This window comes from Hibiscus syriacus, unplaced genomic scaffold (genome assembly GCF_006381635.1).
Source record: "Hibiscus syriacus cultivar Baekdansim isolate YM2019G1 unplaced genomic scaffold, ASM638163v2 tig00020944_pilon, whole genome shotgun sequence".
Lineage (NCBI taxonomy): Eukaryota > Viridiplantae > Streptophyta > Magnoliopsida > Malvales > Malvaceae > Hibiscus > Hibiscus syriacus.
The window spans coordinates 1-72,089 of NW_024062503.1; the positions used below are offsets into that span (position 1 = coordinate 1).

The window sequence follows — 72,089 nt, forward strand, 5'->3', positions numbered from 1 at the left end:
TTACCGACCCAGGATTTTTCAGCTTTAATTGTGACAATAAGCCGGCAGTTGGGCAAACGATGCTTCTGGCGACCCCCTCAACAATTCCAAGGCATAACATTTGGCTCTCCAAGCTTGAGAATATGATATACTAATCTTGAACCGAGCATTCATGTCAGTCAGAATTTCATGTCCCCGATATACCCTACCATTCAAAACATTAACTCCGCCAGAAAACCACCCAACACCTTTTTGTTTGCCTGTCTATGGTGAGGAAAACTTGGGTTCTTGAACATGTATGTTTATCAATAAAATCCTAACTTGAAACATTGCGCAAATTTTATCCTCTTTGCAATCATACGCCACGTACAGTTTTTGTCAATCGTACACCTTGTTTCGAAACGATCTTTGCTTGATTTGTTAACTTTTAGTTGATAGCCATCTTCCACATTTCGTATACAAAGCTATCTTCAGGTCCTTTGTATCAAAACAATCATCTTTCTTGATACGAATAACTTTTGTGTAACAATCAACTGCTTTCTTTGCCAACTCTTCTTCCGGTAACTGAAGTAATTCTGGCATATTCCAGTTACTCCCGTGGCATTTTTTTCTTCGGGGACTTTTTCTTCTTCTTTTCTTCTTCAGGATTATATGAATTACAGAATGGATGTTCAACATGTCATTCACAGTCGTAACTCCTCATTATCATCAACAACATCTTCCTCGGCAACGGGGTTTCATCATCAAAATTCGGGTATTGACCAATATCAAAATCATTACACGCAGGGTTGTTTCTTCTCTGAAACATCATCAAAATCCGTGTATTGACCAATATCAAAGTCCGGGTATTGACCAAGATCAAATTTCGAATACTGACTAGTACTCACAATTTTTTCTCTTGGCTCATCATCGTCTAATTGGTCAATACGAAAACCGGAATTTGGTGCTGAAAGTTATTTGGATTTGGATTAGAGAAAGGTTGTGGGTTTTGAGACCCACTTATTGATTACTACCGCTACTGACCCAACAATACTTCTAGGTTCAACAACATACAATGTAACATCATCACTTGAAACATTAATGTAAGCAATGAATCGTTCAACATCTTCATTGTCGGTTAACAAATAAACTTTACCATTTCTCTGATAAATAGCCTAAATCCACTTAGGGGCTCTAAATTCAATTTCTTTGAAAACGTAACATTAGGGTTTCATAAGTTAACTTCTTTAATGACAGTTTTAGTTGAAGATTCATGGGTAAAGGCATATATTGTAAAACACCATGAACATTCTCCCATGACCCTCCAAAACACAATCTATCCAAACATGATCAACATTAGATGATTTCATGGTTGTAACTAAACAAACGAGATGCGAAACTAGACCTGTTACCGGATGGGAAGGATGTCGTTGGATATTGGAACGGATGTCGCCGGAGAGTGATAGATGGAGATGGAATGAGTTGCGATTTAGGGATTTAGGTTATGAGTTGTTGCTGCTGGTATATATACACAAAATTTGGCTTGCGAAACTAAAACCTGTTACGAACTTTGAAACTCGTATTGTGATTCTGTATTATCTCGTTGCGAAAGTCAGAATCGCGTTGCGAAAGGGAATCATTGACCATCGCAATGCGAAACAAATCGCAACGATAGAATCGCAATGCGAATGAAAAAGGCAACGAGGAACATGCATAAACTTTTAACAATTATTATTGAATTCTAGGTACTTAACCAAACATTTTCAACCAAAGAGTATATATGTTAACCAATCATTTGACTATCGCAACGCGAAAATGGCTATCGCAACGCGAAAAACGAGAAAATCGCAATGCGAATGAAATCGCATTGCGATTTTCTCGTTGCGATTTTCATTTCGCATTGCGATTTTCATTTCGCATTGCGATTTTCTCGTTGCGATAGCCATTTCGCGTTGCGATAGTCTGTTTTGCCTTCAACATAAAGCAGATGAAAATCAACAAATCAACTATTACATTTCAACACAAATTATTTACACATAATTAAACAAATCAACATTTACAAATCATCTTTTACAAATCAATTAAACAATCAAAAAATAATAATAATTCTTATTTCTTCATCAATTATTGAATCAATGAATCAACAACTTTGTGACCCCGTACATCCATTTCACGCAGCTCACTTAAGGATTAACCTGCGAAACCAAACATTTGCTCAAACAAGACTTCCTACACATCTAAAACCTACAAACAGCAAATTATTGAATTCTAGGTACTTAACCAAACATTTTCAAACCAAAGGAGTATATATGTTAACAAAACTTGCATTTGACTTACCAATTAACAATGGACACTTTCATAACGCGGATGCAGGTAGGCAGCGTCTCGAATATATTGCTCTAGCCATATAATGCCGAAACCACAAGCCTACTGCAGCTCTATCTCTATCGGTGGGAGGTAAAAACTCTGTGCTTCCCGTCGTCAAACGCGCCAAGCAAAGGCATACGAGAGGACCACAATCCCCTCTGGCTCCCGACGATTGCTGTGGCGCGGTCTCGTCTCTGACAACTGTGACATTGAACTTCTTTGGCTTCTTGTGTCCAGAATGACTCCAATACTTATCCCATCCAAGAATTTAGCCAAATGAGAGCTCCATCCCTTGAAAATATCTCTCAAATCAGACAGTGATATGTAATTGATCATGCTGTCATACACTATTATCTTCAGGGATGGGAGCTGAAGTTGGACGAGAAGCCATGACGACGTTCTAAAACAGGGATAAACACATGCGATCATAATTAATAATTATTTATTTGCGCACTTATTTATGAACACCTTTAAAAATTTAAAAATAAACACTAACCTTATCGACCTCCACCATGCAGGATAAAGTTTAGCTTGTCCATTGCCCAACAAAAATGATTCATCTCGTTGATTCTTCAAGTGAACTGCGTGAAAAGCCGTCGGCATTATTGTATATAACGAATTTTTTTTATTTTTCCTAAGCTTCCTTATTATTAGTAGACGTGACACCCACGCATCGATATGCTGTTTTACAAAAAAATACATATATTAGTGAATTACATTAATTTTTAAACAAATTAATCAAAATCATATATAAGACAAATATAAGACTTACCTCCCCATCCAAATAGCCACTGTCTTCAAACCCCTAATAGCACACCCCACCAAGACGATCAAGCAACAAAACATTTCATCGTTGAGTTTGCTGATGTCAGTGTAACACCCTTGGCTCCGCTCATGTAGATAAAAATCAACTGCGGTCTTAGCCCAAAGGGTATTATCCACAATTGTTTCCGGTAGTTGTCTCCTCTCCACTTCAGATACCGGAAGGGTACTAGTCGGTAACTCATACGAGAGCTAACTCTCATCCATCATGTCCGGAATCGGTGGGGGTTTCTCAATACTTCGATATATTACCCAATGTGAATCGGGCTTTGGAATGGGGAGGGACCTCTTCAACGATGACAGTGGCCTCTTGAACGGTGGGGGGGAATCTTGAGGGAGAATAGGGGCCTCTTGAACGATTGGAGGGGACTCTTGAGGGATGACCGGTGAGTCGGGCTTCTTCTTGCGGAGTCTTCGCACCATTGGGGTGAACGGAGACGTAATAGCACGTCCACGCCGTCTGATGCGTGAACTCCATCGTGCAAGGAAAACCCGACGTAAAGCATCCACCTTATCGGGCCGCTAAAAAAAATTAATACATAAATCAGTAAATAAACAACATGATATTAAACAAAGACAAATATGTTTCAAACTAGCATTGTATTCACCCAAATCATTATTCTATCATAGTTCACAAAATGCTCAGATAACATTCCAGAAGTAAGCACTTATATAAACATTTAAAAGGACAACATATATAAACATTCCAGAAGAAGAATAGTTTACTTTCGCAACACGAAACTTAAAATCGCAACGCGAAATGACTATCGCAACGCGAAATGGCTATCGCAATGCGAAATGAAAATCAACGACAAAATCGCAACTTGAATGAAATCGCAACGACAAATCGCAACGCGAAACACAAATCGCATTGCGATTTTCATTTCGCGTTGCGATTTTGTCGTTGCGATTTCATTTCGCATTGCGATTTTGTCGTTGCGATTTTTATTTCGCATTGCGATAGCCATTTCCGCGTTGCGATAGTCATTTTCGTGTTGCGAAAGTAAACTATTCTTCTTCTGCAAATTGAAACATGAATGGATTGCATTACTTCAACCAAAAGACAAAAACAAAACCAAAAACAAATACTAACAAAAACAGTTTAGCAGTATTGGCAGCAACCGAATGAATTACGAGTATGAAAAATCTTAAACTTACCTCGTTGCGTAGAGTATGAACCTCATTCTGCAACGATGCTACCATCTCACGTAGAGCGGCTACCTCACCGCGTAATGTAGACACCTCAACACGCCATGCACCATCGTCTTTGCGTAAAGTACCGACCTCCTCACGCAAGGCATTGACCTCATCACGTAACTCCCCTAACTCATCCGGTTGAGGTGGAGGTGGAGAACAAGGAGATAAACATCGTGGCATCTTTGCCGGTCGCCTATCTTGCAGTGATGGTGGAGAAGAGGCTCGATGATGTGACAGAATAGGTGATGGCTGTCGTTGTGGAGGTGTATAGCCGGGTCGATCAGATGATGGCTCTGGGTGAGGTGATAGCTCTGGGCGAGGTGATGGCTCCCGAAGTGGAGGCTGCTCATCAACCGTTCCATCAAAAAAACGCTTACTAGCTTGCCACTAATCAGTGGCAAGCTCAGCTTCCGTGGGTGTCAGCCTCTGTAGAGGAGTGTTGGCCTCCTAACAATATAAAAGCTCAAACAAAGTTAAACGTGTACTAGTAATAACTTGTTTATAAACATATGGTAGTATTTATGTTAACTTACATTATTTATTGTCGTATACCGTAGTAAATCTTCCCATTACAAGGTCCGTTTCCTCTTCCAGGAAATAGCCTTGGGAATATCATTTGAAGTTTTTATTGCATATGTCTTCATGGCGGGAAAGGCCTCAAATATCCAAATCTACAAACAACATAATAACAAACATTAGTAATTGTTAAATAATTACTTATAATTTTGGAAACATCATATAAAAATTCTTACCTTAAAGGCCCAAATAAAGCCTGTCAAAGTGTATTTGGAACCATCGCCATGCAAACTTTTTCGATCATCCAAGGCAGACGATAACTTATTCCATGTAGCTTTCCATAAATACGAGCCCCACGGAAACAGGTTCCACGCATTTAGGTCTTCTACGAATTTGATTAGATCATTTGGAATAGGTTGTCTGGCCTCTCTGCCTAAAAAGCCGGCATGCAAAAGAATTAGAAGGCATACTCGGACAACGTCGACGTCATCCATCCGAGTAAAACCATCTTTATTATTCAAAAATCTTGTAAGGTCTTCTACGTGTAGACTCGGCCTCTCCAGCTCAGGAAAAACCCGGGATAGCCATGATGGGCGGGTAATGTGTCTAGTGTACCGACCTACATCATCGTGTCCGAAGCGTAGACCGGTGATTAAGCAAAACTCCTCCCGCCCAAAACACGTATACGCCGATGGAAAATCAAACCATATCTCTTCATCACGACGTTGTATAGTCTATGGTAGATCGCTAGTCATGGTTTGAAGAAACAGGTGTGTCAACATCGCATCTCCACCGGGATGTTGTACTCTCAGCCATGGCCCGAAGCATGTATCCTCAAACATTTTTCTTTGTGTAGGTGAAAGCTTCGACGCAATTGTTTTGGCCAGGCTGACTTTATTTCTCAAGGTCAATTGAGCCGAATAAAAGTTCTACAAAAACAATAAACATACTAAATTAGATATACCAAAAACTACACTGTGAAGATATACCAAAAACAATAATAAACATAAATAGTAGTAGTTTATTCTTCAAACTTAAATATGCAACACTGTGAATTTCGTATTTGTCTTTGTTTTTTGGTTGAAGTAATGCAATTCATTCAAGATTCAATTTGCAGAAGAAGAATAGTTTCTGAAATGAAAATCGCAACACGAAAATGACTATCGCAACGAGAGAATCGCAACGCGAAACTAAAATCGCGTTGTTTGCATTTCGCGTTGCGATTCTTGGTTGATTTAATAAGCAATCTAAGTGAAATGGTTAATCTATTATTGAAATTATCAGTAAACTTATCATCAATTTCAATATGAAAAACCTAATAATAATGCAAAAATTTCAAAAAGAAAATAATTAAAAAAACTAACCCTCGTTGGTTGATTTGGTTGATTTTCCATTTGATTGTGAGGGTGGCTCTGAGAGATGGAGATAGACGGATTTCGCCGGAGATGGGGACGGATTTCGTCGGAGATGGGTGAGAGAGTGAGAGATGGAGATGGGACTGAGTTGTGATTTTAGGTTTTAGGTTATGAGTTGCGATTACGGGATATACTGTGGACAGTTAGTGTTCCATATATTAATATTCATGTTTGGAATTTAAAAATAAAATACTTGGCCAGGATACTAATGGCGCTTTGAAAATCGCATTGCGATTATGTATTATCGCGTTGCGAAAGTCAGTATCGCGTTGCGAAAGTAAGTATCTCGTTGCGATTTTTTATTATCGCATTGCGATAGTCAGTATCGCATTGCGATTTTCCCAATTCGCGTTGCGATTTACTTATTCGCATTGCGATTTTCCCAATTCGCGTTGCGATTTACTTATTCGCATTGCGAATTGGGAAAATCGCAACGATACTGTAGACCATCGCAACGCGATTTTCAACTATCGCATTGCGAAAATGCAACGCGAATTTGCGATAATGGAGATCGCGTTGCGAATTAGCGATCGCATTGCGATTTTGTTGGTCATTTTGGCAAATCCGGAAAAATTGGTTAAAATCGTATATTATATGGGATTTTGGTCAGTGAGGTTATTTTCTCTTTTTTTAATTATATACTTTTATGATAATTTATAAACAAATTTTAATTTCATAAATTTTAAATTTTATTTTAATAATACTTTTTAATATTTATTTTAATTCAAATTTATAAAAAAATAGTAACGTAGAATTAAAAATACATTTAATATTCAAAAATAATTAGAGATATATGAAACATGAACTTTGTACAGAATGGACCAATCCAAATTTATATAAATAAAAGTAAAAAATTCCAAGTAAAAAATAATGATAATATATATATATATATATATATATATATAAATTTAGTAATTGAATTTTTATTTTTAGCATTTTTATATTTATTTTTTTAATATCTTATATTTTAGATTTAAAATATTTTAAAAATTCAAATAAAACCCTTAAACTTAAAAAAAACAATTAAACCCTCAAGCTTAACCAAAAATCAATTTACCCAATTTATTATATCACCAACCACCGTAGACTATCAAGTCAACTTCGTAGACCGTTATGTAAAATTCATAATGATCAATGACAAAAATTATTAGTCAAAAGGTCACATTGAATGCAAAAATAATTTAAGGACCATATTAAGTTTTTTTTTAAAGTACAAGGGCCTAAAATAATTTAAGGACCACATTAAGATTTTTTAAAAGCACAAGGGTCTCTTGTACCTTTTTGCCTAGATTTTCTTTTGTATTAGTAACCTCACATCTTGCAATCTTATGACAACATACACCTAAATAAGACCTCAAATCCAACGGTTGAGCCTCTGGTCATGCCAATCTTGTGACTCGCCATACACCTAAAAACATCATATATCCTCAACAAATCAAACCGATTAATTAAAATCCGATAATTCAGTCGGTTCTTCAAATTAGACCGGTTTGGATCCAAACCATGGATTATATTTTCTGGCTCAAGCAAACGTATATTTGTCTGAACTCAAAACAAACCAGTAAGACGATTTTAAAGACACTGTTCCCAAACACTTGGTAATGAACAAACAAAGGTCATTTTGAAGGTGCACAAGACAAGAAATGTTGCCAAAAAACTTTGAACATGTGGGAAATGGAAGATACTACAATAATATTATAGTAACAGTAACAAAGCAGCTTCTCATATATGAATGGAAGCCTATGTCCCAAACAAGTTTTAAATAAAGAATATATAACAGCTATCACCCTAGGAGAATTGATGCGACCTGGCAAACCAAGCTGTGCATAAACATTTACATTTGGTCTTAAGACCTAATAATATGAGGACCGTGGCATGGCAAAAATGAGCACCCTAATCGACTGAAAAAGGAACCGAATGAAGCAAATGGGGAAAAAAATAGATCACGAATCATACATTAGCTTTCCCCAGTTCTATGCCTCTTATAAGCCCGACCAGACTCCTCTGAGCAGCTCCGAACTCCAGTTTGTATGATCACTTGATTGCTTATGTGTCGGATTTCTTTCTCCTAGATGACAGGTGAAAAAGAAAAACAGGTTAGAATATGAAGCAAATAGTTTTACTGACTCGTGTCCAAACCGTCACTAAACTGGGAGGGGAATAATTGAAGACGGCGAAACACAAAAACAACTTAGCTAGTACTTAATCTGGCCAAAAAGGATTATAAATAAACCTTAGAACTGGATGGCATAGAAGTCACTCCACTAACTACTCGTTTACCAACATCAATTTTCACAGAGATGCTCGACTGAGACATATCCACTCCTGAAGACTGTAGAGCCTGTGTCAGAGAATTCAATATCCTGTTGGAAACAAAAACTGATCTCTTTAATAGCATGTATAAAACCTACCATGAAAGGGCATGTCATAATTGATATCAGTAAACAGATAACACCATTAACCAAAATCTGAGAAAGAAATCATGAAAAAGTCAACTCCTAGTACATTATGTCAGGGAAAATCGTAAGTTATACAGAGCAGTTTTTCACCCTTGAGAGTAAGCACTTGACAAGCCAACTGATTCATCTCTGATAGTCAAGTCCTCTTGTTCAATTGCTAAATTGTTCGGAATAACACTCTCAGTCAGACAGTCTCTACTCTGCCATGACTGAAACTGGGGTTGATGTACCCGACTCATGAAAAGCGATGCTACCTCTTCCATGAGTAGCAATTGCTTCCGACCGTGTCTGCATGTTAACCATAGAAGTAGATGATGCAGGGGGATGATCAAGTATTTTAAAAACTGCAGCATCACCCAAGTTGGACTCAATTGAATTCTGCATATTCGCAACCATTGACGGAATGCCACCATCATTCTCACAAGTAGATCCATTCTTCATAGTGTGAGAATGGTCAATAAAATTCTCTGCAACCCCATGATGATTTTTCTGTTAAAAAATAAATAAAACAAATCAGTTAGCTTCATCTTGAATTATGAAAAGTTATGTGAACAAAATTATTATTTACAGAAGGCTCCAGTTATAACTCATTAACCTAAAAGTTCAAAGCAAAGAGAAAAAATGCCCACCCTATTGCTCAAAACATAAGATGCGTTCATCTATTGTCAATTGAAAACTACTATTTGGATGTGCATGCCAATAATTATCTCCAAAACGAATTCAGCATATGCACTGGAACTTCAACACCCATCCTTTAGCATTTAGATCTTCAATAGGTAAGCCTCTCAAACATTAATCTAAAACAAAAATATAACTATATGATTGTGCAAAGTAACCACATTGACATGGGTGTACAAAGGCGCAAATATGAAGCATAAATTAGATTACCCATGGAATCATTTTTGTTGGCTCCTGGCTCCACCCATGGTACGATCCCTCATACATTAGCAACTTTTCCTGTAAAAACTGAATGTACTCTATGACCTACACATAAGTAGGTCTTATTCAAAATCCATCAAGGAACCATAAATGATTAAATATATGCATGTACATACATATCTAATGTATGTGTATAGCATATTAAAGGAAAAAACGTCGTTGAGTGGTGACCTCTAACAGAAAAGATGCCTTGTCTCTCTTTGATCATTTTGAGGTATAATATCTCTCAAAGTCTGGAACCTATCACACAAAAATAACCAAAGAATGCTTCAAATATATTCAAAGAATTGAAACTGATTACTGCCACACTGTATCATCAAAATACAACATAATTGAATTCAAGGAAGCTTTCAGAACCCATATTCAGATGCACCAAGCAGCGGCACCCCCCCCCCAAAAAAAAAAAAACCAAACAAACAATAGAAAAAGGCTTATTGTGCAAACTTGAGTTAACAAAAGAATCACTAGATGGCTTCACGTATGTTACAGCAATCTAACATAAAACAAAATGGAATATATAAGCAAACCATATGAGACAATAACACTCAACACACTGTTTGATATTTCGTGAAATACCATTACAACCAAAGCCCTCTAATTTAAGTACTTCTAAAAAATTATCTCATTCATAGCCAATACATCTGAACATTTTCAGTTCTGGAAAGTCAACTAATACTTAAATACAAAATTAAACCCCAATGGAAAAAAGAAGGAAATTTGAATTTTATACCTTTCATTAATCTTACTTCTTCTACGCTGCTCTGTCTCAGAATGCTTAGACCGATTAGTGCTCGTCTTTTGCTCACTTCCTTTCTCTTCTACTTTCACTGTTTCCTCTATAAAGAAGAACATTTTTAATTAAAACATAATAATAATTACTGAAATTCTTATAAAAGGAAAACACCTCTATCTTCGAAACCATCGTCGTCTTCATCTTCTTGATGAAGCTGCGCCGTTGCCACGGATTTCACCATTTCGCTGCTTGGTTTTATAAACATAAAAAAATGTAAAAATTCTAACAAAGCGGAGGTGCAGAGGGACGGAAAAAGAGTAGTTCGAACGAGTCTGGCGAGTCAGTTTTTGCAGAAAACAGGGATAAATTTTGCCCTAAAAAGGGGGCGGAAAAAAAGATTATTGTAAAAAATTGGAATTTATGTTTTTTATTTATTTAAGAATTTATGGCTTTATTGATTGATACGTTTTTATTTGAAAAAATATTGGTGGCGTTGGGTGGTGGTAGGTGCTCATTTACGCGTGCATGGTGACTTTTAGGAACAATTTTTTTTTATGAGAAGTTAATGTGATTATAGAATAATATTTGTTTTAAATATTTTTAATTATTTGATAATAAAATTTTAATTATTTTATTACGATTGTTGATGTTTGAATTTGTGATTTATAAAAATAATGACGATTTCTTTAATTATTAAGATAATTTAATTCGTACGTTTATAAGAGATCTTCTTTCATACTTTTGGTAAGTTTTTCTAAAGTTTAGAAGTAAAGTTGAGTGTTTAAAGTGTAATTATTCCTTGGTTTAAATCTCTAAATATTTTTTAAATAAAATAAAAAGTTTAATTATTATACGCAATTATTTTAAATTTTAACACGTTTTAATTAAAACAATTCTTTTAATCAACGAAATATTGATATATCACACAAAATTAAATATTTATTATAATTAAAAAAAATAAAGACTTAAAGTAGAAAAAATATAATTTAAAGATTTATTTTAAATAAAAACATTTAGATATCTAAAGCCATTATATATAATAATTTAAAGATTTATTTTGATAAAAAAGTAATTCTAAAGTTCAAAAAAGAGACGCAATTTAGGACTTACTTTAAATTTAAATTTTTTCTTTATTTTTTAATTTTATTTTTTGGAGATATTTTATAATAAAAAATAAAATTTTAAAAAGTGTTTTTGAAATAAAAAAAATTAATTTGGTTTTTTAAAAGTGTAAAAATTGGCTTTTTAACTTTTACTATTATATATAAAATTATTTATTTTTTATCATCATATTAGAATGGATATTTTAATTTTTATAAGAAAATTTACAGTAATATTAAAAGATTTTTCCTTAAATTTTCTTAAATCTAACAATGCTAGAAAATATTTTTTTCCCAAATAATACAGTGAAAAAAAGGAATAGTTCAAGTAGGGTAATGAATATTTTTTTTTTCAATTAAGTTGTTTGTTGAAGTATAAGTGAAAAGACGTAAAGAATATTTCATATTTTAAAAAAAATATATCCGACGATCCAATGACTTATAAACTATAACTCACTAAATTGTATATAGTGTAAAGAAAATGTTATGTCTTTTATACATCTTTTTCAAAAATGTAAATTTTTAAATACATTAAATTTTGTTTACCTATTCTATTAATACAATAACAAAGACCTTAAATGAAAAATAAATTTCAGAACACTCCACTTTAATCATTTTTTTACCATATTATTTAAAATAATTACTACTAGAAAATTAATAATAAATATAAATTTCTATTTATGAATTTATAAGTAATATACTGGCCCGGACGAGATGATATAAGAGATGTATGTTTTTGTTCGGGGAAAATCCAATTTCCATTTTAGTTAATGACAAATAAATGATTAGAGGTTTTGGCAATCACGGCAGGGACCAACTGATTAACTGCTCTACGCTTCCAAGATGTGGCCACGTCACAATTGTATGACATGGCAAAATCTGAATTATCCACGTAGTCATACCACCCAATAACAAATTTGGAAACTTAATATTTTTATCAGTATTTAACTGTCGAAACTCCCTCACGTTTCTTCTGAAAACAAGTTAAAACACAAACAAATCTCGGAGAAGAGCGGGATCAGAGAATAACACTAATCGAATCATAGCCGTTGCTTTACCTTCACCGACGTTCGTTCTCATCAGCGGCGGTAGCTCTAGCTCCATCGCTGCTCCGCCGTCCATTTCTTCGTCGCCGGTGAGTCATTCATCTTCACGTTCCCTTTTATTGTCTTAGATAATGAAATCATTTCCTCTTTTGTGATTTATTTATTTATTCTTTAATTCTGAAGAATGAAATCCAACTGTTCCTTCACCTTTTTTCGCTTTCCATTGTTGTGTTGATAGTGAGACGTTCATTAGCGTTTTGAAGAAGCCAAAACAGTGAAGGAATGTATTTCTTTTTGTTAATATAATGTTTTGGTAAATCATATAAACTATTAAGAAATAAGAATAAATTCGTTGAATTAGTTGATGAAATGCTAATATTCCCGCTCTTTCTCTCTCTATATGTATACAATGTATTGAAAACTATTGAAGATAATATTTTCCGTTGTTTTTTTATCTTTTGAAAGCAAAACTGGAAAAAAAAACGCTTTCGGATGGAAAAGAAAACAATATTTTGATGAATAACTGTTTTAGTAAACCAAAATGAAAGATTTTACTCCTATGTAAAATATGGTTATTAATGATAATTTATGTGCACTATGGTTTTCAGTGATAATTTATATAAACTTTATTTTATTCTTCTAATTCTGTTACTTTTCATTCTAATTCTCTGTCCTTTAAGAAATTGAATCATTCTTGTGATTATTGTAATGGGTCCTTTATCTTTCCATTGGTTTCTGGTATCAGCTTACTTCAACGATGTAGCAGTTTCACTGTATTTTATATTTGCTTTTGCTTTACTGAATCTGTTACAATGTAAAACGAAGAGTTACTGATTGAATTCATCCGGGCGATTATGAACACATACAACACAATCATTTCCATTCATGTTTTACCAGCATTTGATTTTGGCGTCTGCTTGAGAGAAAAGCTCTCTGATGTCGCCATTTTCACTGCTGATACTGAACTCTACCGGTACTTCGCTTCATTTCACATATCTTGATCCGAACTGCCCCATTATAACTCGATGGCTGTTGCAGCATTCACGGGACTCTTTAATAGTGAATTTCATGGAAATAAGAGGATGGAAACAAAACCTTCTCGAAGAAAACGTGTATTTGTGCAGACTGAAACTGGCTCTGTTCTTGGTATAGAGTTAGATAGGTGCGACAATGCTCGTACTGTGAAAAGGAAACTACAGATTGCTCTTAATGTTCCAATAGAGGAGAGGTCGCTCTTTTTTGGGACGTGGTGCTTAAGAATGATCTAAGTACTGTCAGAAATGATTCTCCACTTCTTCTCATGAGAAACTTCATCCACAGATGCTCATCTACTCCATGTCTCTCACCTACTGGGAAGGATATTCAGCAGAGAGATCAGATTGGTCCAATTGAGATATTAGTATGTTCAGATCACATTTCCAGAATAAAAAAACTGGTAAGAAAAATTGTAGAAGCAATGAAAATTGGGATTGATCCCATCCCTGTTTGTAGTGGTCTAGGAGGTATTAGAGAATTAATTATAATAGATTTTATCTATATTTTAAATTATTGTAATCAATTATAATATTCTTGTAATTAGTTGTAATCCCCTAACTCTAGGCTAGTCTCCTATTTCTATGCCTTGTAATTAGTTGTAATCCCCTAACTCTAGGCTAGTTTCCTATTTCTATGTGTCCAATTTTGTGTATATATATTCACTCTTAATCAATGGAAAACTCAAGCCATTGTTTCTCATTACTCTTCTCTCTATTTCAACATGGTATCACGAGCCTAATCTTCCTGAGCATATTTTCTTCTCCTTTTTTTTGGTTCAAAAACACCACGATCCTTCATATACATATATCTAAAACTACGCCACTAGTCCCTTCAATGGCTTCCCATACGACTTCCTCTTCCACCAACGATCCTATTACTATCCAAAATTCTCAAGATCCTCAACATCCTCTCCTTACAATAAATCTCTCCAATATCACCAAATTGTCATCCACCAATTATCTCACATGGAGCCTTCAAATCCAATCTCTTCTTGAAGGTTATGATCTTCATCACTTTATTGATGGCACTCAAACTCCACCACAACCCACCATCACCGTCAATGGTGTTACATCTCCAAATCTGGCGTACACAACCTGGAAGCGTCAGGATCGTCTCCTTTTTAGCGCTCTCCTTGGTGCCATCTCCGTTTCATTGCAACCGCTTATTGCCCGCACCACCACTTCCCTTGATGCATGGCAAACCTTAGCTAATACCTACGCCAAACCATCTCGTGGTCATATTAAACAATTGAAGGAACAATTAAAGCGGTGTAACAAGGGCTCAAAATCAATTAGTGAATACATGCAAGCGATAAAGACTCGTGCCGATGAACTTGCTCTTCTAGGGAAGCCAATTGATGATGAGGATCTTATTGATCGGGTTCTAGAAGGACTAAGTGATGAGTATAAATCTGTCATTGATGCCATTAATGCCCGTGACACGTCAATTTCTTTTGCTGAACTTCATGAGAAACTTCTCAACAAAGAAACATCTCTTCAGACCGCTCAACCACCTTCCCTATCACTACCAGCCACGGCAAATCCCACGGCTTTTCGGAATCGTCCAAATTAGCGTCCACCAGCCACCAATTCACAACAATCAGGCCCTACCACTATACTTTCTCCTCATGATCAACGCCAACCCAAACCTTATTTGGGTCGTTGTCAAGCATGCGGCACTCAAGGACACACTGCCAAACGATGCCCAATGTTTCGGCTTGTCAATAATCAACAATCACCAGCATCTCGTCCTCAAGGCTCTCAGGGATATCGCCCTTCCACACCCTGGCAACCACGAGCCAATCATACTATTCTGGGCAACAACACTACACCTACTTGGCTGCTGGATAGTGGAGCATCTCACCACGTTACGTCTGACTTGAGCAATCTCTCTCTTCATAGCTCGTACCAAGGATCTGATGATGTCATGATTGGCGATGGATCGGCCCTTCACATAACCCATACTGGTTCTACCACCATACCAACTTCCTCTCGCACCTTTACTTTACAAAATGTCCTTTGTGTCCCTTCCATGAAAAAGAACTTAATTTCGATTTATCAATTTTGCACTCATAACCATGTTTCTGTTGAATTCTCACCCTCTGCTTTTCAGGTGAAGGATCTAAACACGGGGACAATCCTTTTGATGGGTGAACCTAAGGATGGCGTATATGAGTGGCCGACTACATCCCCTTCAGTTTCCTCTTCACCATTGCTTGCATTTTCCAGTGTCAAGACCACTTCGTCCGAGTGGCACTCTAGACTAGGTCATCCGTCATTTACTATTATGAAAAATATTGTTTCCAAATTTCCTTTACCATTGTCTAGTCCGTTATCCTCCTTCACACATTGCAATGCATGTTCATGCAATAAAAGTCATAAAATTCCATTTTCTTCTTCTACCTTAACTTCATCTCACCCGCTTGAACTTATCTTTTCTGATGTCTGGACCTCTCCTGTTTATTCTGTTGATGGTTTTCAATACTATGTTATTTTGTTGATCATTATACACGATATATTTGGTATTATCCCCTTAAACGAAAATCTCATGTGCATGACGTCTTTGTACGTTTCAAGGCATTAGTCGAAAACCAATTTAAACACCGAATTATTACCCTCTATTCAGATAATGGTGGTGAATATCAAGCCCTTGATCGTTTTCTCTCCACCAATGGTATATCACATCTTACTACACCACCCCATACACCAGAACATAATGGTTTTTCTGAACGACGTCATCGACATATTGTTGAAACTGGTCTATCTCTCCTTACTCATGCATCAATGCCTTTAACTTATTGGACTTACGCCTTTGCCACTGCTGTATATCTCATCAACCGTATGCCCACACCCACACTACATTTTTCATCTCCTTTTGAGAAACTCTTTGAGTCTCAACCCAACTACACTAAACTTCGGGTGTTTGGTTGCTTATGTTATCCGTGGCTTCGTCCTTATTCTCAGCACAAACTTGACTCTCGTTCCACTCCTTGTGTTTTTCTTGGCTACTCTTTAACACAAAGTGCATATATCTGTCTCGCTCTACCCACTTCTAAAATATACATTTCTCGTCATGTCAAATTTCTTGAAAACTCATTTCCCTTTAGCACTCACCAAATCCATCTAGCGCGTCCCACCCCAGAGATCATTTCCAAATGGCTATCCCCGGTCCAAATTTTACCAATTTCAAGTGGCTCACTCAATACGCCTCCACAAAGGGATTCCTCATGTCAACATCCGTCACAAAATACCCAAACAGACCACTGCCCTTCCTCATCAGTCGACCGTCGATCCCTATCCATAGACCTCTCTTTACCCGAACACAGCTCGGTTAATCGCCAAGAAACCATCGTCGACCATTTACCACTAGAACCACACAATTCTGAGACCTCTTCTGCTTCAATCATAACGCAACCCACCCATCAAAATACCCATCCCATGACCACTAGATCGAAAAACAACATCCATAAACCCCTAACCAAAATAAACCTCACTGCTATCATTTCTCAACCATCAGACATTGAGCCTCATACTGTTTCTCAAGCCCTAAAAGATCCCAAATGGAGACAAGCTATGAATGATGAGTTTGATGCTCTTGTTCGGAATGGAACTTGGGAGCTTGTTCCATCTACTTCTCTGCAGAATCTTGTTGGATGTAAGTGGGTCTTTCGTATTAAACGGCTTCCTAATGGTTCTATTGACAGGTACAAAGCTAGATTAGTTGCCAAAGGCTTTCATCAAATACCTGGAGTGGATTATCATGACACTTTAGTCCGGTTGTCAAGCCGACAACAATACGACTTGTTCTAAGCCTGGCAGTCAGTAGAGGTTGGCAATTGCGACAATTGGATGTTAATAATGCCTTTCTTCAGGGCCATCTTTCCGAAGATGTCTACATGGCCCAGCCTCCAGGATTTGTTGATAAAGACAATCCAACACATGTATGCAAACTAAAGAAGGCAATATATGGACTCAAGCAGGCCCCACGGGCTTGGTACCTTGAACTTCACCAATTCCTCATTGAGTTGGGTTCACAAACTCTCAAGCAGACACTTCCCTATTCATTCTTCACTCAGGTGACACTACTATATATCTACTTGTTTATGTGGATGACATTATTATCACAGGCACCAACACCAATATTATTCAGCGCTACATTGACCTCATGGCACAAAGATTTTCAATCAAGGATCTTGGCACATTGTTTTATTTTCTCGGCATTGAGGTTCTAACTACTCCATCCGGTCTGCTGCTTACTCAAAGGCGCTACATCACTGATTTCTTGCCCGGACAAAAATGATTGGTGCAAAACCTGTTGCTACACCACTTGTTACAGATGGAAATCTTACACTTCATTCAGGTACAGCTCTAACTGACTGCACAGAATATAGAACAATTGTTGGCAGTCTACAGTATCTTTGCCTCACTCGCCCAGACATAGCATATGCCGTCAACAAGCTTTCTCAATTCATGCATCGCCCGACGTCTGAACATTGGAATGCTGCAAAACGACTGCTTCGATATCTATGTGGCACATTAACTCATGGATTATTCCTTCACAAGGCAAATCCACTTTCCCTTCATGCATTCTCAGATGCTGATTGGGCTGGAAACAAAGATGATTATACCTCAACGAGTGCCTATATTGTCTATCTTGGTCGTCATCCTATTTCTTGGTCATCCAAGAAACAACGTACAGTTGCTCGATCCTCCACGGAGGCTGAGTATCGATCAGTTGCCGCTACTACTTCTGAACTCAATTGGATTTGTTCCCTTCTCACAGAACTTGGCATCACTCTTTCTACACCGCCTGTTATCTACTGAGACAATGTTGGTGCCACCTATCTCTGTTCTAATCCAATCTTTCATTCGTGCATGAAACATGTGGCACTTGACTATCACTTTATTCGGGGTCAAGTTCAATCAGGTGCTCTTCGTGTTACTCATGTTTCCTCAGCAGATCAACTTGCCGACGCTCTTACCAAACCGCTTCCACGAAGTCGATTCCAAGATTTAAGGGTCAAGATTGGTGTCTCCTCCGGAGCTCCATCTTGAGGGGGCATATTAGAGAATTAATTATAATAGATTTTATCTATATTTTAAATTATTGTAATCAATTATAATATTCTTGTAATTAGTTGTAATCCCCTAACTATAGGCTAGTCTCCTATTTTTATGCCTTGTAATTAGTTGTAATCCCCTAACTCTAGGCTAGTTTCCTATTTCTATGTGTCCAATTTTGTGTATATATATTCACTCTTAATCAATGGAAAACTCAAGCCATTGTTTCTCATTACGCTTCTCTCTATTTCAACAGGAGGTGCTTACTATTTTCGAAAGAGAAAATAACTTCATTGACCAAAAATGCCTTATAATATACGATTTTGATCAAATTTTTTTTGGATTTGTCAAAATGACCAACTAAATCGCAATGCGATCGATAATTCGCAACGCGATCTCCGGTATCGCAAATCAGTTTCCAGATTCGCAACGCGAACTTCGACTATCGCAATGCGAACTTGGACTATCGCAATGTGAATATATAAATCGCAATGCGATAGTCGACTATCGCATTGCGATTTACATATTCGCATTGCGATAGTCCAAATTCGTTGCGATAGTCGAAGTTCGCGTTGCGATAGTCGAAGTTTGCGTTGCGATTTATTCCAAATTCGCAACGACTGCATTTGTTTCTTAAGAATTTTCTCTAAAAAGATAGTATTCGCGCAGACGTGTCGAAGACACGTATTACCACGACCCGAGACGGACGGCGGCGGCGGCGGCGCGCGAGAGTCCTCTTTGTTCTCTATCACTCAACAAAGAAATGGGAAAGCCAAACCTTAAATATCATTCATTTTATCTCTTCGAAATAGCCAGGGTGCAAATTGAGCAATCGTTAAACCAACTGATGAAGAACCTTATGCGCCGAACAACCCAAAAGGTTTTATTGGCAAGGCCCTTGGGCAGCCAGGACTGAAACGCTTAGTACGTGTTGGGGAGAGCAGCTTTAGGGAGGTAGCGGCTTATCTTCTTGATTATGATCACTTTGCCAATGCTCCCTCTTATGCTCTTGTGAAGGTCACACACTCGGTTTTTAATGTCAATGATGGAGTGAATGGAAACAAACAGCAAGAGCGAAAGGAATTTAGCAAGATTGCTTCTTTGCAGCAGTTTATCCGTCATGATTTTGATGCCAGTGATTATGGGACTTCAAGCTTTCCAGTTTCTGCTGTACATAAAGATAGGGATATTAGATATCCGCATTTTGAACACTGATAGGCATGCTGGAAATCTTCTGGTTAGAAAATTTGATGGAGGTGGGGGGCTTGATCTAGTGGAGATTGTTCCAATTGATCATGGCCTATGCCTTCCCGAAAACCTGGAGGATCCCTACTTTGAGTGAATCCATTGGCCTCAGGCATCAATTCCTTTCTCAGAGGATGAGCTTGAATATATATCCAATCTGGATCAATTTCGAGATTATGAACTGCTTAGAATGGAGCTCCCAATGATTCGAACAAATTCAAAACTTTTTTTAATGAATTTATTTTTATATGGATCAAATCCCTAAAGGTCATGAGTTCGAACATCAACACTTACAGAATTACTAAAACATATATTATCATTTGTAATCATCCTAAATTAATAAAAAAAAATTATGTGACTCGTTTCATAAGTTCACAATGGAGAACTGGGAGACAATAAAGACATGATAAAGGAAAACATGATCAGATTGAAAATTAAAATATATTTAAGGGTAAATTATATTGTTCCTCATCGAACTATATTGTCTCTCCTATTTTTCTCACCCAACTTTCATTTTTTCTATTTTGTTCACTGAACTTAAGAATTTAATCATTTTGCTCGCTCCCCCGTTTTCTTTCTAACGGCTAGATGATGTGGCAATTTTTATTTTTTAATATAAAATAATTAAAAATATTAAATAAAAACAGAAGTTGGTCGGATGCCACAGCTGACCATCGTCAACCGTCATAGATGGAGGACGTTCAGTTTCAAATTTCATGGGTCGCTTTGCCACAACATCGTGAGGAAGCAAAAACGTTTCAGTCGAGATTTACGAGTTTTAAGATATTTTTCGGTGAAACAACCACCAAATTCGGACTAAGGGGTTGAGATGAATCGACTCATGAAATTTGAGATTGTTGATGATGGTTGGAATGAAAATGACATGGTTCCAAATGAGAGAAAATGAATAAGAAAAGGAAAAAGGGTAAATTACACAATTTCTCATTGAACTTTACTCTCTCTCTTATTTTACTGATCGAACTTTTAATATAGGATTTGAAACGACATCGTTTGGTGTATATTTGAATTTTTTAAATGACATCGTTTTGATGCTTGTGCCACGCCGAAACGCCGTTAAATATTTAACAAAAGAGTGAGAAAAAATATTTAATTTGTAAAGTTCAATGAGTAAAATAGAAAAATTGAAAGTTGGGTGAGGAAAATAGGATAGAGAGTATAATTTAGTGAGAAACAATGTAATTTACTCTATTAAATCCAGAATAAATCAGTAACGCTAGCATACCTTCAAGGGATTTGTAATGTAGTTGGTGCGAGGGTTTATTATTTAAAACGCGCCATGTCGATATGGATTTAGGTAGGAAGTAGTTGTTCGTAAAAGAGGTGGCGTCGACAAAGTTATCTCAGCGGATTCTGAATAAATTTCAAAACTAATTAATATCATATGATAGCTATTATTATTATTATTATTATTATTTTAAAAAAACAGAGTTAAATAAAAGAAAATAAAAATACTGACTAACATTGAGGATAGAACTGGCAAACTTGAGTAGAACTCGATTACCCGAATTGATTTATTAAACTCAATACATGATATTAACCCTAACATGATAATCAAATTTGATTTGACTCGACTCGAACCATATCTGATCCAAAATTTAATGAAATCGAAATCAACCAGATCCGAAAGTAACCCGAACCAAATTTAACCTGACCCGAAAGCAACCCGAACAGATTAAAATTGATAAAAGTTATCAAACGATAAAAGTTATTTTCAATAATAAATTAATTTAAATAAAATTGATAATTTATTAAAAATATTAGATTTATAATAAAATAATACAAAGTTTAAGAATGATATAAAAGTAAAAATCTAATTGTAAGATTGAAAATAGTCGTAAATAAAATTTATTTAGCTTACTTGTTATAAAAATATTAAATTTATAATAAAAATAATAAAAAAACAACTAAAACAAAGGAAATAATATTAAACTTATGTTACGATTTAACAAATAAAGTTATGCATTATTTTTAAAATTTTAATAAAAATATTAAATTTATAATTGGAAATAAAAAATTCAATTAAAAATTATTTCTTTATCAAATAGTTCTAATTTTTCATACGATATCAATATAAAATTTTGATAACAAATTCTAACACATTATAGGATCATATTTGTTTCAAATTAAAGATTTATCATCTTTAAATGATGGTTTAATTCAAAATATTGAACGATTAAGAATTGAAATTAAACCTAAATGATAAAATTAACAAATAAGAAAACATATTTTTACAAGTATATATCAATTATTATATATATATATTTGATTTTGGTTGGACTCATAACCAATTAAACTCGAATTGACATGATCTAAAGGTTGACCTAAATCGAAAATCAATCGACTCGATATTGACCAAACCCAAAAATCAATTGATCCAGTATGACCCGACCCGATCCAAAAATCAACTAATCTAATATTGATCCGAACCGAAAAACAACTGATCTAATAATCACCTGACCTGATCCGATTCACCGTACACCCAAACTAGATCTGAACCATATATAATCCGATTCGAACAAAATTAAACCAAATTTAATATAGACCCGAAATTACTCAACCTGAAATGACTCAACTCAAACTCGATCTGAATGACCAGTTTGCCGTCTCTAATTGAGGATGATCGATCTTAAACAAGCCTCAATTTGTTTGAGAAAATGAAGTAGTTGAGCTTATGCGTCAACCCTGTAATCATGGTTGCCCAAAACTGCATGAATCAGTAATTAACCACTCGGACATTGGTTTTGACTTTAGACATTTGGCATTGGAATTTGGAAGTGAAGCTAAAACTGCAATTTCTTTGCCCTTTATGGGGAAGAAAGAAGAGAGAGAGAGGGAGAGAGAGGGTGGGGAAAATAAAAAATATCTCGACAGCAGGATTTGAACCTGCGCAGGCAATGCCCAACAGATTTGGAGTCTGTCTCCTTAATCACTCGGACATATCGACTGCTGTTTAATCCATTCAACAAATATCTATATTCACTTAACGATGCAAATATAATAAACATAACAGATAACTTTGAATAGAAATACTCTCATGTTTAACAATCGAACAAAGGTTTAAAAATAGAAAAAAGCCTTACATATGAATTGTTAATCAAAATTTACTAAAACACAAGCTCACAACATAGTACGTATGCATAGAGTAGAATAGAGGAATGATTAAATGATGCAGGTCAAGTGGTTCATGCTTTGCAGCAGAGGAAACGGCCAAGTCCTTTAGATGGGTCCTGGGTTTCCTCCCCTGAACCCATATCCAATACAATGTCTTTTAATAATTATAATTTTTAATATTTTTATTAATTAATTGTAATCAAATTCATTCTAAGACATTTAATTACAATTCTAGGCAATTTAAAATTATATGTATCACTTATTTTATTTTTTAAAAGACATAGATAAATTAAAATATTATTTTATTTTATCGATTTTTATTTATCTAATTAGCTTTTTAAATTAAATCAATTTTTTCCCTAGTTTAAAGATTTTATTAGTAAAAAGAAAAAGAAAATTGATCTTTGAGATTTACCATTCGTACACACACACACATATGTATATATTACATACTTCACTTTTAGTCTTTTATGTATATTTTATTTAAAATTTGTTAAAAAATATTATCAGGATTAACCTTTTTCTGTGTATGTACACGAAATTCAAATAAATTCATCATATGATATTAAAATTCGGTATCAAAACAAGATCAGTACACCATAACCTCTATTATTGTAATTTTAATTTTTAAAAAAATTTAAATATTATTTTCTTGAGGGTGAAAATCATTAATAATATTTTCATGTATTAATTATACACCAATAACACATTAAATATGATCTCATAAATGAGAAAGAATACATGGTATTCTATTCGATCGTACAACACTCGGAAAGTTTCAAAAAAATAAGACAAATCCAAAACAAAATTCCAAAGCAAAACTACGGTGATCTGATCTCCCCTCCCCACCCCACCCCACCCCACCCCACGCAACTATTTTGTATTGTCGTTACGAGGACACGTGTCACTCTGCAACCAATCGGTCACCATATTTCGGTCCGTCCCCTTCCCTCTTTAATCATTTCCCATACGCCACTTTCTCGCCGGAGGTTACTCCTCTAACCCTAAAAAAACTACTCCAGATTTTCTCTCCCCCCAAACACTCCCACCAACTTCCAAATCTGTCTCTCTCTAACTTCTAACACGATTTCAAACAAAAGCAAAGGGAACCCATCAGTATTTTCTACTCCTTTTGGTTGGCTGAAGAAAGTTTTCGTTTTTGTGAGAAACAAATCCATCGTTTTCTCTATCACCAACAAGGAACAGATAGAACCCACTACTATTTTTCTTATTTTTGTTTCCTCCCAAAAATGTTCATGCTTTGCAACTCAAAATAAAGAGCTGTTTTTTTGTTCTTTTCAATAATGGGAGTTGTGACATCAACGATGGCGGCGAAGTTTGCATTTTTCCCACCGAATCCGCCGTCGTATACGGTGGTGGAGAGTGGAGGGAAGCTGGTAATGAGTGGGGTGCTGGCAAGGGAGAACGTCGATGTGTTAAAGGTGGGAACCAAGAGAGGGAATGAGGTGGTGGCGGTATATATTAAGAACCCTGGAGCTGCGTTGACTGTTCTTTACTCACACGGGAATGCAGCTGATCTGGGTCAAATGTATGATCTTTTCTGTGAACTCAGTTTTACACCTCAGAGTTAACTTACTGGGGTAAGTTAAAACTGCTAAATGCGAGATTTAAAATTTATGGGTAATCTCTCCTTTCCCTTTTTAATCAAAATTTCTCCTTTTTTGCAGTTATGATTATTCTGGGTATGGGCAGTCAAGTGGGAAGGTATGGGTACATATTGATTTTTGTTTTTTAATTACACATAATGATCTGTTTGGTTGGTGGGGAGAGTGGGTGAAGGAAGAAGTTTTTGCAGGTTGGATCTTTCATTCTGTAGGGATAATAATTGAGAAAGTCTTTAATTTTCTTTTGGTGATTTCTTTTATGATATTCTAGATGTCAGAAAATGGGAACTTTGTAAGGCCTAAGAATTTATGTTATTTTAGCTGTTTTTAAGGTTTTGTTCATGGAAAGGTGAATCTCATACCATCTTATGCTTACTGGTATAGCTAAATCTTTGCTTATTTACACATAATAATGTTTACATCACACAATTTTCACAACAAAAAATGAGTTCAAATTCGTACTCTCAAGCAGGGTTTCAAACCGCGGTCACGTTTTCGGTCATTTTGGGTTTACCGTGATTGTGGCTTTCGCGGGCGCTATTGCGGGTGTAGCGGGTAACTCGGACGGCGGCGAAACCGCTATTTCGCGGGTGCTATCACGTTTTCGGACTTTGATTTAAAACCCTGCTCTCAAGTTAATGATCTCAAAAACAAAGCATAATTCCTTGGATTATTCAGAAAAGACGCAATGCTTTATATAAAGCACTGCACTTGTTTGGTTTGGCTTAGTTCCAGACATCGTAAATTATTACGACCCTAATAATAAAACATTTTTGTTTATCCTTTTCTCATTTTCCAATTCCTGACAGCCAACTGAGCAGAACACCTATGCCGACATAGAAGCTGTATATAGATGCCTTGGGGAGAAATATGGAGTGAAGGAGGAAGATGTTATCTTATATGGTCAATCAGTTGGGAGCGGGCCTACTCTAGATCTCGCAACTCGGTTGCCTAAACTTAGGGCTGTGGTTCTTCACAGCCCAATATTGTCTGGTCTGAGAGTAATTTATCCAGCGAAGCGAACTTACTGGTTTTGACATATATAAGGTTTTGACAACTTTAGATGCACGATTATATAGCTTAATGTCTTAATCTGTCGTCACCTACCTGGTTTTAAGTATACTTTCTTGATGTTTCTTTCCCTGTTCATGATGCAGAATATTGACAAGATACCATTGGTCAACTGTCCTGTTCTGGTAATCCATGTGAGTATTACCTTGATTTGTTTGTAATATTTACTTTTCCTGGTTGTTGGATATTTGTCAAAGTTTGTGCACTATGGTAGGGTTCAGTCAGGTACAGGTGATTCATTGTTCAAATTGAAATAAAGAGAAAAACAGAGTGGTTGGCTGCATCGCATACATTTCCTTTTTAAGATATCTGTCCTATTTCTTTATTTTCCCTTGTAGCTTTTGCGTATTCCTAGTTCCTATATTTTATGCGTTTGATAATGCAGTTCCATTCTAACGAACAATTGCATAGGAGCTTATATTCTTCTTGTGAGTTGTGTTTTCCCTTATCGGTTACAACCATGCAAACACTACACTTAAAATTTGAAGCCTTATCAAAAATTAAGAACAGACCATATGGACACTGTAGTTATGGTGTTTTTGGATGTGGCAATAGGAACAGGTCCTTGAAATGCTATAGTTGATATTTGCTTGTTTGAATAATTGATTTATAAATTTAGAAATCACCCCAAAATATACATTCTACAACATTTTTTTAAAAAATTAAACAGATCTGATGAAAATTTAACGAACCTGATTGATATTTGAGGAAACACATATAATTAATAGATAAAATGGAAAATGGAATGGGTATCTTGAGTTGGAGAGTGAAATAGGGAGATCCACTGATCCGAGGAAGAAAAAGAAAAAGAAATGACAATGATAAATAGTGTTGTTGAATTTCTCTGGAATTTGAAGAAGATTCTAGTGTTTATGGAAAATGAGATCTGTTGCAAATGATAAGATTCGAGAATGGATTAAGAATCCGGGTTATTTTGGAAAGCGGTTGCATCAAAGCCTTAGAATGGATTAAGAATCCGGGTTCTTGTTTTGCTTTATTTAATTCGATAGTGAAGGAAATAGTGTCTATTGTAGTAGATAGGAATGTTATCGTTAGGCATGTAAAGAGAGTTGTGAATTGTGAGGCGGATGAACTAGCTGAGTTAGGAATTGGATAAGGTTGTGTTTTGTTTACTAGTTTTCTAGGAGGTGGTTTTTCTGGTTAAGGGTGATTATATTTGTGTAGGACTTATTGTACTGTCTGTTTGGTAATAAAATTCTGAAGTACTCTTTTCCTCCTTCAAATGTCCGTCGAGATACTTTTGTATTTTGACAGTTATGAAGGGGGGGTTTTAACGAGGCCTCCCTTTCTTATAAAAAAAATAAGATTCGAGAATCTTTTATCTAAGAGCTTCTCTCCCATTCGTTTTTTGCCTTTTTCACAGGTTTAATTTCATTTTGGCATCTTACATTGGTGAATAATCTGTAAACTACACTGTTGGAGCCTATACTAGACTGGCAGTTCGAAAAATGCTTTTTGAATTGCCCCCTTATTTGTTCTCATTTTGACATATTTCTGAACCGTCTATTATAAGTTCCAAAACTGTGTTCTTATAATAGACTGGCAGTTTGTAAAATACATTCTGCAATTCCTCCTGTTTCCTACTGTTTAGGATGCTTTACATATAAATATATTCAAGAATTCCTTTAAATTTACCATTTTTGTGGGCCTTTATATACCATTTGCTTGACTCTATGATACTCCAATTGCTTGATCCAATATTGAAAATGATGTTCATCCTCCATTTTGCTGAACTTTTTGACACTTAATCTATCTTGAATTACCAGACACATGGATTGTGATGTTTGTGATTTGTAAATAATATGATCAGAGAATTAGGCAGGTTCTTTTATGTACACAATTTTTCATGAGTGTTCAAATATCTTGTTAGTGACTAGAAACTCCAAAAGTTTGGGAGTTGCAGTTTTCATTGACACTCTTGAAATGATTGATGTATGTTGCCGCACATGCTATTGGAACTTGTAATTCGGAATGTTTCGTTACTTCAAATGTTCTTGTTAAGCTAGCATTATTCACCTGTTTTTGGTGTATTCCAGGGAACGGCTGATGATGTTGTCGATTGTTCCCATGGTAAGCAGCTTTGGGAACTTTGTAAAGAGAAATATGAACCTTTATGGGTTAAAGGAGGGAATCATTGTGACTTGGAACTATATCCACAATACATCAAGCATCTCAAAAAATTCATTTCAGCCATCGAGAAATCTCATCTTAGAAATGGGTCTGCCTCACTTCCTGGTCAACCAGAGAAACCTCGTAACAGCACAGATTTCAGGGAGACATCCAGACCAAGCACAGATCAGAGGGAAAAGACTAGGGCCAGTACTGACCAAAGAGAAATGCCAAAGTTAAGCACTGACCGTCAAGAAAAAGCAAGAACCAGCACCGAGAGAAGAGAAAAATCAAGAAAGAGTGTAGATCGACCTGACAAATTATGTAATGGAAGCTCAGACCAACCTGAGAAAGCGAGGAACAGTATTGATCGGTTAGTTTGAATTCATGCTCACAATTTCTTTGCCTTTCTTTTGAGTTATAATGCCATGAGTCTTATGAGAAAGTGGTTTTATTGGCTGTTGTGATTGAATGCTGCAGCTTTGGGGAGATTATGAGATCCGTTGGATTGTGCAAAATTGGTTGTTTCAGGCCTACTACAGCAACGGGTAAAGACCAGTCTGCTAATTGAGGTGGTATTTTAGATTCCATTTTATTAATTTGATTGGTCCATAGGGTTGTCCAGAGTGATACGAAAAAGTCTAATGTTTTATTTGCCATAACTTAATCAGAGCAAATGGTGTATCTTAATTGGTTGCACTTTTGAGTTAGTAAATCCCTCACTTCTCCATGCTCTCACCTTGTTCCATGTGTGTATGCTGAAATGGTAATGTCGTTATGCCATTATAGTTCATGGTTTATCATAGGATGTGTATTACCTTAATATGACTGCACTATGATAGATGAGTTGGATTGCGGTTTTGCTGTCCTTGCATGATTATGGCATGTTCGATGCTATAATCGTAGTCTTCTCATTTGATCCATGCAGCATATGGGATTTATAATAGTCTTTTAGGGCATTTCTTTGCTTAAGTTTGCCTGCAAATCCTATATTTTTTTGTCTGCCGTTAAGCAGTATCACATGTTTGCCCGTTTGTGCTTGCATGGCTATGCTGTTGTGCACATCCGAGCCTATGGTTGTTGGATCGGTTTTAGGAAAATGAAGATGTTGAAATTCAGGACTGGCAGCAATGCATTCATATTGTGCTTTTTTCTCATGGAATCTCTGGTAAAGATTGAGCTGTGTGCCATGAAGCAGGAAAACTGATGTTATCTTGCTTTGTCTAAAAGTTATTCGAATCTGGATCTTCTAGGGAAAATAACATTCTCTTTTATCTCAGACATTGTTTGGCAGCGTTATTTGGTGATTTAGTGACTGTTACTGTTCGCTGTTTGAATCCCTGGCATTTGTTGTTCCTTCTTTGGATATATGATAACAAAAAACTTGAATATGGTTTTATGTTAAGCTTGAGGAATGACAACATACTCGGTTAAATTTTAGGGTAAATTATATAAATGATTATTAAGTTAGGCTGAAATGATCTGTTGATTACGGAAGCTATGAACAGCTGTAATGATCATTGGACATTGTAAAGTACTGATGAGTTTTAATAATTTAAAATTTGTTTTATAATAGTTTGATAAATTTTGTAACTATTTTATAATTATTTAAGAAAATTTCGTAATCATCTTTTTAAGATGAAAATCCTATTGCAACATAATTTAAATAATGGCTCAAGGGTGAGAGATGTCCTTGTAGTATCAATATCGTTTTTATCATATTTTCGTATTAATTTTACTCTTGAAGTTGTTTAATTACATCAATTTGTATCTTTGACCATTTTGACTAATATAATCGTTAGTTTATTCTTGTGTGGACGTCATTTATTTCCATGTCAGAGGATTGAAATTGTATTTTTGTTCTTTTTTTAGAGGACTGAACTTGTGATTTTTCCTTTTCTTTCTTCTACCATCCTTAAACTACGTAGTTTTGGAACTAAATATGTATCATCATTTTAATATTTTTTTCACTTTATTTCTTTCCCCTTCTACCCGTTCTCTTCACTCAGGCATGGTTGCTCCATTGGCTTCACCGATCGATCACCGGTGACTACCGTATCGCTTGTCATTGTCAGTGGCCGGTCAAGATCAAACTTCATCAATTAGCTCACTTCGACTTTCTTATCATGCATCTGAAGTCCATTTTTTCCCAAATCGCTTGTTTGCTGTAGATCTTAAAAAAAACTTCTCGGCTCCTTTGAAGTAAAACACTTCCATTCGTCGTCACTAACCGTCTTATGGTGTCGACGCTGGAAAGAAGGAACCCACGATATGATCTCATTTATACTAGCTTGTTTCGTTGATAGATGGTTGGGATTCGAACAGGTTTACCATTGCCGTCAAAATGGGAGATTGTAATGCAGTTGAAGGTATATTTCATGGTAGAAGATTACACCAATTACTGGATTCACATATTTCTGCATGGAAAGTGGGGGTATGAAAAAATTCACAGGATGGACAAAACCTGTTTTGAAACAGCAGAGCAATTTAATTTATATTCTGTTAACTGCGCTACAATCTCTCATTTTAACGGCAATGGTAAACCCGTTTGAATCCCAACCATCTATCAACAAAAAATATTCGGTTTTACATAAATCTTGATAGGGAAAATGGGGAGTAAAGCAGGGATTGTAGGAAACCAAGATTTCTCGGCCTCCATGGATTTAGAACAAGCAGAGCAATTCAATTTATTTGCTTTAAAGGGAAAAAGGAAATCAAGGACCTTTCGATGGTCTCCTCGGTCTTTCATTCAAATGGCAGAGAAGTTTCTATATTTATACCTTTTCTTGTTGGAGGGGCGACCGTCCGTTGAACTACCAAAGAAAAAAGGGTAAACCAATGTGATCATGACGTTGTAGGTGCTTGCGATGGGACGGATGCGACTTCCCTTAGTTGGTTTGGGTGGCATAGCCCGTTGCAGAAGTCCCCCCCTTTTTTTTATTTCTTTTTTTAGGTTTGGTTGCCGAGAATTTGATGGCATCCTTTTTATGTTCAATTTATTTTCTATTCATCTAAACAACAATTCAATTTATTTTACGATCGGTGTATCTCCTGATGTCTTCCTTGTTGTCTGTCTGTTTGCTTGCTCTTCTCTCCTCCATCGTCAATGTCGATGGCAACCACGACCCCCTGAATTTGTTTTGGTAAAACTTCCATCTTTAAGACCCATACCGTGTAATTGTTTACTTAACAAAATATTTTTTTTGTTATTGCCACCTCATCAGGTTAACACGTCAGCAAAATTATTTGACGTGGAAATAGTCGGCGTCCACGTAAGCATAAACTAACGGTTCTGTTTGTCAAAACGGTCAAAGGTACAAATTGATGCAATTAAACAACTTTGAGAATAAAAATTGATGCGAAAATACTTTAGGGGCGAAATTGATAAATTTTGTTTATTACAGGAACATCTGTGTCCTTAAGCCTAAATTAATTTTAATCAGTTTAGGTTAAATTTTATATAATTTTTGTTTTAAGCCCAAAGAAAACGCGCATAACATATTTGGATACCCTTGACAATGTTACATTATATCATTTTTTATTAAGCTAAGGTGATTATAAGGTGATATTTCTAAATATTTTCAACTATTTTAATAATAAACGTTCAATCATCCTACTGCAATTGCTGGTGCTCAAACTCTTGAACTCTAGGAACAACAACGATTCCTTTAACCACTGAATTAAATTGATTTGTGTTACATTTTATTATTTTTTAAAATTTATTTTAAATGGGTAAGGTATATATATATATATAGTTTTCTTTATCAACGAACTTTGTCGTCTCGTATGTATGCCTTCGATGTTTCATTGGAGGTATTGTACGTTTTGTCAATTTTAATCCGAATTCAGAATTACTTTAATTCAAAACTTTAAACTTTAACTTTTATATTTTCAAATAATTTTTAATATTTCAAATAATTTATTTTTTATTATATTGTTATTCTCAATTTTTTATTATTTTTAATATTTAAAAATAAAAACAAACACTAATCAAACAATGTAAATGATTAAGAGATTAACGTTGTCCTTTGAGTTTGAAATTTCAGATTCGAGCATCGGCCTATATATAAATTTTAACGTTTATTGTTAAATAGTTGATAATTTTTCAATGAATGAATATATACTATCTTGTATTCACTTTAGATTTATAAAGAGAGAAACCAAATAACAAAACTGATAAAGTTAAAGGGTACAAAAGTCATTCTACCTTTCTTTCTTATATTATTTTCATTTTGAATTTTGGACTTTTCCCTGTATTTCTGATTTTCCCGAGGCTTGATCGTTAGTACCCGCCGGCAAGCTTTCCCTGTCTCCTCCGAAATCGAAGTGTAATTTCCCCCTTTTTGTTGTTCTGATTTGATTACGAAATTCTGTTATTTTTTTGTAACCTAGATTTTACATTTCTAAGTTCTTTTGATCCAATTCATGTGAAATTTGGGATTTAATTGTGGCTTGTTCTAGATATGATTTTTGGGTTAAAGCTGAGGAAAGTCAACTAAACTGTGTCAATTACATTAATAAATCGTTCCGTGAAATATTCTAATACTGTTAATTTTTATTTATTGAATTAGAATGTGCAGTAGCAAAATTCGGTACATATTTTGTATCCAAAGCCCCCAATTCCTCTATGATGAACAGTATTGAGGTCTATACCAGTTGTAAATGAGACGAGACAGATCGCGAGCTATTCGAGATCGACTCGATCAAGGCTCGATAAATACTCGGATCGAATGGACTCGACTCGAGCTCGAGCTCGACTCGAGTTCTTAACGAGCTGAAACGAGCTACTCGATATTCAACTCGAAAAGCTCGTGAGCAGCTCGAAAATATAATATATTGAGATTTTATTTTAAAAAAATAAATTAATAATAATATTAATATTTATGTATTGATTTTTTTTAAAATACAATAAGATTTCATGTATTTAAGGTTCATGTTCGAGTTTGAGTCTTTAATCGAGTTAAGTTTAAGAATTTTTTTTTTCATTTCGAGCCTTTTCGAGCTGCTCACGAGCTTCAGTTCAAGATTTCGAGTTCGAGTCGAGCTTGAAAATTTTAAACTTGCGAGTTTTCGAGTCGAGTCGAGCTCCATTTCAGAGTTTTCGAGTCGAGTTGAGCTCAGCAATACTCGAGCTCGACTCGGCTCGTTTACACCCCTAATACCAATGACGTGTGTGTTCTAGTTCAATCTGATTGCATCATATTAGTGATGTTTTGTTTTCGCTGTTCTTGTAGTAATTTCTATTCTTTGTATAAATCCTTTCTTTTCTTCATGTGCAGTCCAGTTTTGACATCCTTGACTGCAAGATCCAATATTTCATCTGAACGTATTCAGTATGAAGTTCTTGGAATACACTCCGCTCAACCGGTAATTCTTTCTTATTAAAAACGGAAGTGTAACAGATTTTCCTCCCCCCTCTTAGTTCCTAGATTCATGATCTTTGTCACTTTCTGCCTTTTGATTTGAAGTCTGACTTAATTTGTATCTTATTTTCTAGAATAAATGGTTTCTTGAATGATTTAAACCTCGGTGAGAGTACCATCAAAGGAAGCCTTGAAGCATACTCTTGTAAGTTCACCTACATAAGTTGTCCCTTTTTTTGGAGTATTTGATTCAATCTCCGTTTCCCCCTATGCTTCTAGGCAAACACACTGGAACGGATAAAAGAGACTCAGTTTTGAGAACGAGGTTTTGAGAACATACAAAATATCATGTGATTGGTTCCTATTTCTTTAGAATTTTATTATTGTTGAGATTGAGGATTTCTGATGTTTGTTTCACGTCAGATCCTTGACTATCTTGGGAAATCCTCGGATACAGACTCCCGCTCACCTGTTGAATTCCTATTGAGCAGATCAAGGTTGTAAATAGGGGTGCTTATCGAGCTATTCGATCGCGAGTTGGACAGTGCTGGACTCGTGCTCGTTAAAAAAAATTGTTGCTCGACTCGTTAAGCTCGTTAAATTTTTCCTCGACTCGTGCTCATTAAAAAAACTTGTTGCTCAACTCGATGCCCGTTAAGCTCACCGAAAATTTTACCTTATTTTCGTAATTATAGGTAAAATCTGCTAATACTTTACAGAGCTTAATATAAACATAAATTAATAAATTTAACCAAAAATATTATCAAAAGAGTATATGAAACAATTTCGAAGTCTAAACTCCAAAGTAACAATCCACAAATACATTAAAATAATAAATATGGTTTATTTTTTAGTGTAGTAAAATAATATTTAATAATTTAGTATTTTTTATTATTTATTAGAAAATTAATAGATTTTTAATTTATCATCTTTTCTATTATCTATTAGTAAGTTAGTATTTTTTTAATGAAATAATTTTTTAAGATAACTATTGAAAAATTATATAAAAAAATTAATGAGCTGCTCTCGAACTTATCGAGTTGAGTTGGACTTTGCTCGAATCAACTCGTTAAGGTCTCGAGTCGAGCTCGAATTCGAGTTGAGTCATCCCGAGTTGAGTTTTTATCGAGCTTTGACCTAGTGAGTTCGAGCTGCTCATGAGCTGTTCAACTCATTAAACACCCCTAGTTGTAAATATTTTATGCAGTTATACATGGTTTCCTTTTCGCTTTCATTTGTATTATTTGACCAGATTTCTGTCATGTGCATTTCAGCCGGAAGACATTGATATATTTGGTGCTCACCCTCAATCACATGTATCCTGATTATGACTTCAGGTATCTCTGTATATGTTTCATCGGTACATTTTCGTTCAAAGAGTGTTTAAAGGAGGATTATGGGTAATGCCACTGTCAGCTTATTGGGCGACTTGACAACCTACTATATAATCTTCTTTTATTTGCTTTGGGAGTGTTGTCTAAAGGTTTTGACGGACAGTTCAGCCTACTGTCTCTCTAGGAGGAGCTGAGAGTTCAATTCTCTCCATTTCCCAAATCTAATCCTGTGATTATATGGGTTTGTTTGTATGATTCAAGTAAATTTTTGTGCCATTGAGTGCTTTATACTGACCTTCATGTCTGTCTTGATATGTTTCCCTTATATTTTGATATTGCATGTGCCTTTGTGGTTTCCAGTGCAGTTAAAGCACACCAGTTCTTCACAAAAGAAAGCTGGGATACCTTTAAACAGATTTTTGATACCTTCATGCTTGAAGCTTCAAAGGTATTGGCATAAGTACTCATTTATCCACCTGACATGGATCTCAAAAGTGTACAAGCCAAAATTGCGAGAGAGAATATGCATTTTCTCAAATGATTTAACTTGCAGTTATTATTGTTGCACTCACCTTTCTTCCATTCTTGCGGTTCTTATATTGGTCATGAATATAGCCTCACGTGGTTTTGGTCTAGAATTTGTCCATCAGTTGCTTCATGAATGAGTTAGACTAATGAGTCATGACCCTTGGTGCAAATGCGTGGTGTGTGCATGTCATTTGGGGTGGAAGAGAGGAATGTGGAGGATATGCTGCTAGTGTTGATTGTGGTTTGTAGTATGTGGGACAAGCAATTTCTAGCATTCATTCAATTATGATGTCGTATCCATATATAAGTCGCTTTGCATTGCATGTAAGTTTCTTGTTTCACATCATTGACAGGAATGGGTTGAGACATGTTGAGGCAGTTCACTCCTGGAAACAATTTATAAGGCTCTAGATGAGGTGTGTGTAATTTCAATATTGCTAAATGCAAGTCCCAGCAGGTGGTGATTTTAAAAAACTGGGTAATGCAGGTTGTTAAACTCTCCGAGTGCGAAATTTATAGTTATAATCCAGATTCCAATGCAGATCCATTTCTAGAGAAAGGAGCTATGTAAGTGTGTGTGTGTTTAATTAATATATCAATGACTTGTCAAGTCATTGGGCCATAATTGATCATTCAATAGTTGGGGACTTCTGTTTGCAGAAGGCCCTTCAGTTTCTTCTTCTACAATCGGAAACCAAAGCGTGTAGTGAGTTTCAGCTTTTGCTGCTTAAGGTATGTCTAATTGTGTCCCTTATAATCTATACCTATTTACAAGCTTCGGTGATTATCTTCGGGGCCTCATAACCATATGTTGTTATTGGCAGTAACTTGGTGGCTGATGGTTTCGTTGCAGACAACTTGTGTTACGAGGAAGATGGTGAAATATTCAATAACATGGACATGTGATCACCGTACATATTGCTTGTATAATGTGTCAATACCCTTTGACATCGGTGTTGAAAATCGGTGCCAACTTGCACCGAAAGTTGAGGAAAGAAATTATATAATTCCACTGAATGGTGGAATTGTCAAAAGAAGTGTTAATTGTTGAAAAATGGTAAAGGTACAATCTCACATTTAGTCATTGTATTTTAGGGTATTTTCAAGATTAATTCTTAAGCTTCAACTATAAATATTCTAGCCCATTTAGCTTCAAAATCATCCCAAAACATTCTAGCTTTCTTCCAATATTAGAGAATTTAGAGAGTTTCTTGAGAGTTGTTTTCTCTTTTTTATCAAGAGAGAATTATCATTGTTTTCTTCTTGGTAGATCGAGAGAAGTTGTAATTCTTATTTTTTCATAGTGAGATTCTTCTACCGTTGTTCGTGGTTTTTACCCTATATTATTTAATAGTTTTCTACGTAAATTTTGTGTCTATTTTATCTTCATTTTTATTTTCTCAAATTATCAGTTGCGATTTTGCTCTATCCGATAGTCGTCTTCCGCAACAATTGGTATCCGAGCCAAATTTGAGTGTATAATATCTGCTTATTGCCTTTGTGTTTGCCTTTGTGTTTGCCTCTAAAAGGTGGATCCTCCAAAAGGTGGATCCTCCAACATAAGAAAGTAAGAATGTATTACTCATTTTTTAAAGGATCCAGAGAACTATTCACGATAGTGAAATAGTCGGAGCTATCCGAAATAGAAGTTATAGTAACGAAATTTGATATTGAAAAATTCAATGGGAGAAATTTCTCATTGTGGAAATTAAAGATGAATGTCATACTGAGGAAAGACAGTTGTCTAGCAGCTATCAACGAAAGGCCGGTAGATTTTTCAGACGACAACAAATGGATCGAAATGGACGGGAATACTATGGCAAACTTTCATCTAGCATTAGCAGATGAAGTATTGTCAAGCATCGAGAAAAAGAAGACAATTAAGGAGATATGAGATCATCTCACCAAACTGTACGAGGCCACATCGCTGCACAATAAAATTTTCCTTAAGAGAAAATTGTAAACTCTCCGTATGCCAGAATCTACTTCAGTGACGGAGCACTTAAATACATTGAACACTTTATTTTCTCAGCTTACATCCTTAAGCTGTAAAATAAGAGAACAAAAACGTGCTGAACTTCTACTTCAAAGTATACCAGATTCGTATGATCATCTCATCATCAACTTGAAAGACAGTAATGCCACCAGTTTAGTATTCGATGACGTTGCAGCTGTTGTTCTACAAGAAGAAAATTGGCGCAAGAACAAGGAAGACAGACAAGCAAATCTGCAACAAGCAGAAGCGTTGACAACGATGAGAGGGAGATCAAAAGAACGTGGCCAAAGCAGCAGTCACAAACATGGTAGATCGAAGTCGAGAAGCAAGAAGAATTTAAAGTGTTACAACTGTGGAAAGAAATGTCACTTGAAGAATGATTGTTGGAGTCTAAATAAAAACTTCAATCCACAAGGTAATACTACAAACACTTCAGATGATGGAGATGCTCTATGTTGTGAAGTGTCAACCACCATGGAATGCAGAAAAATATTTACAGATATATAGCTCATTGATTCGGGAGCAACATATCATATGATCTCAAGAAGATAATTGTTCCATCATTATGAATCTGCAATGATCATGCCTTAGAGATCATTGGCGTAGTAACCATCAAATTAAAGATGTATGATGAAACAATTAAAGTTGTTCGAAATGTGCGGTACATGAAAGGCCTGAAGAAAAATTTATTATCCTATGGATTGTTGGATTTTAATGCTAGCAAGATTGAAACACGAAAAGAAATCATGAAGGTGTTCCATGGAGCACTTGTGGTGATGAAAGGCGAAAAGATAGTTGCAAACTTGTACATGCTGAAGGGAGAGATTTTGCTAGAAGCAGAAGCCTCTGTTGCCTCATGTAGTTCAAATTCTGCAATGCTATGACATCAGAAACTTGGACACATGTCAGAATAAGTAATGAAAGTCTTTGTGGAGCAAAATCTACTTCCAGACTTAACAAATGTATCATTTACTTTATGTGAGCATTGAATAACAAGTAAGCATCACCGGTTGAAATTCAACACGTCAAATTCTAGAGGCTAAAATGTTCTAGAATTGGTTCATTCTGACGTATGGCAAGCACCAGTTACATACTTAGGTGGAGCAAAATACTTTGTCTCATGTATTGATGACTACTCCAGGAGATATTGGGTGTACTTTATTAAGAAGAGGTCAGATGTGTTTTTAACTTTCAAAAACTTCAAAGCGCGGGTGGAACTGGATTATGGAAATAAGATCAAGTGTTTCAGAACAGATAATGGATGAGAATACACAAGTGAAGAATTTGATGACTTTTGCAGAAAATAAGGCATCAAAAGACAGTTCACAGTGGCAAATACTCCTCAACAAAATGGAGTGGCAGAGCGGATGAACAGAACCTTGTTAGAAAGAATAGTAGCAATGTCGAGGGATGCAAGCCTAGAAATATCATCTTTGTGCTTATTTCAAGAGGTCTGGTAATAACGATTTTGTTATATTGTTGTTGTATGTGGATGACATGTTGGTTGCAGGACCCAACAAAGATCATATTGAAGAATTGAAGGCACAATTGGCTAGGGAATTTGAAATGAAGGACTTGGGATCAGCAAACAAGATTCTAGGGATGCAAATTTTTCGAGACAAAAGTAATAGGAAGATTTGGCTTTCACAAAATAATTACTTGAAGAAGATCTTGTCACGATTCAACATGCAAGATTGTAAGCCAATTTCTATCCCTCTTCCTATTAACTTCAAATTATCCACCAGTATGAGTCATAGCAGTGAAGAAGAGAGGATGAAGATGTCTCGAGTACCGTATGCCTCAGTAATGGGAAGTTTAATATTCACTATGATATGCACAAGACCAGACATTGCACAAGCAGTGGGAGTGGTTAGTCGGTACATGGCGAATCCAGACAAAGAGCATTGGAATACAATAAAAAGGATACTGAGATACATCAAAGGAACCTCAAATGTTGCATTATGTTACGGATGATCAAACTTACTAATAAATGGGTATGTAGATTCTGACTATGCAAGGGATTTGGATAAAAGCAAATCTGCTACAGGATATGTTTTCAAAGTTGCTAGTGGAGCTGTAAGCTGGGTTTCAAAATTGCAATCAGTTGTGGCTACGTCCACAACAGAGGCAGAATATGTAGCAGCTATACAAACCAGTAAAGAAGCAATTTGGTTGAAGATTCTATTAGAGGAGTTTGGGCACAATCAAGAGTATGTCTCTATGTTTTGTGACAGTCAAAGCGCTTTGCATCTAGTAAGGAATTCAACATTTCATTCAAGGACAAATCACATACGAGTTCAATATCATTTCATTCGTGAAAAGGTAGAAGAAGGGACGATAGATATGCAGAAGATCCATAGCAAAGACAACATAGAAAATTTCATGAAGAAGACGATCAACGCTGATAAATTTACCTGGTGTTGATCCTCTTGTGGCCTGTCAGAGACATAAGCAAAATAAAGGTACCAGGTAGAAAGAATGGTGTGAAGATATGATTGTTCCAATCAAATCTTCAAGTGGGAGATTATTGAAAATCGGTGCCAACTTGCACCGAAAGTTGGGGAAATAATTATATAATTCTGCCGAATGGTGGAATTGTCAAAAGAAGTGTTAATTGTTGAAAAAATGATAAAGGTACAATCTCACATTTAGTCATTGTTGTACTTTAGGGTATTTTTAAGATTAGTCCTTAAGCTTCAACTATAAATACCCTAACCCATTTAGCTTCAAAATCATCCCAAAGCATTCTAGCTTTCTTCCAATACTAGAGAATTTAGAGAGTTTTTTTAGAGTTGTTTTCTCGTTTTTATCAAGAGATAATTATCATTGTTTTATTCTTGATAGATCGAGATTCTCATAGTGAAATTATTCTGTATTTGCCCGTGGTTTTTACCCTATATTATTTAGGGTTTTTTCATGTAAATTTTGTCTCTTTTATCTTTATTTTTATTTTCTCAAATTATCAGTTGCGATTTTGCTATATCCGATAGCCGTCTTCTGCAACAATCGGTGTGTAGTTATGTTCTATAGCATATTGCTTGCATGAACCGAGCAGAATCGATTTTCTGCTTTGCTGTGTATATGTAGTCTGTTAACCAAACTTGGAGTTCGAGTGCCGACGTATGTTCAATTTTCTTTTAAATGTTTTCTTATGTTTGGACTTTGGAGGTTTGCATTTCTATAGTAATGTTAGAACAGGAAAGATGTTGGACATGTTATTGTCATATTGTTGATCGAAGTTTGGCTTTTGCTCCTTTTATATAAAGGACATGCTAGTTACAGACGTTGTGTATGAGCCTAATTCTAATAGTCAGCATTGAATCAACTTCAAGTGCAGCTACTGAAACCTCTAGATTTCTAATATTTTGTTGAATACATCCATAACCTGAAGCACAAAAACATACGTCGAATCAAATCATCTGCTCTAAGTTTAAACAATGATACGATTGTGCTGTAGAATCTAATGCGTATTTGTGAAACGCCTACAGAAAATTAGAAGGGTAGAAAAATAAAGGTAAAAACGTAGAAAGATGTAATTTTTTATTCTCTATTTATGTGCTTCATTGAAAAAATGAAAGATTTTTCAAAAATAATTTTCGACTTACATTTTTCTTGCATTTTCATTTTCCCCCCGAACTTTTGAAGTTGCACGAGGTCTGGTCCACAACTATCCCTTCAATGATCAATAAATGCATAAATTACACATTCATCATGTAACTTATTACTTTTATTATGTTTTGATATTTAAACTTTATTTTGTTAATAAAAACATACTTAATATTTAGTTTAGGTTTTATTTTAGTATTTGTCGTGAAAAATTTTAATGGTGATGGTGTTGTTGATGTTGATGTGTTATCATAAAATAATATCACATAATTATTGAAAAAGATAAAAAAAAATGTCACATTAGTAGTTTTGTTAATTTTTAATGGTGGGGTACCAAATTGAAACCTAAACTAAATGTTAGGAATGGTTTTGAAAAAAAAAAGTTTATGTATTAAAATGAAACAAAAGTAATAGCTCAGATACTAAAAGTGTAGTTTGCCCTTAGTAAATTTGGAGCACTTGCTTCAAATAATTAAATAAAGTTGGAGCCCGTGAACTGGACTATAAATATTGTTTTTTGATAAAGTTATCCAATGACTTGAGTCCATAAAGTTATGGGCTAAATCTTTATATATGAGGAAATAAGGATGGATTTTCTTTTGAGCCTGAATTTGAGAACAAGTGATTTGAACGTAGGATGTCATTGTTCAAAATTATAATCGTATGAGCTAATTGATTTTTTATATGAAATTTTTTTGCATCATATTTAAATTGTAATTGATAACTGAATTTGCATTTATTATATAAATGGTTAAGCTTCAAAGCAGAAAGATGATTATAAATAATTATTAAATTAAGAAATGTTCTATACTTCACTTTTTTTTTAATCATTCAGGAAAACATTATTAAAAGTAGATCTCCCTTTCACTGCGTATGGATTTTCATATAAATATAATACCATGGAAGCTTTAGATTAGAAATAATGCATTAATTTTGCAAAATAAAGTAAAAGATTCTTGGATGCTATCACTTTCCTGTTTTGGAATGTATGAGATGGACCCAAGTGCTATGAGTTGGTTCACCAGATAGCATAATTCCATAGGATAAAGTCATAAAGCATTTGTACCAGTAATAATAATAATGACGTTATGGATGACATCTTAACTCAAGAGCCACATGCTATTTTCGACGGTTTATTAAGTTAGTAATTTAACGCACTTGTTAACAAATGTTCAAGGTATTAAATTTCTCTCTCTCTATATATTATTAGTTATATATATTATTAGTACGAGATAATTAAAAGATAATATTTGTTTTAAATTTTTTAATTAATTAATAATAAATACACATTTTACGTGTTATTATTTAAATTTATAACTTTTAAGAAGAATAATATTTTCTTTATCTATCAGAATCACTGAATAGTTTCAATGTGTATATACCTTTTAAATATCCTTTCATCGTAATAAAGGATTAGCAAACAGGTAACGTTTGGATATAATAATACTATAACTGTTACACTCTCATAATGAATAAAATGATGGGTGAGTCTAAATATACCAAGAAAATTATTAAACTAACCAATTTTTTTTATTTTTTTAATAAAAGTGTAGGGTGTATGGGTGGCAAACAAATAAAAATGGGCAAATGGGTTATGCTAAATTGCGTCAGGTTGGGGAAGCTTTGTTAACGTGTGCCGCACGGTTGGAATGAGATTGATTTTTTTTGCATGAAACACCATTCCAGTCATTGGAAATTACAGTTATTCGATCAAAAGTCTCAGATCTGCTATAAATTTGTTCAATTAAAAATATTTGTGATACTTGAAAATTCAAAGAAAAATAAAATTAATATGTAAAAAAATAAATTGAAATTTAAATAATTTAAACAAATTAGATCCTACTAATTTTTTTTATTATTTTAATATATATATTCTCAATTCATAATTTTTTTTGATTTAACTCGAAATATATAAAAATGTTGAAGATATATTTTATTATTAATATTTTATCTATTTGTATAATATACATTTTTATATATTTTCATCATATATTTTATGTTTGACTAATTTTTATTATTATTTTAATATATAAAAAAATATGTTCTTTTATATTTACTGAGAAAATTCGGTTATGAAAAGCAGGGGATGAGATTTAAAATAAAAAATGATGTGCATGAATGTGGTGGGGTTCCAACATATTTGACTAACTTTTTTATTGTTTGACTTGGTATGTTTAGTAAAAGTTGGTAGCTTTAGTATTGCTCTAAAATGATTATGGCTTTATTTTTATAACCCTAACAAACTCAAATAAAAAAAAGTGTGATGAAGTAGAGGTGGAGATTGAGTATTTGAAAGACTAAAAGAAATAGTGGGTCGGTGTTTAATCTTTTCTCATCCATATAGAATGTTGCCCACTCAAATTCTCTCACGTATACTTCTATTATTTCTTAAAATAATTTAAAGCGGTTATAAAATAATATATATATGAATTTTTTAATCAATTAACAATATATATACCCTACAAATACAATTACTTGAATTTATAATCTTTAAAAACAATAATATTTCTTTTTACGACTTAAATCACTCCGATAAATTCATACGCTTTTTATTATTTAAATGATAACAAGTGTATATACAACAATATTGTTCATATCCATGATGTGTTGCAAGCAAAAGCATGTCTCAAATTTGTATTTGTCCCTTTTGGACCCATTAGAATAATTATATATCCTTCGGCCTAACCTACATCATAAATTAACATTTGAATATTAGTGGTGGAACTTAATATGACAAAACATATCTTATCCATAAGTAGTTTGAGGGGGAAAAACAGATTCGAAACAAATTTTATGCAATACATTTTCATCGGAAGAAATAATGTGAAAGATAATGTGATTGCCAACGTTTGATTGTACTTTAAAAAACTCCTATATTTTCCTATCAGTTTCGTAGGATGTCCCAAAATATGTTTTTTTTTTCTTAAAACCAAATTTAAAATGATTATAAATATATAGTCATGTGAAATTAAAGAATAGTTATTAAAATCAATCCTCTACTTACTAATTCGGAAGGAATCGCTCCATTATACATCATCTTCATGACTTGCTTAAGTCATGCTCATGATCGATATTATTTCAAAAAAAAAAAAACTTTTAATAACCTTTTTTTCATTAGCATGACAAAAGCTTTACAACGAAACGATGACATGTCGAAACAGCGTTGGATAATTTAGACAGTCGAGAAAAGGATAAATTGAAGGTGTGCTGTGCACGTACCCTAAAGGCCAGAAAAAAGGGCAGTGGAAGGGACCCAATACCCACTAAAAAGCACATGCGCGTGGGAGGACAGCCCCATTATTTAGCAAGGGTTAGTCTAAATATACCAAATATTTTTCTAAACCTACCAAATTTTTATTAAAACACTAAAAGATTACTAAACCTACCAATTTTTTTTATTAAAACACCAAAAGATTATTAAACCTATCAATTTTTTATTAAAACGCCAAAAGATTAAAGTAATTATTATATATTTTTTATTTTTTTATTAAAGTTTTTAATAATTATGTAATAATGATGTCTTTTTCATTATTAAATTTTTTCATTTATTTCTTCAACATGGTAATAATTATTTATTTTTTAAAATTTTTGTTATATTTTTTACTTATTTAATTATATATATATATGTATAAAAAAGTAAATATTAAAACATTCATTGATAAATAAACTAGAATTACAATAAATTGAAAGTTACATAATTACTTCGATAGGTCAAAAGTTTTAGTAATATGAAAATAATATTCACAAAACTCTTCATGATGACTAACATATGTGTGTTCCCATACAGATGCAATGTCACTTTTATATGTGATCCAAAGTGAATGAGTCATCGGCAAATGACAACCTTCTCGTAAATCTGCTTTAATATAATGGTTATCATTCACATGTGTAATGACGATTGTCCTATGTGGCTCTGATTGTGGTGGACTGGACCAAAGCGGGAAAATCGTAGTACAACCTCCGACGTTTCCTCCATTAGCTAGACTTATAACAACTCTATTGTATGCAGAAGCAATAATCAATCCCGTGTTTGGCATTTCCATCCATTTTTCGGCTAATTGTACGGTTTTATAGATTTTTTATAACTTGCCGTTCCAAATATATACCTATACTTTTGATGATTAACATCTAACTCCCGCACCAAGTCTGACCGAATTCGAGGCCATTGATCCTCAGATAGACCAAGAGCAACATCGACTGATCGAAATCCGCAATTTCCGTCACCTATTACATCTTGTAAACCTGTAAGACAAGGACGGAAAATTTGTGGAAGTTGTTCCAAAAATCTTTCCGGACCAGGTCTGGCAAACGACTGGCATACATATGAACTGTGTCTCACGGGTTCTTCGTTTAAATCCGGGAACGAGTCGCGTGCGCTTGTTACATATGAACCATGTCTCGCCATTTCAATATTTGTCAGTTCCAAATTCAAGTCTATATCAAAAAATCTGGTGGAATAACTATTTTTACCAGGATCTTGATTTTTCGGTTCAACACACTTCTTTTTTTGTTTCTTCAAGCTTGGTCGCCCGCGAGTATTTTTTTTTAATTGCAGGTTCTCTAATAAGATTTGTGCTTGGATTGAATATATCGCCTAGCTTTCTTAAGAAACTCTTCTTTCCAACGTTGGATTGCCTTTTGAATTCTTCTTTGAAAATGTGCAGTTCATCGTCACAATGAATATCTTCATTTTCCAAGGGTGTTGACCATGAAACATCTAGTGTCCTCCAAAAAATATCAATTGAATCCAAATGAATATCCTCACCTGAAAAAACAAGTTTTAGTTTCTAAAAAATCAAGACCTCCAAATAATCAAATGATTTTAGTTAAATAAACTGACCCGAATTTAAGTACGCTGAAAGTACGCAAGCACAAGGTAGCCCACAACTCTTACGAAGTTGACAACCACATGTTGAGTAGTTAAACACGGAAATATATTAAATATTTTAAAAAAATATTATTGATCCCAATTAAACAAACACAATAATTCTAATAAATATTATTGATCGTCATTAGATTCACTATCCCACGAAAATAGATTCACGCTGAATATCCCACGAGTTTTTGATTTCCACTAGTTGATCAATAATAGTAGATTAGTTTTTTCTAAGTGAGTGGAATGGGTTGGAAGGTATGGGCATCTGTGCGTGAGTGGGATGTTTTGATGTTAAAAGAAAGTGGTTTGACTGGTACCTTTAGTAGAACCCGGTAGCTTTAGTAGTGCCGTTTAGCAACCGCCCAAGCTTTGAAGCAGAGAGCATGCACTCAAGCTTCATGTTCATGGCCGAGATTCCGCCATTTTTAATTTTGCCCAAATCATCTCACTCTATTCTCTATCTCTTCCTAAAGACACCACAGAATGTGTTGATTTCAATCCTTCCCAACACCTGATTTTATCCTCAATTATCCCTATTTTTGTTATTATATACCTTATCCATTACTTGTGATTCATGCACACACTTTGCATTTACAATTATTCGAATCTATTACTTTAAAATAAAATAACATTTTTTTAACTAAAGATGCTACTCAATTGATTAAACTATAAATTATATATTAAAGATATTTTACAACGCAATCCCACGTATATTACTGTTTTATTTTTTATATGCTCTCAAAGCATTGTTTTCTATCCGTATAATTAATTAAGTTTTGTTTTATAGTAATATATTCCATTAAAAATAATAGTAAAAAAAATAAACATCATAATAATTTAAATCTTTTAATGTATCTTGGAAGAGCTTAAAAATATCCGGTTAAAAATTTAGCAAAGAACAAGAGTGGTGATACATGTTTGCAAAAATCACAATAATTACAATTTCTTTTATTAGTTGGTGGATATAAATAAATATTTTTTTACTTTGAGTAGATTTTAATCATTTATATTGTAATCAAGAATGTATGACTTGTATCCCATTAAATTTTTTGACTACATCAGAGGTATGGCATGTGACGTGCCTATTATTTTAGACAATTATCGAGTTCCATTCATTAGACGTGTGTTGTGTTAATTAAAGTATGTACAATATATTCTTGAACCACCTATGGACATGAACAAAATGGATGAAGTCGATAGACGAAAGAAATTAACACGAATTGCGACCAAAAACACTTGAAATAATTAGTGATGTGGGCTCACGAGAGAGTTGTATACTCGATCAATATGCATTTTCGAAGGTTATATGTTGTGTCTAATGGGTTATTGTAAGTAGAGGTAGAATACGGGTGATTCGGATTGGGTTACTTCGGTTCGGGTCATTTTAGTTTAGACTTAATTCAGGTCAGGTTTGGGTAAGATCGGGTCATTTCGGGTTTCGGTTTTATTTGGGTCTATAGTAAGTCGGGGTGATTCGGGTCAGGTCAATATTGGATCGGTTGATTTCGGCTCGGATCAAATCGGATCGGTTGATTTTCTGTGTCAGGTTAACATTCGATCAATTATTTTCGATTTGGGTCAACTTTGGATATTTAGGTCAATTTAGGTTGAGTTGGGTACAAGTCAAATCAAGTATATATAGAATTATTGATATATATATTTAAAAAGATCAGGTTTGGGTAAATTAGATTCAGGTTCATTTCGATTCAAGTTATTTTCGGTTCGATTGCTTTCGGTTCGGGTTACTTTCGATTTGGATTACTTTCGGTTTGGTTAAATTTGAGTCGGTTTCGGTTCTTGTTACTTTCAGTTCAAGTTACTTTCGGTTTGGCTAAAATTTGGGTCAATTTCGGTTCGATTTTATTTTTTCGAGATTCGGGTCAAATTTGGGTCATCATGTTCAGGTCTCGGTTCGAGTAAATCGGTTTGAGTAATCGGATTCAACTCAAATTTACCAGGTCTAATTGTAAGGATTTTCTATTGTCTGAGACGAGCTGAGCCCAATTAATTCATCAATCAAGGGAAAAGAATCCATCGATGCAGTACCATCAACCCCTAATTAATAGGGGAAGAGAGAATAAGAGGGGAAAAAAAGGAACCCTTTTGGCTCATCCTCATCAACACTGCTAGAATCATCACAACCTACATAGTCATTGCCATCAACCTCGTTGATGCAATATGTTCCTGCCCCGTCGAGTCTAATGCAAGGGCTTTATACACCAATACTATTAGACTCGACGTATGTTGCATGCACGTCGATACTGAATGAGACTACTCCTTCATCATAACAATTTTAGTTATTGATATCTTATTTACCGACATCACTACTCGAATTTATTATGATTCCATTTAGTGTTGAGATTGTTGATCAGACGCACCAGCAATTATTATTCTTTACAAGTAATCATTTATCACTGTACAACTCAAGTGTGTCAATGAATCATTTTACCCCATCAGTACATGGTGGTTTTGGGTAAATTATCGGTTATGATGATCATGATTATGAAGATTAAGTTTGAAAACCGTCTAATACGAAGAGATCTGGTACGTAATCGATGACGAAAGCATTGTAAAACCAGTTCACATAGAGGTTATCTATGAGTGGGAGGAGTTTTTTTTTACTTTTATTGTAAATATTGATGTCAATAATTTTAGTATAAAATCATATTTTTATTTAAAGAACATAATTATTTCAAGTATTTATCAAACCAAAGTATAAATATTTATTAAGAAAAATTATATTATAATCAATTATATAATCACAGATTATTTTAATTATTAATTATTTAAATATAAATTTTATAAAAAAAAGTTATTTAAATAAATTAAGATTACGAAATAAAAGAATTTATTTAAATACGAGGAAAACAAAAATAACAATTAATTAGTTAAACTAATATAAAACTTAATTAAATATATTAGTTTTACTGTTTTGAATGAAATTGTATCGGTGTTTTTCCTCTTCAATCAATCAAAATTAAGAAATCTAACACGCTTTGTTAATTAGGGAAAAGACACATCCAATTGAGGGTGTCTTTGTTAAGACACAACCAGAGGGATGTGTTTATACGTGATAAAAAATAATTTTCTTAAAACAGTTTTTTTAATGTTAATTTTATAATTAATTTTATAATAGATATTTTTCTCATAAAATTGCCTCTATGATTATAAATAAGGAAAAAACAAATGTAATATACGAAAACTAATTAACTTTTTCTATCAAATTAATATATAGATATTACATTTGTCGTCTAACTTTTGTCTTTATTAAATTAATATTTAGATGTTACTTTGTATTAGCTTAACAAATTAAACTAAAAATGTTATCAAATTTATCTTAACAAAACATTACAAATTGTATAAAAGGAAGTAAATTTAAAATTTTGAAAATTTTTGTAGGCCAAAGACAAAGAATCACATTTTTATATTTTAATTATAAATACTAAATAATAATTTGGAAACAATAAAAAAATAAAATCAGATTAGACATGATCCGAAATCCTTGCCAGCTTCCTTAGATTATCACAAAAGCTTTAAAAATCTTTGTTAGAGATTTCTCATATTAAATTCAGTTGAATTGTTTTTCTCTTTAAATAATTATAAAATAATATTTTTATAATATAATTAAATTTAAAACCAAATTTGAAAATCAGCTATTGGGAAATATATGTTCCAAATGGTGTGAGTTGGTAAGTAACATACTGAAAGAAGTAAAAGGGGTTTACGTATGCCCTGACTTTTGTTTCGTCAATCAGACACGTGTCCTTTGTCAAGTCATATCAATTTTTTTTCTTCCGTGTCTTGCCGTTCTACGCATTTGTCGGCGAGTGGTCGTATGAAGGTATCCCACTACATTCATTATTATTTTTTGTTTAATTATCGTATTAGGAGAGTTCTACCGTATAATAATTTAATATAAAGTTAAAGGAAGATGCGTAAAAAATATTATAAATAAATATATTTTTTTGGTTAAATATAATTTAAATTATTATTTTTTCTTAACATTTTTCAGATGTAAACCCTCTTCGTAATATTTTAGATTATAATCAAAAATGTTATATTTTTCATAATATTTTCGGTTGAACCTAAAATGTTATAAAATTAACATTTTAGGTGCGCCCAACAAAAAAATATTATGTTTGGCCATAACATTTTCGATCAATTATTTCCTTAGCCTTATATTAAGCTGCAATACCGTAAAACTATCCATCAAATTGATTAATTTTTTAATTAAATTTTACAGTTGTCCTTTTGTTCTATTAATTCTGCCATTTATTTTTGACATAATTTATTTTTTAAATATATTAATTTTTTATTAGAATTTGTTTAAAACCTTTTTAATCAATTCATAATGGTGGTATACATACTTTGTAAATGTAACAGTTTAAATTAAAAGTTTCTAAAAATAATATTCTTTTTTATTATTGAGATAGTTGAATGAATTTAAAAAAACATTAATTTAATTATGTATTTCGACATTTTTGTACAATAAAATAGTTTTTTGCATTTTAATAGAAAGAAAAGAACTTTTTTTAGAGGTTTTTCTATTTTTAAAAAAATTAATGTGACATTTGTATTATTTTTTATTTCTATGTGGTCCTTCAACTCAGAAAATAAACTTGATGTAGCCCTATGACCAACGTTTTTTTATTGTTGACCGTTAAGTGCTGATGTGATAGTTCACGGTACTGACATGATAGTCTAGGATGACATATCAAAATGACGGATGACATGACAGATTGGCTAAATTGATAACTCAAACATGGCATATGGACTGCCACGTTAGCACCGTGAATTGACTCCCCAGTACTGTAACGGTCAACTAAAAAAAGTTGGCCAAAGGACTAAATTGGATTTGTTTCTAAGTTGGAGAGTCACATTGAGAGAAAAAATAATACAAGGTTCACATTGATTTTTTTAAGGGTAAAGTATAGTAATGGTCACTAAACTTTTCTAAAGTTTTCATTTAGGTCCCCCAACTTTTAAAACATGCAATACAATCTCCTAACATTTAGTCTGTTTGCAATATGGTCCCCCAAAAGTTACGTGGGGGACCATATTGCAAACGGACTAAATATTGAGGGATTGTATTGCAAGTTTTAAAAGTTTGGGGACCTAAATGAAAGCTTTAAAAAAGTTCAGTTACCATTACTATGTTTTACCCTATTATTTATTGTTTTTTATTATTAAGTTTATATATGTTTTTATTGTTTCTTTATAAGTCTTAATGGGAATCTCATCTGCTTTTTCCTTAAAAAAATAATTAGCTCCGCCTATCATCTACTAATCAAAATTCTATTCGTGTTTTTGACATAATGAAAAATTAAATATTGATTTTAAAGTATGATTAAAATTGAATATTGAATATAATTAAATTATTTGATAAAATATAAATTTTAAAAGACAATATAATTTAAAAAGAAAAAGAAAACAAAAGGTGTTTGTATTATGTGATAAGTAGTTTTTATCTAGTTAATAATTTTATACAGTTTAATTAAAAATTCATTTGTAGATTTAATTTATACTATTAAACAGTTTTATATATTAAATTATTAAAATAATAATTTTTTTATTAATTGAAAATTTTCAAAATGTTATTTAAGAGATCTTAAAATTGAGTTAAATTATTTAATTAGCTCTGTACTAGTTGAATCTTAATTTAATTAGAATATTGTTTTGACAAAATTAGTATCTTTTATAAGTTGTAAGTTTGAATATATTAAATTTTAATTTAGATGTTTGTAAGATTATGACTAATTAAAAAATTGATTTTAAAAATATTATTAATTTTTTTTAATAGAATGGTTAAAAATATTATAAAAAATAAAGAGGAAACCCTATACAATAACAATATTTAATTTATAAAGAGATAAGGGTGGCTCATTGGATTCTGATGAGAATAAATTTTATAATAGTTTTAATTTAAAATTAAATTTTAATAAAATACGGGGCAAACTCGATTCTAATATCTAAGCGGCTAAGCCTAAGATTAATATATAATAATAATAATAATAATAATAATAATAATAATAATAATAATATAATAAGGGTAAAGTATAGTAATGGTCACTGAACTTTTTAAAACTTTCATTTAGGTCCCCTAACGTTTAAAACTTGCAATACAGTTCCCAACATTTAGTCTGTTTGCAATATGGTCCCCGACGAAACTGTTAGGGGATCATATTGCAAACGGACTAAATGTTGGGGGACTGTATTGCAAGTTTTAAAAGTTTGGGGACCTAAATGAAAGCTTTAAAAAAGTTCAGTAACCATTACTATATTTTACCCTTTTTTAAAAGTACAGGGATCTTTAATGTATTTTTTTGCCTATTTTTGAAGTATATAAAAATATCAAAGTGTACATGATATATAATTTTTGATAGTATGGTGTGATTTACAAGGAAATATATATTTAAAACTTTTTTAGCTAATTGACAAGGTATATATTCCCTACAACTCCTTGAACTTAAAACTTTTAAAGATAACAATATTTTTTTTATCATTGGAGTTTCATGAGTTCTGACATATTATTATATGTTTTAAAAAGTAAATTTTACTAAATTATTCGATAAAGTTAATAAAATAAATACGATAAAAATAATCAAATTATAGTAGAATTAATTTTTTGAAAAATATATAATACAGAGGTCTTCAATATAATTTAACCATTGATAAGCATATTGATATCACTTTTTGTATATTTAAATCTATCGATATTTTTTATATTTGTTAATCATCTATGCAAAAGAAATACATTCATAATAAAAGGTTGTCAAACTTATCTATTTATATTTTAATATTATCATACAATTATATTCGTACATTTCTTTTCTCATTTATAAATTAAGGTTTTGGATAGGATTAATCTCGGGTTTTGGTTAAATCGGTCTTGGGCACAAATCAATACAAATTTAGATTTTATTTTTGATTTTAGTGTTATACGAGTTTGAGTTTTTCAAGGATTATATTTTTTTGAAGGCTTATTTTTTTATTTTTAACTGAAAATGACGAGTTTGGAACATATCGAATAATCGAGTGACCATTTTATAACTTTTAATAATTAATGCTTAATAAAAAAGTAGTTGAGAGATTTAACAAAGCAATGTTCTATAATCATATGACCATTTTTTAACTTTTATGAATGGGACGAGACATTATATAAAAATCCAAATGATGAAAATCCTCAATTGTAATCGACTTTAATTTTTTTTCAGTCTTCTTTAACTACATAAATCCCAAAAATAAATGCATTGAATCAATATATATATATATAAACAGTAATATAATGAAATTAATAAATAGGAAATTATTCATTAACTTTATCTCATATTACTTGGTGTATTGATTTATCAACATCTTCCTAAAAAGAGTTTGATTCATTTGAAATTGATTTTAGAATAACATAAATAAAAGTAAAATTTGATAAGAAAATAGTAACTAATTATATAAGTGAGAAATAATAAATATATAAACAATAAGTAACTTTACACCTTCTTCGGCCATAACCGATTTCGGTAACATGTTAAAGCTTCCACAAATGATGGATGGATTATATTACATTGTGTATTCACAACCTCACTTTAATATCAAAATTAGATTCCAAAACAATAATAGAAAGTAGTATAATAAAAATATCTCTCACGATAGCAGAAAATTAAGTCCCAATTGTTATCTATCAATTTAATATATCAAATTTTAATTTTTTAAGAAAAACATATACTTCTAAATAACGATCAATAATACTCCAAACCATGAATTAAAATCTCCAAAAAATTACAAGTATTATATTCAGTCACCGACATGACCTGACCTAAAATTTTAAACACAATAAAATTGACAACTTTTGAGCCGAAATAATATATACAAAATTTTCAGAGTTTATTTATTTTAAAATTAGGCTTCGTTTCGGAATGCTTATCCAAATGAGCTTTTCCAACGTAAAACCACCGTTTTCTCAGTTTATTGGTTTGAGTCTATAATCACATTTTAAACATGTATTTTTTTTTTACTGAAAATGAGTTGTTTGGAAATACTTTTATTTTTCAAACGGAATTTTGGACCGAAAACACTTCCATAGCCATTCTCAAACGGTCTATTAATTAAAAGATAGATATACCGTTAAAATGGTATAAAATGAATTTACGAACTTGACTCTTTGTAGTTCCAAAAAAAATGCATGCCCACTAAAATAAATATTTACTTTACTATAAATGACTAATTAGGACTCCTCTGTTGATGTTATAATTTGATCACAAATGATTTGAACATTGAGCTTATAAATCTCAATAGTACACATCTACTCTATTATATTTAATTAAGTTCACAAACATATGTAAGTAGTGAGGTATTATAAAGATAAATGTATTAGCTTATCGGCTAAGTCAAAATATATGATTGGTACTTAATCATATAACAGGTTAATGTCAAATGACATAAATTTGTAAATCCTCCAATGTGTTCCTAGGGTAGGTCGGATTTTCAGTCCACCTGACCCGAAAATTATAAATCCTCCACCCGATCTAAACCCAACTCAAAAAACATACATCTTCCATTCGATCCGAACCTGACCCGATTTTTAGAGATAAAATCTGAATTCGATTCGACCTGACCTGACCTGAAATAATATATTTATTAAAAATATTATTTTTATTCAATAAAAATATGGATTTAATTGAAAGAAAATAACATATAGATGGTATTATTGCAATTATCCCTAAATATATAAGGTAAACTTGTAATTTTTTCGGGTCTAATCGGGTTGGATATTTTTCACCCTAAACACAAATTAGATCCTACCCGATCGGACATGAATTTGAATTTTTTTTAAAAAAATTGACTCAATCAAATCATATTAAAACCATCGACTTCGAGTCTTATGTCTATCCCTATGTGTTTCATTATTTGTTGCCCTCATTTTGTTGACATACATGATACATGCATTCATAATTGTTTTAGAACCCTTTGACTATTTTCAGCTGAAGTATATATTGTGGTAATATATGATTGATCCACGTGTCCTGTCAATATTATACTTTAATGACACTAATCTCGAAGGTAGTAGAGTAGAACACAGAAGCAAAGAACATGAGAAACACTAAACAGTTAGAAAGTAAAGACACCACATTGAAAATTTTACAAAAGTAGAAGGGGCATTGATACTATTAAACCTAAACTAATTAAACTAATTTTATTTACAGAAATAGTCAATCAACTATTATGTATATAAATCGAATTGTATGAGGTTGTATCGATTTAGTCAAAGTTTCATGTATAATATACTGAGAATTCAAGTATACAATAATATTAAATATTTGATAAGAAAATATGTTGTCCATTTGATTTTATATAATCGAATAAAATTAATTTTTACTTACATTGTCAATCGAATAGACGATAGCCATTCATAATAAAAAAAATTAAAACATTTGCAAGAAAATAAATAAATAGCAACACATGGATTTCGTCCTTCGGTCCATTCCATATTAACAAATGAAAGTTTATTTATTTTTAACGTAAACATTATAAATAAAAAAGAGAAACTAAAAATAATAATTTCTCATTGTTTCTCTATATTTTAGTTTATTTTCATTTTTCCCTTGGCGACACTGACGATTTAAGAAATGAAAATCAGAATAAAATTATAAAAGTTCATATGTCCAAGAGTCATAATCAACACCCATAGTTGGGTTCTGAATTAGAGGAGATGGTAATGAATGAAGAGCTGGCTCCCTATCACTATCATCATCATTATTGATTAGCAAATCCCAGCTGCTGAAGTCATCAATATTCCACAGCCTCAAATTGTTGCTATCAGTATCGGTGGTGGTGTGGTCAGAGGGCCATTCAAAATCAACAGGAAAGTAGTGCAAATCTTCGAGGAACTTGGAAGAATTTGTAGCAGAAGAAGAACACGATGATGATGATGATGATGAAGAAGAAGTGGATGGAGCAGCAGGGACCAAGATTTCATAGGGTTCAATCAATGGAACTTCATCAATGGAAAAACCATCAATATTATCATTATTCATCATTGCCATTGGGTCAAATAATGTTCTGGTCATGGTCTTATCTTCCTCTTTTGGTTCAGGCTCCTTGGAAACTTGCTTCTTTTTCTCCTGCTGTTCTTCAGCTGTTGATAATGGCTTGTGGGTGAGAGGATCGATGCCCATTTTCCTCAGCTTCTTCTTGATGTGAGTGTTCCAGTGGTTCTTGATCTCATTATCAGTTCTTCCAGGGAGATGAGAAGCAATCTTAGACCATCTGAAATTGTCAAAATAACTAAATTATTTAAAAAGAAAAAGAAAAGTGCCATGATGTAAAGTAAAATAATGAGTTGAAACTTGGGACCATTAAAAAAAAAGATGACTTTTTTTGTAGCCACAAGAAATTTTCTCCATTCCTCTAAAGCTTCCTTGGTTTTTCAAAAAGAATGAGCAGTGATGAAAGGGAAATGAACCTGTTGCCAAGTTGAGCATGGAGATCAATCACCATTTGCTCTTCATCTTCAGATAAAAGTCCTCTTTTAAGGTCTGGCCTTAAGTAATTAGTCCACCTCAGCCTGCAACTCTTGCCGCACCTTAACAAACCTGCAAGTTTAGGAAGAGTTCGCCAGCAGCATTGGCCATTGGTGAGGATGAAGGTGACCAGCTTCTTATCTTCCTCAGCTGTCCATGGCCCTTTCTTCAGCCCTACTTTCTCACAACATGGTTTCCTTCCCATCTTTCCTTGTAAACTCACAATTTTCCCAAAGTGAGGAGTCGAATTTTACCCAGCAAGAAAATAATTATCTGGAAATAGAAGAGCAATCAGAGAATTCTTGAAGCACTGATCCAAAGCACAAACACAAGTTCCCACCTTGTATTTATAGATGAATCACCCCTCTCTTCTCACGTGTATATCAGTGAAGTAACGCGAAACACACGTGCGATTTTTCTGTATGAAAGCTCTATTTCATCAACCATAGGGTATGTAAAAAAAAAAAAAGCAAGAATATTTAACATAGGATCGAAAAGATCGTCGTAAGGTACACATTTTCACATGTATTATTTTAATTATTGCTTGTAGACTAATTTGAATATGTGCAAGATTTGTTTACTTTTGAGTTTTGTCTGATAGCCTTACGTACCAAGTAAAACTCTTCCATTTTCTACCTCTGCCAAAAGCAGGGTTTGAAGTGGGATTATCGTTGAGACAGCCTAACCAACCATTTTAATAAACCTCTTTGATACTTTGATCTAGAAATATTTTTTTAGAGTAGATACCACGGCCGGCTCTGGGTATTTTTTGGCTCGGGATAAAATAAAAGAAATAGACCTCTATTTATGTTCTTTATTTTTTGGCCCAGGACGAAATAAAATAAATGAGCCTCTATTTATGTGATATTAACATGCATAGCTTAGATATTACTATGGAAAATATTATGAGCCCTGAGCGGGCGCCCCTCCTGCCCCGGCCCAGGGCCGGCACTGGTAGATACATATATGCTAATAAAATTTTTAGGGTGAATACCAATAATAAAATAAATAATTATTCGAGGGAAATTTGAATTTCAAGAGAAATGCATACCCACTCTGTTTGAATCCATCATTATCTCTCACACCTTAAGTCTTCAACATGTACTCTGTTTCTCGCACAAATTCGTCAATTTCTTTAGTTGATACGATGGATCGAAAGAAAGAATAATAAACATATTAATCTTTTTCTTATCATCTTTATTTGTTTTTACAAATCTAAAATTTGTTTTTAAATTCTCGTCAACTCTTATCAGTCAGCTTCTTATGTGTCAATGGACACTAAACAAATGCATTGAACCTCAACGATTATGAAAGTAATTTGGTATTTAAAACATCACTACTATTCAGATAAGAAAAATCTCTAAAAAAAATAAATCATTAATAAATTAGAAAGCCGATTTGCTATTGTTGCAACAAACAAAATTCTTGCAATATGATATTGGGAAGATTCAAACAATTAGGGGTGTAGGTTGAGTTTGAAACTGTTAGGCCATTCAAACCCACTTTCCCCATGGGGAAGATTCAACAATGAAATTCAACTGTTAGGCCATTCTCGGTTGTTGACGTATCCCATTACGTACATTGGTTTGTTACGAGTTAGGTAAATAAATAATTGTACTGAAACACATAATTCAAAAAATCTTAAAAGAAAATTAGGAAAAGAAATTCACTATAATGTCAATATTATAAAAGGTTTGCACCTTCGAAGGGATTTTTTGTGGCTTCTTAGTCTAAATTAATAACTCTAATCTCTATTATCTATTTATAAAATCAATTTTTGGTTAGAAATAAATTTTAGATTACAAAAAGTCTTATTCAATATGAGTTTCTACATTCAATAAAAAAAATTAAATGTAACACCTTAAATTCATCGGACTTAGTGTATCACGTTAGGCAATCAAACCGACATGTACTTTTAAATTTTTCCTTTCTTAAGCATTTATACATTTTTATTCATTAAAAGTCATGGGTTCGAGCACCAACAGTTGCAGCAGGGTGATTGAGCATTTATTGTCAAATGATGGAGAGTATATAGAACATATACTACTTTGTAAACACATTAGCTTAATTAAAAAAAAAGTCATAGTAGCATTGAAATATGTTTACAAAATCAGAGCTATGTTTATCAGGTGTTACTTAAAATAAATCTTAAAATATACATCATGAAATTCATAAACATGCTAGCAGTATATATATCTCATCTAATGAGTTAAATCATCTTATCAACCTCGTCTAACATAGTTTAGCAGTCATCCATCATCCTCAAGCGTTTTTAGCGGCAAAACGGTCTTTCTCAACTTTCAGCATCGATACCATATATATCAATTTGTCACACCCAAATCTCAACCATTGAGCAAAACACTTGTTATTATTTTACATCGCTTGTGAAATTAATTTTTATTTGACGTATCAAACAATACTTCTCTTAATAAATTATGTAAGTGGAAGCATAATCACCAGGTGTACATAAAATTATCATTTACGTGTTGAATATTATTCAAAACGTTCAATGGTTTTACAAGAAAATTATTTCACTTATGATTGGGACCGTTTCTTCCCAGCTGGAATCAAGTAAAACAATGGTCCTATAGGCCGGTTTAGGATACATTTGGCTTTGTTTTCAATAATAATAATACTAACAATATTGACAAATATTATTCAAAACTTTGTTTAAATGCAAAGAAGATGACATGGAATTTGATATTTCTTTTCTGGTAATTTTATTTTCTTCTTGTTATTTTGTTAACTTGTTGCATGCGTATAATATGCGATATTAATGAAAAATAGACATTTTTTGTGAATTTTTAAATAGAAATATATGTTTATAAAACTCACAATTTACTTTAAATATTTTTTATTCATTTTTAGTTAATGGTTTTCTTTTTGACAAAACAAAGATATATAATTTATTAATTATATTTGAACAGAAAAAGTCGTCGAAATCAAATGATTCTATTCATACTTGCGGAAGGTGGGGTTTGATCTTGATATTTCCCAATTCTTTTTAAAAAAAAACATAGCAATGCTAGCAGAGCTGATAAAGTTGGAATCAGTAGCGTCAACTTGTCTGATATTTATTCAACCAGGAACTTCGAAACATGGTTTCTCTTTTGCTTGTTTGATTTTGATATCAAAAAATAATTTAAATAAATATGGATTTATGTATAAGAAAGTTAAATTACTCAGGCACCATAAGAGAAACTGTATATAAGATAATATATATTTTCAATTTATTATTAAAATAATATCATAATATTATACTATTCATGCCTTTTGAAAGTATGCTGCCCTACATGACACTGAAAAGATGTATTAAAGAGACAAAATAAAGACATGTTAATAAGAAAAAAAATTACATGAATTTCGTTCAAAAAGAGAAAAATATATATATATAACGTACATCTATGCATTTTATACTCAATCACTCGATGAATGTATTTAAAATATTATATTTAAATAATATAAAAATTAATTTGTAATTGATATAGAATTTGATAATGCAAATCTAACATTTATATCTAAAATTGTTTAATGCAAATCTGATGAAGTATTGGTTTCTTTCGACAATAAATATTCATGAAAAATTTCATAACTCGTGTCATACACCGCTACACATCATTAAGACAATACATCAAAACACACAACTAATTAAATTATTCTTATTAAGTAAATATTAAAAAGATAAATTACATATTTTATACATAAATTATAAAAATTTTCACATTTATAATATTATAAATGTACTTTTTATAATGATTTTATATAAATTTTATAAATATATAATTATTATTTTTAAATAAAATGAAAATTATTCTTTTAATTTAATAATGATTTGAGTAAGTATTAAGTTCAATATAATAAAATATATTTAAATTATAGTTAAGTGATTAAGCTTTGGGTCATTAATTTACAATGTCCCATATTTTAATTTTATAATCATAAATAAAATTTTGATTTTATGGTGATACCATTATATAAGTTAAAAACAAAATCTGATGAAACTTAACTAAATGACTAGTTTAGTTTAATGGTCGAGTGATGTGTTACTCGTGTAAGAGACCTAAGCTCAATTTATATTATGTACAAAACTAGTCTATCTTTTTATTCTCATATGTGGTGACACGTGTCATCACCTGATTGATTGAATAAAACTAATTAAAATATAATGGCGAATAAAGAAAAATGGAATGTGATAATTAAAAAATAATAAAAAGTTAGCACGTCATGTCACGTAAGGAAAAAAGTGATAATCTAAGTACAAAATGTATAATTTACCTTTTATATTTACTTAACATAAACAATTTAGTTAATGGTGTGTTTCATGACTCACTTTAGTGATATATTACGGTGTACGACGTGCGCTATAAATTGATCCCTAAACACATATAATATTTTACAAATGCAATATAAAAAAATAACTAATACTTTACTGAAATTTGTAAGGAGAAAAACATATAGAAAAATATATTTGAGAATTATAAAAAAAATACATATTGCATTTATGTTTTTCTATCAATCATGTAAACATAAATACAACACTAATCATATTATATTTCAAAATTTGGAAAATAATACAATACATGTATTAATACATGGATTTAATTGTATAAATAATCATATTATTAATTTTCTTGATCTTTTTTCTATATTTTAGATTAAACATTTCCTCCTAAATATATAGAAAACTTTGAATAAGAAAAGGAGGAAAAAAAATACAAAATGTAGAAGATAAGGAGAGAGAAAATAAAACGCGGTATCTGAGGTGGAAAAAATTGATTAGTTTCTACAAATGAGACATCAACGGTAGCAGTCTTCTCTTCTCATGCTCCACTTTTATTGATTAGTGGGGTTCTCGTGCGACCTAAAACTTGATGTAGGATATAAAATTAGATTTTATCATTGTTGACATATTTAATACTTTTATAAAATTTAATTATATTTTAAAAAAAATCTATTAGTATGAGCCGATTACAATACAATATCTATTTAATTTTTTTTTAATTATTTGTCAATAAATACTTCAATATCTTTGACGCGCTTGAACTTAAGAGCACTGAGGTAATTTAGTTCGTGCAGAATTTTAAATCTTAAAAGTTCAAATAAATATTCTTAAATTGTTTTATCAAGAAATATTGTAAAAATGGAATCTGATTAATAATTTTATTAGATAATTTCAATAAACCAATTATACGCATGTGAAAACATTTTAAAATTTAATATTAGAAAATTACATCATTCAACCAAATATATTTTTAAGAATATGTGTCCCCAATAAACACAAAGTGTTTGACGTTGTCTTTGTTCCTTTGATTTTGTCTGTGGTTAAATCTTGCAGTCTACTCTCCTAGTGGCAGTCTTCTTATTTCTACTTCTATAGGGCAGCTGACTTTGAATTTCATCAATTTTCTGTTCGAACGAGGGATGGATAAAGAGGAGGCGGTAGCAGTCGTCCTCCTAAAAAAATTAAAATTATCATATATTTTAGATTTTTATTATATATTTTCTTTTAAAAATTTATTTTCGTTTTCTAAAATTTTATTTCGTCCCCAAGTTTAAGTTTATTTCCCTAATATAAAATCATACGTCCGTTATTGGTTTTAACATTAATAACTGTACGAGACTGTAATATCTCAACAACTCTTGTCCAAATTCCGCCACATGCCTACGTTAATTTACAATGTTAATATTAAAAAATCATTATTTTATACAAAATCAATAACTTTTGTTATTAGTTTATGATAATATTTATTCGAAATTTTTTTAATCAATTTACAAAAAATGCACACATCCTATTTATACAATTATTCAAATTGAAGATTTCTAGAGAAAATGATACTTGTTTTACGTCTAAAATCGTATAATAGGTTAAGACATTGTAAATTGTAATAAAATCTGATTTGGTATGTCATTATGTCGTGTGCATGAGGGAAGAAAGAGAGTTTCGATAAAGGAAAGGCAACGGGCAACGGGAGTTCGGGACCAATGATTTTTGTTGAAAATTGACAAAATAAGAGAGCATAGTCAAAGAAAGATGCATCCATTTATTATAAAGTTGATTACCATCACCAAATATCAAACTTCACAATCATAATAACAACTTAACACTTGCCCATTACGTGTTAGAAAATGTTTTAACATATAAGAAAATATAAAATTAATTATATTTAAATAAATATTATTCTTTTACGTAGGAATGAAGATATATTTAAATACTTTAATCATTGTATTAAATAATAATGACCTAAGATTTATACTCCCACGATTATCTTGGTTAAACAATTTGTAATATATATATATATAATTCCATCGTATCAGTAATTAGATAATATTAATATCTTTTTATTTAGGATCTTAATTATACTTTCTCTTATTACTAAAAAATTAATTATAGTTTAATGATAAAAAAATATCTATCCATTTTAATGTGAAATATCTCTTAGAATGATTTATCACGTCGTATTGCTATTATAAAGAAAATTAACAGGAAATTAGGTATCCATTAAATAAAAAAAAATAAGATATAATTAAAGACGATATAATTCCAAAATGAAAACCCAAAGAATATGAAAAGAAAATAAAATTAATATCTTCCCTTGAATATATATTTCATCTTAAAAGAAAATTTTAATAAGTAGCAATAATCTCATAATCTATATTTAAAACTAGATACAATATTGATGTAGACAATAGAAACTTCGATAACTAATTTTACAGATTGTTCCACGGATATTTCTAAACGTATCAACAAACATCGATATATATATATATATATTATTGTTTTATTTTGTGTATATTGTTTACTAAAAATTATAATCATACATTCATCCACTCTATAGAGATAGCTGATGTAACAAAAGTATATTTTTTATTAAGCTAAGACATTACAAATATTTAAGTGTACATGCTAAGTTTGATTATACATCTAAAACAATGTAGGTCTTTTAATGCGAAGGACATTGGTAGCGAATGAAAATTCTGATTGGGGCCTGGTCCACTTTCAACTGAGTTCTGCACTCAATTAATTAGGGACCCATTTTGTATAGATTCTCGATCACAATATTACAATTTATAAGAATTAAGTACCTGCTTCCGCCGAGGTTCTATCATTTAATAAAGGATACATTTAAGTTTAAATAATTTTAACTTAAATAAATTAATAAATGATGCACTTAAAGAAATAAATTTAAATTTAAAGTCGAATCATTATGATACTTTATACTAGATGTAAAATAGATTGAAATTCACACAAAAAGAGCATACCGAATTATCAAAATATGAAACAATATAAAAAATAGCATAAACAAGACATGATTAATTAATTTTTAAGAATCTATAAAAATATAAGAAAAATTTACGATGCTTGACGAGCACCGATGAACACCGCTAATGATGAGCGTCATTAATTTAATTTATAAAAATTTAAAATTCTAAAGGGCTCAACGTATAATTATAAATTACTTAAAAAGTTAAAGATAAATTATTTTAAATAAAGGGTAAACTATATGCCCCGTTTCATTGTGACCACTATTTTTAAAATTTTGTCAATTAGATCACTCAACTATTTAAATACATTTAATTAACACACTTGTCGTTAATATTTAACAGAGAAACTGATGTGATAGTTAAAATATTTGGTCACTGGTACTTATATATTCTATCAATTTGGTCATAATTTTAATAAATCAAAATAAATTTAACCCTCAAATCAAATGGTGTCATGTGCACTGAAACTTACCATCAGCGTGTAAAATTCTTTGATTACATTTGTGTGCCTAATTGAAATACATAACTTATATTAATTTTCAAATCTAAAATTGTTTCAATAATTTTATAAAACAATTAATAGGATTATAGGAGCTATAACTTGAATTAGTTATATTTGTAGGAATCATTGAACTTTGCGAGCATATCTCTGAACATTTTTTCATTAAAATAATTTCAATTGAATTAAAGTAAATTTGAAAACGTGTAAATCAATTAAGCGAATAAATGACATATCAAAATTATATAAATGAAGTAATAATCTAGTGCAAATTTTTGTTATCAGAAAACATTAATTATATGTATAATAATTTTGGTTGATTGAGGGTTTTTTTTCCAGTGATGTTATTATTGTGGTGGTCATTTTTAATTTATGATGCGGTATCGACCAAACTTTGAAAGATGCCATTTGATTTGAAGGTTAAATTCATTTTAGTTTATTAAAATTAGGACCTAATTGATAGAATATATAAGTAACAGTAACAAAATTTGGAATTATACCAAATATTTTAACTACCACATCAGCTTTTCTATTAAATATTAACGTCAAGTGACTTAATTGAATGCATTTAAATAGTTGAGTGATCTAATTGACAAAATTTTAAAATGGTGGTCAAAATGAAAAAGGGCAATAGTGAGGTGGTCAATGGTATAATTTACCTTTTATTTTAAATAAATTGTCTTTAATTTTTTAACTAATTTATAATTATATATTGAGTCCTTTAGAATTTAAAATTTTATAAATTAAATTAATAGTACTCATCGTTAGTAGTGCTCATCAAAACTCGTCGAGCGTAGAAGAATCATCCATGAATATATAGTACTTTAAAAGTAAAAATAATACTACAAAAATGATTATATATATATTTGGTAGAAAGGTCCTTCTACTTTTTAAAATATCAATGTGGCCTTCATATTATTTTTATTCCCAATGTGACCTTTTAACTCAAAAAATAAATATAATGTAACTTTTTTATCAATGTTTTTTTATCGTTGACTGTTACAGTGTTGACATGACAATTTACGGTACTGACATGATAATTTATGATGCTAACATGACAATCAATGGTAGCTGATGACGTGACGATGACATGGTAGATAAACTAAATTAATTGTTTTTAGTCTTGTTCGATGGTCAAATTGATTTTTTTTTTTAAAAACTTATAGGCTTGTTTATGTGGAATTAAGATTTTGATATAACAATAATTTGTAAAATTATTTTTGGACTTAATTAATTTTGTCAAAAATTTATCAAAAATAATTCAAAGTCCAAATTAACTTGAAAATATGTTTTAAATCCTTTCCAACTTTCTCGAACATTTTCAAAAACATATTCGACCATTTTTGTGCTTTAAAGTCGAGTTTTCAAGTTTTTTAGCTCAAAAGATCGATCCCTAAGCAAAAGGATTGATTCCTTGGATTCTAGTAAGTTTTAGATCGATCCCTTGAAGAAAATGATCGATCCCTAGATGTAAAGGATCGATCCCTTCACCAAAATGATTGATCCATTGATGAAAAGGATTGATCCATTCCCTTAAAGGATTGATCCCTTTTTTTGCGACACTCGAATTATTTGAAAAAAAGATCGATCCTTTTCACCAAATGATCGACCCCTTATGCATTAAATGTTATTTTTGGTTATAAGTAACAACTATAATGATCCCTAGTGACTCCAAACGACTAAAATTAATGGAGAAGGTATAAATTGAAGGTTAAAACATCCCAAGGTCAACTAGAACTACATTGAACAAATATACCAACATCAAAGATGTCTTTTGTGCTTAATTTTTCTATCCTTTCATAGTAACACACTTGTGAGCTTTATCGTTTAATTTGCTCAAGTGTGATTTGAGTGAGAGCTAAATTATTGCAAACACATTTGCCTTGTAAGATTTTTGTTTGTTTGTTTTATTTGTAATTCCTTTTGTGGAAAGAGGGTAAACAAGGTTTTTGAAGTATAAACCTTGTGGGTTGTTGTAAGGTTACACCTTGACCTGAAATGTTAGCAAATCTAGTGAAATTGAGAAACCCTTAGTGTGGGTGCAAATGTAATAGATGTAGACCTGATTTAGAAATCGAACCACTCTAAAATCGTTGTGAAAATCTTTCTTCCACAAATTTTATAAAATTATTTTACTATAGAACCAAAAATATTATATTGAGATACCCAATGTACCTTAAATATGGACACTTAATTGTTTAAAATCTCTTAACTATTGATACGAGTTAAAGATAAACAAAAGCGAAGGGTGTGCTCATATTGTCATCATAGACAAACTTGAGATTTTATTCTAAAGGGTAAATTTGTAAAATTTTATGAGGGGTGAACTTTTAAAATTTTAGGGGTAAAAACATATTATCATTTTAAAATACAAAGAAAATATTTAAACTATATACTAATTTAAAATTTTCAGGGAATAGGCTATTGCTCCCACCCGTCCCTTTTTATCCATCCCTAATGGTCATATCCTTCAAGCTTTCTATTCATTTTCATCTTTGTCCTTATCTCTCAAAGTTGAGAGTATATTTTTTAATAATTTAATCACTTAATAATATTTGTTTTATCAAAATCGATTATTAATTCAGCAATGTTTTTATTGGATACCCAAAAAATAGGACTTTGATTAATAATTATAAATGTAAACTTTTGGCTTAAATTCAATTTCCCAAACATAACATTAAGAAACTGGCTTATTGGATACACAAGACCTCGTGTTGCATGCATTCCAGTCCCTTGACCATCGTCTTTCTTTTCGAAAGGCAACGAATGCAATTTAATATACGAGTCACAAAGAAATCTAAAAATTAAGGCGGCAAAGGCAAACTTTCCATAAATAACAAACTTGTTAAATTCGTACGTGCCACGGGAAGGGAACAAATCTGCTGATAGTATGGCATAATTGGCTTGGAATACACCTGCTGGCATCCGGAAGTATGCGAGTCCCCCTCCGACTTTTGCTGGTTTAGCCGGTATGGATCATAGCTCGTCTATGGCTGCTAATGCTGGAAACTGAGTTTGCGTTCTAGCACACTATTGTTTTCTCTTACCACTCAAAAAAAATTTGATATTACCGTAAATGGAAGTTGACCAACATATTTAAACAAGATTCCCGACCTAAGAAATTCTTCTCTGTCCTCTCCTCCTCCTCCTCTTGCCTTCAAGTTTCCCACAGGCTTAGCCAGGTAACTAAACCCTACACTATTGACTATACTAAACTACTAATTGTTACTTCTCTCTCTATTTACTTTGATGAGACGAAGAATCTTTTCTTCATCTTTCTCACACGGTTTGTTTTTCTTGCTTGGCAAGATTCCTTTTCTTGTTTTATATATATATCTATATGTAATTAGTTTTTGTCATGTTGGAACAGATGGGCAAACGTAGGACGGAGATGAAACTGATGGAGAATCTGAAGGGCCGTGAGAGGGTTCTTGTAACAAGAAGGAAGAATTCGGTAAAGAAGGCAAACGAGTTATCCATTCTTTGTGATATCAAGATACTGCTCATCATCCATGAACAGGATAAACTAAAATCCGAGATTTGGCCCAATGATTATGACCAAGCCAAACAAATCATCCACAGGTTCAACTAGCATCGTGATACTAAAAAGGCATTTGATTCTTATGCCTCTAACAAGATTGGCAAGAAGTTTCCTCTATCAAATCACACCAATATGATCAATCACTACTCTAAGAATCAACTTCAAAACTTGATTTCTGATTTGGATGCTAAGATTTCTGCTGTTGAGAACCTAGTTCAGTCAAAACAGGTTCTTACCAGGGAACCCCATTTACCAAAGATATCAGGTTAAACAGGGCTCTTAAACAAGGGGAAAGGAAAGGAAGTTGTTCTCAACCAAGAACCAGTCAACACCCAACAGTTGCAGATTTTCCAGACACTTGCTGGCTTTGATGGTTCTTGTACAAGTGATATTCCCTATGTTGAATATCCCAAAATCCCTGGAAGATGGATTCCTATGCGAATTCCACCCACATTTTTCTTCCAATTCAAGGTTTTCCCTCTCAGATGAATACTCGAGACTAACAAGTTCTCTAACTATGGCCACTCATTCAAAGGGGCCCTAAGTTGCAACTTTCTTTAGTATCTTTCTCATGCAGACTCATTTTTCTTGGGTATTTTATTTTCATCAAGTATTACTATTATTGTTGGGTATTTTAGTTTCTTCTGTTGGACAGCATTATAATGATGAAAAATATATTACGAAACTCGCTCAATACATCGTTTTCTTTTAAAAGATAAACTTACATTGTGTTGACATTATACCAAACACCTAGCCTGCAACTCTGGCGAGAACCAGAAAACCAGAGACCACTTCTTCACAATCATTAGGAAGACGTCAAGTTCAACTAAACTTTAACATACTCAAAGAAATGGTTTAGCCACACATATTCATCAGTAACAAGAGTTTGAAAAGAACAACAGCCTCAACGTAATTGAAACATAGCAACATTGTTTGAATTCCTAAGAAATTATAAATTTTCTGTTGGAATCTGAAGTATCTCTAGAGAGGTTGGATTCTAAAGAGTCTAAACTAGAACCATAACCAATACCTTGTCCAAACCCAAAGCCGAAGCCAACACCACAACCAGCTCCAAACCCAAACACAAGATTCAAATGGTTCCAAGGCCACCCACCATACCCAATTCCCCCAACCAAGCCGAAGCCAACTCCAATGCCACAGCCAATACCAGCACCGAAGCCAGGGCCTAATGTGTTCTCCTCAACTTTCTGGCGGAGGTATTCTGACACTGGAAATTGATTGCCGTTCTTTTTCTTCTTCATGTTTCCTTTCCATTTCCATAAGGAATTTGTGTCTTTCGATCCGGTTTTCATGCGATTAGGCAAAGGGAAAGCTAGTGTAGAGTGGAAAGGAGGTTGAGCTGGGGGCGTCGGCAACTTGAAATTGAGAAATCATTTGTAGTGGATAATATTAAAGGAAAGGGTAAAGTACGCATTTAGTATCTAAACTATCAGTTTTATATGTTTTAGAACCTAAAGTTTCAATTTTTTTCGAAACTATATCTAATATTTATTTTTTGTTTCATTTTAGTACCCATTAAAAATTTAACACTAAGTTTTGAAAAAAATGAAAGTTTAGGTACTAGAACAGACCAGAACTGATAGTTTAAGTATTAAATGCGTTAAGTTTTAACAGTGGGTACTAAAATGAAATAAAAACCAAATATTAGATATGATTTTAAAAAATTAGAAACGTAGGTAGTAAAATGGATCAAAATTGATAGTTTAGGTACTAAACACATAATTTATCTTAAAGGCTGGAAAGGGTATTACTCTATTCAAAATAATTTTCATATCACTTTTATAAATGCAGAAAATTAGCTCTTCCAAAATTTAGACTTATTTATGCCTTTTACTAATATTCAAGTTAAATGGAGAAATTGTTTCATTTTTTTTGGATCCACACATATTATCTGCTGATACAACATGATCTAAGAAAATCACTTTGATCAATCAAAATTTTGTGTATTAGTTTTATAAATAGAATTTTTCAAAAATTCATGTATTTCTTTATTAAAACGTGTGGTATTTAATGTGTTTTTACATATTAAAACTGATAAGTTGGTATGAATCATACAGTCTTAATTAGTGAAGATTTGAAAAATTATGATGCATTGTTTGTTGAATTTATGGAATTAAAGGTGGTCCTAGTTCACTTATACTTGATAGTCTTGCCAAGAAGATTGAAGGATCTTGAATGTGTAGGAACGTTTTTACACTAATGCTCATATTGAATTGAGACATTTCATGTATAACTTACAATTTCCTTGCTACTCGTGTCAATAAATAAACTAAAGTTTCAAAAAGAAGTGCAAAAGTAGATGAGCATGCCACACCCTCACATAGGCATTCTTGGTTCTACTCTTATTAGATTTGTAAACTAAGTTTATTTCATTCTAATGACCATTCATGAATGAGTATGCATATATAGCTAAGTTTTAGTGTCATATTCTAAGTCTTAGAGTGTTTAGTATGTCTTTTATGCATGTTTTAGTATGTTCTTTATGCATTTTGATTGTTGGTTTGAGCTTAATTGTGAATGTAGGAACTCCAATAAGATGCAAAGAATACGGAATTCAAGCCCAATTGAGGTGCCAAGACAGAGATGAATTTCAAAGGCATTCTATTACGTCTAGACATCATGGATCCAAGGTTTTTGTGATGGGGAATTTGCATTTCGATCCCCCAAAATGACAAAATATTCAGTTTTGCCCCTTTAAAAATATAAAGTTATAAGCTAATACAATGGTAAAATGTAAACATTGTATGTAAAATGATAAAAATATTCAGTTTAGCCCCTCCAAAACAATTTCTGACTTCAACCTTATTACCTTGTAAAATGCAAAGAGTGTATGTAAAATGGACCGAATATCAAACAATTGCAGGGAACCATCAATTTACTACATCAGAATGGATTTCTCGTGTGATAGTTTGGAATTCTGTGGGTTAATTTTCAACTCTTAAAAAGTTGAGTTCACTATATATAAGAAAAACTGCATTTATTGAGAGCAGATACTTACCGAGGAAATGAAGAACTTTTGACAGTATACTAATGAATGTAGTAAAACAAGGACTTAAAAAGAACTGGTATTTTAACTGCCTTGTGGTTTTACAGCACACAGTGTTTAAATCCTAGCTGAAAGCAAACAGATTCCCATCCCATGCTAACAGTGCATGTTGACTTAGTAACCTTTATAAAACTGAAGTTTACTCAAAAAGATGCGCGGAAGACCGAGTCCACCAGGTAGATTAAATTTAGAGGAATATATTCTTTTGCCATTCAATATTAATAAATGACTTGCAAACAGCATCACATTAACCAGCCTAGGAAAAAAAACTGCACTGCTTGGTAACTGACCCAAAGTTAAGACTCTACTGTTGCTTAAGAAAGTTTTAAGTATTGGGAATGGGAAAAAAATAGATAAAAGAAGAGTTTTCAAAATTAGAATTCGATACGATTTGGCTCGAGTCCGAAATAATTGAGAACTAGTGTGACTACCTGATACCAGGGGCCCTCATCTACCTGTTTGCCCCACATCAAACATATATTTCAAATTTTCTATTTCACTTTCATCTATAAATTCAAAGTGCCATCAATCCTTGGGCTTGACATGAATAGGTCGAGGTTAACCATGGACTTGAACCAATCTATGGAGTTCACACCACCTTCAAACTCTTCACCACAGATTCACAACTTCATGCCAATGACTTCTTTCATGCTACCATTTCACCAACCTTCCAATGAGGTTGCCTTTTTTCCTATATGAAAACCGCATTTGATTTATAAGTTATAAACTAATCCACGTTATTAATTTTAACCTTTTTTTTATTGTCTGTGAAGAATGGTGAAGAAGTGAAGCAATCAGATCTTCTGACTCAGAAGCGCAATCTAGAGTTGTTTTGGTACCAACAAATGATGGAAATTAATAACATTTCAGGTCCCTCAATATTTATATTGTTCCATTGCAGTCGATATAGATTTACCATTTTCTTTCTCATTTCTTCTGCTATTTTGCTTTTTACTGATTGACTTGTCCCTCTGTGCTTTTATACTGAACTAAAGCTTTCAAGAGCCACCACCAGCTACCTCTAGCAAGGATCAAGAGGATTATGAAATCTGATAAAGATGTGAAGGTTGATTTAGTTACTAATTTTCACACGATCTTATTTTATTTTATACAATGTGTGGACTTTGTCACTTATATTTCGTATGTTGCACCAGATGATCAGTGCAGACACTCCAATATTGTTCTCCAAGGCATGTGAGCTCTTCATTCTGGAGCTCACCCTCCGAGCGTGGCTGAAAACCGAAGAAGGCAAACGCCGAACCCTGCAGCGTTGCGACATCATCAGGGTGATAAGGCAAGAGGAGGCACTTCATTTCTTGGTTGATGATGTCACTTTGATCAACCATAAGGTCTTTTTTTTCCTTTCTTTTCCTCAGTGTGGTAGCAGAATTTTATACAAGTAACAAAACTAAGTTTGAGTTTCTTTTTCATCATTTCAATAACTACGAATTTTTCTAGGATGATGATGGGAAATTTCTGAAGGAAAATGAGTATCATCCGGCTAACCAGCAGCAGTTTCCGGTGTTGGACATGAATTCTGTGAGTATTAACAAGAGCTTAAAATTGATTTTTGTTTGTTGTTCTCTTCCGATTGATTGATTCTAGAGAATTGTGGTGTAACTTTACACTCTTTTTTCTTTAATTTACTCTGT

The 72,089-nt window shown here is 32.7% G+C and overlaps 2 protein-coding genes, 2 long non-coding RNA genes, 1 other non-coding gene and 3 pseudogenes across 6 annotated transcripts in view; 5 read left to right on the plus strand and 3 right to left on the minus strand.

Annotated features, from left to right (window-relative positions):
* Positions 1 to 7,988: 7,988 nt before the first annotated feature.
* Positions 7,989 to 10,784, minus strand: LOC120209936 (annotated as a pseudogene).
* A 1,821-nt stretch (positions 10,785 to 12,605) lies between these two features.
* LOC120209935 lies at positions 12,606 to 20,157 on the plus strand (annotated as a pseudogene).
* A 2,618-nt stretch (positions 20,158 to 22,775) lies between these two features.
* TRNAW-CCA lies at positions 22,776 to 22,857 on the minus strand. Its single transcript has one exon. It is a non-coding gene; the product is annotated as a tRNA-Trp (tRNA).
* A 1,153-nt stretch (positions 22,858 to 24,010) lies between these two features.
* LOC120209937 lies at positions 24,011 to 28,580 on the plus strand (annotated as a pseudogene).
* A 4,549-nt stretch (positions 28,581 to 33,129) lies between these two features.
* LOC120209933 lies at positions 33,130 to 33,534 on the plus strand. Its single transcript, XR_005524459.1, has 3 exons — positions 33,130 to 33,217; positions 33,348 to 33,418; positions 33,493 to 33,534. It is a non-coding gene; the product is annotated as an uncharacterized LOC120209933 (long non-coding RNA).
* A 990-nt stretch (positions 33,535 to 34,524) lies between these two features.
* Positions 34,525 to 35,935, plus strand: LOC120209932. Of its 2 annotated transcripts, XR_005524458.1 has the most exons (5): positions 34,525 to 34,550; positions 34,908 to 34,995; positions 35,429 to 35,491; positions 35,563 to 35,642; positions 35,900 to 35,935. It is a non-coding gene; the product is annotated as an uncharacterized LOC120209932 (long non-coding RNA). The 2 variants fall into 2 exon arrangements; XR_005524457.1 differs by lacking the exon at positions 34,525 to 34,550 and having other exon boundaries at positions 34,816 to 34,995.
* A 19,241-nt stretch (positions 35,936 to 55,176) lies between these two features.
* On the minus strand, positions 55,177 to 56,349 carry LOC120209938 (transcription factor MYB20-like). The gene is made up of 2 exons (XM_039208812.1): positions 56,010 to 56,349; positions 55,177 to 55,813 (listed from the first exon to the last, which is right to left on the minus strand). The coding sequence occupies exons 1-2, from the start codon at positions 56,270 to 56,272 to the stop codon at positions 55,192 to 55,194; spliced, it is 885 nt and encodes a 294-aa protein (XP_039064743.1). The 5' UTR covers positions 56,273 to 56,349; the 3' UTR covers positions 55,177 to 55,191.
* A 14,649-nt stretch (positions 56,350 to 70,998) lies between these two features.
* Positions 70,999 to 72,089, plus strand: part of LOC120209940 (nuclear transcription factor Y subunit C-1-like) — a 1,168-nt gene continuing 77 nt past the window's right edge. Inside the window, exons 1-5 of the mRNA XM_039208813.1 lie at positions 70,999 to 71,115; positions 71,211 to 71,307; positions 71,433 to 71,503; positions 71,592 to 71,786; positions 71,896 to 71,976. Coding sequence (XP_039064744.1) covers positions 71,002 to 71,115; positions 71,211 to 71,307; positions 71,433 to 71,503; positions 71,592 to 71,786; positions 71,896 to 71,976 — 558 coding nt within the window. The 5' untranslated portion in view covers positions 70,999 to 71,001. The remainder of the gene's footprint in view (positions 71,116 to 71,210; positions 71,308 to 71,432; positions 71,504 to 71,591; positions 71,787 to 71,895; positions 71,977 to 72,089) is intronic.

What these genes read in the sequence shown, in the direction of transcription:
- LOC120209938 (XM_039208812.1), bottom strand. Translation starts at nt 56,272, where the DNA reads ATGGGAAGGAAACCATGTTGTGAGAAAGTAGGGCTGAAGAAAGGGCCA. An exon ending in CATGCTCAACTTGGCAACAG is followed by an intron (nt 55,814 to 56,009) that starts GTTCATTTCCCT and finishes TGACAATTTCAG; the next exon opens with ATGGTCTAAGATTGCTTCTC.